Here is a 72,089-nt window from a genome sequence, read left to right as displayed (position 1 = left end):
GATTATTCTGAGCTATAAGACCATGAAATTGAAAAGCATTTGAAATGAACTCTGAAAAGGTTCCAAGTTGGCATGGTAACATCATTTCACCCACATAGCATTTGCGAGAAAGTTGAGAGAGTTACGGCAAAAACTGGATGGAGTTCGTGTACAAAACGGACAATCTCTTTCGAAGTATTAGGGTTTCATACGGAAACTCGTCTATTACAAAGGGATTTCATTTTTTTGAACTTATTTGAACTCCATAGTTTTTCTGTGTTCAAAATGCACCATTCAAAGGCACATCATCAATTTACGACCCTTTCTGACTTCATTTGTTATTTTTCATGCATTTACTAATTATTTTGAACTATAAGACCATGAAATTGAAAAGCACTTGAAATGAACTCTGAAAAGCTTCCAAGTTGGCATGGTATCATCATTTCACCCACATAGCATGTGCGAGAAAGTGGAGAGGGTTACGGCAAAAACTGGATGCACTTCGTGTACAAAACGGACAATCTCTTTCGAAGTATGAGGGTTCCATACGGAAACTCGTCTGTTACAAAGGGATTTCATTTTTTTGAACTTATTTGAACTCCATAGTTTTTCTGTGTTCAAAATGCACCATTCAAAGCCACATGATCAATTTACAACCCTTTCTGACTTCATTTGTTATTTTTCATGCATTTACTGATTATTATGAGCTATAAGACCATGAAATTGAAAAGCATTTGAAATGAACTCTGAAAAGGTTCCAAGTTGGCATGGTATCATCATTTCACCCACATAGCATGTGCAAGAAAGTTGAGAGGGTTACAGCAAAAACTGGATGCACTTCGTGTACAAAATGGACAATCTCTTTCGAAGTATCAGGGTTTCATACGGAAACTCGTTTGTTACAAAGGGATTTCATTTTTTTGAACTTATTTGAACTCCATAGTTTTTCTGTGTTCAAAATAAACCATTCAAAGCCACATCATCAATTTACAACCCTTTTCGACTCGGGCATTAGTCCCGGTTCGTAATGTACTCCAAAGTGCGTCGGTCATCGTACATCCATTGGCGGTTCATCTCTATTATGAAATTAAGTATATATCAAAAAACCATTGCAGAACAAAATGAATAGAGAAATGACCAAATTAATACACGTTCATCATCACATTAAAACCAAAGAACAACAGTGATCAAATGTTATTATTGAAAAATAAATACATAAAGTTCTGTCATAAAACAACATACAACTATGTAAAACATTTAAATGCAACAACAAACGCGATCAAAATCGCAAGTAACGTAACAATTGACCCAACAGCATAATGATACCAAGCCTCTTTATCATTGGCATATTTTCTAATATTCCTAACCTTCAAGCGCATTTCATCCATCTTCAAGCGCATTGCATCCATCTTCAACCGCATCGCATCGATCTTCATCTTGCGATCGTCAATGACCTCGGCAACATGCAACTCCATTTCCATATTCTTATCCTCAATTATTTTCAATTTTTCCTTCAAGTATTTGTTTTCTTTTTCAACCAAAGTTAACTTCTCGAGAAGCATTTCTAGGTGGGTTGGAATTTCTGGTTCACATACCTCCTAGATTAAAAATATATGTCACGTTGGTCATCATAATTGTCATAAACAATAAATGAACCAAATAGTTATGAAAAGATAATATATACCACATCTGAATCATAGACAGGACGAGGGCCGACGGGGGCGGATACCAAAACCATCGCACTATATAATAACAAGGAATAATAAAAGTAAGAAAATTAGACAAGTATCTATCTGAAGTCAGAATTTTTTTCTTTCAAAAAGAAGATAAGAACAAGAGGCTAACCACGGTGGTGCCGGCGACGAGATCGGCGCGGGCGATCGACGGCGGTGAAGACGGGGCGGGGACGGGGCATGACGGACCGCTATATCTAGACAAGTCTCATTGAAAATGGAGCTCGGAGGTCGAGTTTCGAGAGGAGAAAGCTTAACTAGTGTGGCTCGGGCATTTCATCGAACATCTCATGTGCATAGGAGGTGAACTAGAGCACCCAAATGCCCTCCCCTCGCTGGCTCGACAAAAACAGAGCATCGTGGAATGCTCTGCCGCGGCGGTGGGTATATATGTAGGCAAGTTATTTGTCCCGGTTCGTGGCATGAACCGGGACTAAAGGTTGTGGGCCAGCAGTGAGGACCATTGGTCCCGGTTCGTGGCTCGAACCGGGACATATGGTTCCACACGAACCGGGACCAATGCCCACGAGTCCCCGGCCGGCCCCCAGGGCTCATGAACCGGGTTTAATACCCCCCATTGGTCCCGGTTCTTGAAGAACCGGGACTAATGGGCTGGCGAGGGCCGAACGATAGCCCTGTTTTCTACTAGTGTATAGGTGGGGCACGAGACCACCATGGACAGGTCGGGGGTCTTCCTAGGGGTCGTCCACGGCTACAAAGGGAGAGATAGGAGAGAGGGGAGCACGCGCAAGCTAGCGCTGCATTGGCCGATTCAGGTGGCAGCGCGCTCACGCAGGAGGGGACGACACGAGCGGCATAAATGAGAGGGATGTTTCCCTTGCATCTTGCTGACGTAGGGGCGCTTCTCCTAGCGCATGGGAGGGGCTCAAGGAGGGAAGGCGCGCGAAGTCAATTTCTTGGTGTGCCGCGGTTGTCTTGTAGCATGTTCCAGAGTGCGCATATGTCCGGCATGATGATGCCACTGACGCGCTCTAGCGTGGCCACCAGCACCATTTTGCAACATGAGGATTAAAAAAGAGAGGGGGCATTGGATGCTCAAGGAACTGCCTAGGGTAGAGAGAGGAGTGAGAGAGAGGGGAGAAAGATGTTGTCCAGAGGCTTGCAAGTGGGGTTTTACCCATGCAATGACGGAGCTGGGCATGAGGAAACTTAGTCGGGGTGCTGGGGGCATCCATGAAGCTGTGCTAAAAATTTGGGTTGAAGTGGAAAAGCTTTGGATTTTCTAGCAGCAGATTTAGTATTCTCGCAAAAGGTGTTTGATGGGGTTTTGGGCAAGATTTCCTTGCCCAGTTGTTGTGAAAATTAACAAGATGTTATTGGGGGTAAAATACATTAGGATCACGAAGTTTGAGATCATTTGAGCAAAGTTGGCAATGCAAACATGAAAATCCCTAAAAATGGACATAATCAGATTCCTATGAACCTAAGTGATCAAATCAACTCCCACCAATCCGCAACCTGGTGTACCATTTTTATTTGGGGGCTAGATCTCTCCTGTAAAGTTTGGGATCAATTGAATAAACTTGTCAATGTAAAGTTGCTCAAATTTTGTTCTGGCACAAAGGGTTTTGCGGTATTTTGGTGAACCAAATCAACTTTGATTGAGATGAAACTTTGCAGGATCACCACATATATCATGTGTGACTTGCAAGAATTTTCCTGGAATTTATTGAGAATATTTACTATGGAAATACTTCAGAATCTTGAAATAGGCAAAAAGGGTTTTGAGGGGTTTTGTCCAATATTTTGAACATGACCATGTGTTGAAACTCTTATGTATGGAAAATATATCTTCACTGAGCTTCCCTAAATTTTCTCAAATATTTATAAGTGATAAAGTAATGTTTTCCCTATGAAATATCATTTATGGCTTCAAAAATAAGTATTTAAATAAATAAAATAATTATTTTATGGTTTTGGGAAACCTTTTTGATAATATGTTCCATATAAAATCTTTGGGTTAAGTCATCTGCCCTAAATCGAGGACTTGAAGTGAAAATCTCAAATCACGGGTTTTATAAAGCTTAAAATAAATGAATGCATTTTTTAAAATAATAATTTATTAAAATAGTTTTGTGGTCCTATTCACATGGAATGATCATTTGGCAAAGGTTTGGGGTCAATGAGATGAGTTATTAAGAGGAGAATATCTTTAGTGATTGAAAACTCATTCAAACACACAAGCAAGTAGCAACCAAATCAATCATCACAAGATGCAAAAAGTTTTAATTGGATCTAATATTTATAAAATCATCATGTGGCAAAGTGGTACAAACACAGGGAGTGACATCAAATTTTGTGATGAAGCATCAATAGAATTTGAGACGAGAAAGCATAGATAGCTAGAGAGGGGTAGTTAAGCATTCTTCTATATCCAATTGGCCAAAGAATATGAAATGCCAAATAACAACAATTGGATATCCTTGAATGAGCAAAAGTATGCATACCAACATGCTCACACAATAAGATGTCAAATAAAACATGGCAAACATGCACAACCACTCGAGTATCTACCAAGCACTTTGGCGATGATGAAGTCATCTATATATGAGTATATTTATTTAGGAGCCAAGCAAGAATACTCGATCATATGTCATACTCATCGTTTAAGCACAAATGGTGTTGCCACTTTTAAATAAAGATTTCAGTGTGTTCACATCTTAAGAGATGCTTTAACTCATTTGTTTGCGTAAATCTCCCCTCTATGTGACACCCCTTTAAGAGGGATAAACTAACCTTGGGTTTTGTCGTAGAAGACTTCATGTAGGTGTAGTAGTGGTGGATGCTCATAGTTGATGAAGATTATTTTTAGTTGGGAGAAATCCTTGTTGTTTCTTACTCTTCTCACCTACGTGGGTTAGTCCCACACAAACAACAAACACAAGGATATCTATGGACACAGAATGAAGTACATATGAGATGATGTCCATTGATACATTAATTACCATGTCCCTTGCTTACCTTTGTGGGAATGTGTTATTCCTTGAAATAATGCATATGATTGGAGTTGATTGCGAATAGTTCTTGCCAAAATGAATAATAGTGAATTTCATTGGCGGAGTCACCCCTGAAGAACTTCTCCAGTTCTTCTTCTTAGGTACCCACATCAACTTTGTGGGGATCCTTGGAGCTGAGGTAGCGCTTGTTGAAGTAGATCCAGTGGTTGCCTTGGGAATCCAGTTGACCATGGCCTGGGATTCTTCTTCAAAAGAGTCAATCTCCTCTTGAAGCTTGTCCTTGCCCTTGAGCTTGTAGTATTGTAGAGGAAGGTCATCTTGAGCATTTGTTTCCCCGAGGAGAGTAGGATCATACTTCTCTTTTTGGGGAACAAACTTCGGGTTGGGGTATTGACCTTCTTCCTATTGAACTCCAATGTCTTTAAAATAGCCAATGCCTTGTTTCTTTTGATATCCTCCTTGCTTCCGTATGATGTCAGCTGTGCTTCCCCTTGCAACGGCACCAGAAGAATGCTGCTAGCACTCTCCGGCAATCGAAACTAGAAGAATGTTGTTGTAGGCCCACCAGCGCGTGGGATTGTAGCAGTTTTCGAGGGTAGAGTATTCAACCCAAATTTGTTGATTCGCCAAACAGAAGGTGAGAGAATAAACTCGAGTATTAGCAGCTGAATGGGTCAGATTCAACCACACCTGAAAGATTAGTATCTGCAAGCAAAGTAGTAATAGCAAAGTAGCGAGTAATGGCAGTGGCAAGGAACAGCAGTAGCAAGTAGCAACAGTAGCAAGCGACAGTAGTAGCAACAGTAGCAGCAGAGCAGGACAAGTAACAGCAGCAGCAACAGTAGTAACAGCAACAGAGCAAGACAAGTAACAGCAGCAACAACAGCAGTAACAACAGCAGAGCAAGACAAGTAATAGCAGCAGTAGGACAAACATGTAGGCAATGGGTCGGTGATTTGTTTGGATGATATTCATCATGCAACAGTTATAACACGGAGAGATATGTGGCTAGCTCCCATTCGTCAATGTGATGTAGGCATGCATTCCGTGTGTCGTCATACATGCTTAGGGAAAAGGACTTGCATGACATCTATTGTCCATCCCTCTCGTGGCAGCGGGGTACAAAAGGAAACTACGGGATATTAAGGTTCTCCTTTTAATAAAGAACCGGACCAACGCATTAGCACTTGGTGAACACATGAACTCCTCAAATTATGGTCATCACCGGGAGTGGTTCCGGTTATTGTCACTCCGGGGTTGCCGGATCATAACACATAGTAGGTAACTACAACTTGGAAGATCGGATCTAAAACACACATATATTGGTGACAACATAATAATTTCAGATCTGAAATCATGGCACTCGGGCCCTAGTGACAAGCATTAAGCATGGCAAAGTAGTAGCATCATCAATCTCAGAACATAGTGGATACTAGGGATCAATCCCAATCAAAACTAACTCGATTACATGATAGATCTCATCCTACTCATCACCGCCCAGCGAGCCTACAAATAGATTACTCACGAACGACGAAGAGCTTCATGGAATTGGAGAGGGAAGAAGGTTAATGATGACGATGGCGATGATTTCCCCTCTCCGGAGCCCAAGACGGACTCCAGATCTGCCCTCCAGATGAAGAACAGGTTGTGGCGGCGCCTCCGTATCGCAAACGCGATGAAAACTTCTCTTTTTTATTTTTTCTGGGACGAAAGGGAACTTATAGAGCTGGATTCAGGGGCGGCAGAGCCGTGTGGGCCCCACAACCTTTCCCACCGCCACCAGGGGGTGGCGGAGCCACGGCTTCTGGCCCACTGGCCCACCGCCTCACGTGGAACTTGGCGCAGATATTTTTCATATTTTCCAAAAATGCTCCCCATAAATTTTTAGGACGTTTGGAGAACTTTGATTTCTGCACAAAAATAGCACCAAGGCAATTCTTCTGAAAACAGTGTCAGCCCAGGTTAGTTCCATTCAAATCATGCAAATTAGAGTCCAAAACAAGGGCAAAAGAGTTTGGAAAAGTAGATACGATGGAGACGTATCAACTCCCCCTCACTAGCATTTTTATTCAGCCTCCTTGCTATTATAGCTCCCATATTGAAGCTCGTGTCACCTGTTACTGCGCTCTTAAGGATACTAAGATCGGAAGTGCATAGGTGACAATGTGCACCCTTGCCGTTAATGCACCTACCTATGAAGAGGGCAAGGTAATGCAAGGCAGGGAAATGGATACTTCCTATGGTGGCTTGCGTGATATCTCTGGTTTCTCCAACAGTTATACCGGAGACAAAGTTTCTGACCGAAGACTTAGTAGGATCATTAATACTACCCCCGTCGGGTATCTTGCAAATCCTATTAAAATCCTGCAAATCCACAGTATAGGATTTATCGTACAGATCAAACAGTATGGATCAGTCACGGCAAACCGAAAATTTAAATCTACGCACGAAATAGGCGGTGAGCATAGCATACTGTTCACATTTATCTGTGAGGTATTCTTCTAACCCGGCATTGCGGACAAGTGTATCAAACTCATCCTTGAAACCTGCTTCGATCATGAACTCATCGGAAGGCCATTTACATGGTTGTACCGGTGCGTCCCTTAGTTGAAAAGGTTCAGGCTCCCGAAAAGAAAGACGAGGACCCTTCTTACTTGAGGAACCACCATGAAACTTCCTCCTGAACATCATTTCCTTTTGCTGAAATTTTTTAAGTTCAAGAGAAAAGTGAATGAAGACCCACCACACCTTGTAGCAACTACTCCTACTAGTGCCTAGAGACCGTATCACGCGCTAAAACTACTTGGGACCGGCTAAAATCAACCTTTCTAGCTCAGGAACAGGGTCACCAAGGCAGCAAGAATTCGCGAAGGATAAAGCACTAGAGCAAAAACTAATTGGACCAATGGAGGAGTCACTTACCAAGGAGTAATTTCCCCAAAACAGTTCGGAGAATGGTGCTTTGAGAAAGGAGATCAAAAATCACAGCCAAATGAGCAAGAACATGGGTTTGAGCTACGAAACAATTTTTTCTGGAGGTGGAAGAAGAGGCTGGGAGCTGGAATGAGTGGACGGGGTCCCTGTAGGCCCCACAAGCTTGCACTCCGCCACCAGGGGGTGGCGATAGCAGGGCTTGTGGCCCACTGGTCTGGCCCCCAGGCCAGCTCTCAGGCCCAGTAATTTTCAAAAATTCCAGAAAAAATCATACTAAATTTTCAGGACCATCGGAGAACTTTTATTTTGGAGTTATTTTTCTCCGGGACGCTAAAACCGAAAGCAGGAAAATCTAAACTAATTCTATCATTTTTCTTCTAAGCAACATAAAATGAAAGCTTAAAACCGAGGTATGTGACTCTTTGATTCATCCGTTTCATGGTCATCGAAAGAAATCCGTCAATGGTGTTGATCAAGTCCTCATGACAAAACCTTCTCGAATCTCAAGAGAGAACGGAGAATTTTTGAATAGTCACTAAGTCACCTCAATGGGGATATGTATCTCCCCAACAAGCAAATCATACTTCATCTTGACACGAGGAATAGGGCATTCAAAGCTCCCAGTAAGAATCGATGAAGTCTTTTCGATAGCATTGATGCAATGTACTTGATATCGTTTCTTCGGAAAGTGCACTGTGTGCTCATTACCATTGACATGGAAAGTGACATTGCCTTTGTTGCAATCTATAACAGCCCTTGCAATGTTTAAAAAGGGTCTTCCAAGGATGACAGCCATGGCATCGTCCTCGGGAATATCCAAGATAACAAAGTCTGTTAAGATAGTGGTGTTAGCAACCACAACAGGCACATCCTCGCAAATGCCGATAGGGAAAGCAGTTGATTTGTCGGCCATTTGCAGAGAAATTTCAGTGGGTGTCAACTTATCCAATTCAAGTCTACGGTAAAGAGAGAGCGGCATAACACTAACACCGGCTCCAAGGTCACATAAGGCAGTTCTTACGTAGTTTCCTTTAATGGAGCAAGGTATAGTGGGCACTCCGGGATCACCAAGTTTCTTAGGAGTTCCACCTTTGAAAGTGTAATTGGCAAGCATGGTGGAGATCTCAAGATCTAGTATCTTCCATTTATTAGTCACGATATCTTTCATGTACTTGGCATATGGAAACATATTGAGCATATCAGTTAACCGCATCTGCAGAAAGATGGGTCTTATCATCTCAACAAAGCGCTCAAAATCCTCATCATCCTTTTTCTTGGATGGCTTAGGAGGAAAGGGCATAGATCTCTGAACCCATGGCTCCCTTTCTTTACCATGCTTCCTAGCAGTAAAGTCATTCTTGTCGTATTTCATAGGTTGTGGGTTATCAGGATTAACCGTAGGTTCAATCTCCACATCCTCGTCATTGCTAGGTTGAGCATTATTATGAGCATCATTGTCCATATTGTCACCAGGTTCATGTTCATCACCAGATTGTGTTTCCGCATCAGACGCAGAAATATCATTAGGTTCTTCAGGTGTGACAGTATTTGGTGAACTCGCGTGTAGGTTTCTATCATCCTTCTTCTTCTCCTTAGGATGACTGGGTGTATCAGCATTGGTTCCTTGAGAATCTGGATCAATTCTCTTAGGATGACCTTCAGGATACAAAGGTTCCTGAGTCATTTTGCCTCCTCTAGTAATGACTCTGACATAGTTGTCATTTAATTCATTGAGAAAGTCATTCTGAGCTTTAAGTACTTGTTCTACCTGAGTAGTAATCATAGAGGCGTGTTTACTCAGGAGCTTCAGATCATTGACATTTATGTCTACACAAGCACTTAAATGGCTAAGCATACGAGTACTTTGTTCCAAATGTATGCTAACATAATCATTGAAACTCTGTTGTTTGGCAACAAAGTTGTCAAATTCATCAAAGCATAGGCTAGCAGGTTTGTCAAAAGGAATATCACTCTCATCAAAACTATGCAGAGAATTTACTTCTACTACTTGTATCGGGTTATCGAGACCATGGATCTCTTCGATGGGTGGTAGATTTTTGACATCTTCAGATCTAATGCCTTTCTCTTGCATAGATTTCTTGGCTTCTTGCATATCTTCGGGACTGAGGAATAGAATACCTCTTTTCTTCGGAGTTGGCTTAGGAGGTGGTTCGGGAATAGTCCAAGCATTATCGTTGATCAAGATGTTATTCAGTAGAGTCTCAGCTTGTTCTACAGTTTGTTCCCTAAAATCACAACCGGCACAACTATCTAGGTGGTCTCTAGAGGCATCGGTAAGTCCGTTATAGAGGATATCAAGTATCTCGTTCTTCTTAAGAGGGTTATCAGGCAAAGCATTCTGTAGCTGGACGAGACTCCCCCAAGCTTGTGGAAGACTCTCTTCTTGGAGTTGAGCAAAGTCGTATATTTCCTGCATGGCAGCTTGCTTCTTATGGGCAGGGAAATATTTCTCAAAGAAGTAATAGACCATATCCTGGGGAATACTCACACATCCAGGAGCAAGAGAGGTGAACCAGGCTTTAGCGTCATCCTTTAGAGAGAAAGGAAACAGCTTAAGGATATAGTAGTGGCGGATCTTCTCCTCATTAGTGAAAAGGTTGGCTATATCGTGAAATTTGGCAAGATAGGCTACGATCGTCTCAGACTCATAACCGTGAAAAGGATCAGATTCAACTAGAGAGATTATCTCAGGATCGACAGAGAATTCATAATCCTTATCGGTGATAAAGATAGGTGAAGTGGAAAACTTCGGGTCATATTTCATCTTAGCTTTCAGAGATTTGTCCTTCCACTTGAGAAGTAATTTCTCAGCGTCATAGGCATCCTTACACGCAAGAAAATCCTCAGCTATCTCTCCCTCCATAACGTAACCCTCAGGTATATCAGGCAATTCATATCTAGGAGAGCTAGATCTAGCAGGAGCAAAAGCAAGTTCTATCTCAATAGTATCGGCAGTTTCAGAAGCATCACGAGCATTGGCAGTAACTCTAGCAATATGAGAATCTAGGAATACCCCTAGTGGAACATCAGGCAAAGTAGCATCTCTAGCAGTATCGAGCATAGCATCATCAGGCAAAATAGCATCTCTAGCATCATCAGGCAAAATAGCATCTCTAGCATCATCAGGGAAAGCAGTATCAAGCATAGCATCTCTAGCAGTATCAAGCATAGCATCATCAGGCATAGTATGAAGCATAGTATCAAGAATAGCATCTCTAGCAGTACCATCATAAGAATCATCAAGCACAGGTGACATATCAAGATTTCTAGTAGGAGATGATGTCGCAAACTTACTCATAACTGAAGGTGAATCAAGTGCAGAGCTAAATGGCAGTTCCTTACCTCCCCTCGTAGTTGAGGGAAAGACTTTGGTCTTCGGATCTTTTAGATTCTTCATAGTGATCAGCAGATATAAATCCCAAGTGACTCAGAGAATATAGCAATACCTCCCCGGCAACGGCGCCAGAAAAATGCTTGATGTTAGTTCCTTACCTCCCCTCGTAGTTGAGGGCAAGACTTTGGTCTTCGGATCTTTCAGATTCTTCATAGTGATCAATAGATATAAATCCCAAGTGACTCAGAGAAAATAGCAATACCTCCCCGGCAACGGTGCCAGAAGAATGCTGCTAGCACTCTCCGGCAATCGAAACTAGAAGAATGTTGTTGACAGCCCACCAGCGCGTGGGATTGTAGCAGTTTTCAAGGGTAGAGTATTCAACCCAAATTTGTTGATTCGCCAAACAGGAGGTGAGAGAATACTCTCGAGTATTAGCAGCTGAATGGATCAGATTCAACCACACCTGAAAGATTAGTATCTGCAAGCAAAGTAGTAACAGCAAAGTAGCGAGTAACGGCAGTGGCAAGGAACAACAGTAGTGACAGAAGTAGCAAGTAGCAACAGTAGCAAGTGACAGTAGTAGCAACAGTAGCAGCAGAGCAGGACAAGTAACAGTAGCAGAGAAAGACACGTCACAGCAGCAGCAATAGTAGTAACAGCAGCAAAGCAAGACAAGTAACAGCAGCAGCAACAGTATTAATAGTAGCAGAGCAAGACAAGTAACAGCAACAGTAGGACAAACTCGTAGGTAATGGGTTAGTGATTTGTTTGGATGATATTCATCATGCAACAGTTATAACACGGAGAGATATGTGGCTAGCTCCCGTTCGTCAATGTGATGTAGGCATGCATTCCGTGTGTCGTCATACGTTCTTAGGGAAAAGAACTTCAATGACATCTATTGTCCATCCCTCCCGTGGCAGCGGGGTCCAAAAGGAAACTACGGGATATTAAGGTTCTCCTTTTAATAAAGAATCGGACCAATGCATTAGCACTTGGTGAACACATGAACTCCTCAAACTATGGTCATCACCGGGAGTGGTTCCGGTTATTGTCACTCCGGGGTTTCCGGATCATAACACATAGTAGGTAACTACAACTTGCAAGATCGGATCTAAAACACACATATATTGGTGACAACATAATAATTTCATATCTGAAATCAGGGCACTCGGGCCCTAGTGACAAGCATTAAGCATGGCAAAGTAGTAGCAACATCAATCTCAGAACATAGTGGATACTAGGGATCAATCCCCATCAAAACTAACTCAATTACATGATAGATCTCATCCTACTCATCAGCGCCCAGTGAGCCTACGAATAGATTACTCACGAACGACGAAGAACTTCATGGAATTGGAGAGGAAAGAAGGTTGATGATGACGATGGCGACGATTTCCCCTCTCCGGAGCCCAAGATGGACTCCACATCTGCCCTCCATATGAAGAACAGGTTGTGGCGGCGCCTCCGTATCGCAAACGCGACGAAAAGTTCTCTTTTTTATTTTTTCTGATACGAAAGTTACCTTATAGAGCTGGAATTGGAGGCGACAGAGACGTGTGGGCCCCATGAGCTTGCCCACCGCCACCAGGGGGGTGGCGGAGCCAGGGCTTGTGGCCCACTAGCCCACCCCCTCAGGTGGAACTTGGCGCAGATATTTTTCATATTTTCCAAAAATGCTCCCCGTTAATTTTCAGGACGTTTGGAGAACTTTGATTTCTGCACAAAAATAACACCAAGGCAATTCTGCTGAAAACAGCGTTAGTCCATGTTAGTTCCATTCAAATTATGCAAATTAGAGTCCAAAACAAGGGCAAAAGAGTTTGGAAAAGTTGATACGATGTAGACGTATCAGCATACAATCTCCTCAAATTGCTTACTTCCGACAAGACTCCTGAAGACACTTTTCTCTATAATCCCTTCCAGTAAATTGCTTCTTGCTCAAGAGAGAATCATTTGTGGAATCAAGATAGCTACTAGCAAAAACATCATTAGGTTTAGCATTAGTGTTGTTGTTACTAGATGAAGAAACTTTCTTGCGATTTTTACTAGTTTTCTTAGATTTAACTTGTGGAAAAAAAATTAGATAAGAGTAACCATTTGTCCTGATAAGAAGAATTATTCTTTCGAAGATCATCATTGATTGCTTTTAGAAACTCATGCTCCCAAAGTGTAGCTTCTCATGAGTTCTTGCGAGCTCTCTATGATCTTCTAGATTCATGGGCTAACCTAAGAGTGTTAATGTTTTAATTACATGCTCAATCTTCTTCTTATCATCATCACATGACTTATCTTGACTAGCATGATTATCATCAAGTTCATTTTCATTGTTATCACTAGTTTTATCAATGAACAAGTCATCATATCCAAGTAAGTCATCCGCATCACTATTAAAGTTAAAGTAATCTGGGTGTGATACCTTGGAGCCTTTAGCCATGAAGCAGTTTCCAATCCCTTCATTTGGGAATCAAATATGTCACAGGAGTTGGAGGATACTAGTGCAAGACCGGCAACAACTTCCTCTTGACTATAGTAGGAGTTGGAGTGGTAATTTCTCTCGGATTAGTTGTCAGACTCGGAGCCGGATACCCATTCACCAACATGAGCTTGATGTCTTCTTCTTGAGTGTCTCTTGGTGTACTTGTCCTTCTTCTCTGATTTCTTGCTTCTCCATGAGGGTCTTCGTTCATAACAGTCTTCTCCACTCCCTCTCTCTATTCAAGGTGAAACATCTCTTGAGCTTCGCCTTCTAGGTGACTCTTCTCTTCTTTTCTGTGTGTGTGTGGGGGGGGCAAGTACTCATTGAAGTAGTGTACAGGACTTCCACAATTGTAGCTGTTTCGGTCACGACTAGATGTATGCTTCTCTTCATATCTTGAGTTGGAGTTTCTCTCTTTGCCTCCACTCTTGTAAAACTTGTTGAATTTCTTGACCATGAGGCTTATTTCTTTATTGGTGACAAGGTTTTCATTCGAAGTAGTGGGAGTATCACTTGAAGCTTTGTAAGTACCGCTTGACTTGTTATGAAGCTCTTCTTTATCCTTGAGTGACATTTCATGAGCAACAATCCTTCCAATGACTTACGTTGGCTTGAGATCTTTGTTGTTCGGCCTCATTTGGATCAATGTGCAAATGGTGTAGTAATTCCCATCCAAGTCTCTAAGGATTGTCTTGATGATAAATTTGTCGGTCATCTCTTTGCTTCCTGAGCTAGCAATCTCATTTGTGATGAGAGCAATCCTAGAGTACATCTCATCGACTCCTTCACCATCCTTCATGTTGAACTTGTCAAGCTGACTTTGTAGCACATCCAACTTAGATTCCGTGACGGATTTGGTACCTTCATGCATATCGACCAGAGTGTCCCAAATTTCCTTGGCATTCTCTAGACGGCTAATCTTGTTGAACTTTTTGGGGCATAGGAAGTTAAATAGAATTTCGCATGCTTGTGCGTTGTATTGAACATCTCCAATTCTTTCGCGGAAGCTTCATGATCTGGTTCCCTTCCGTCACTAAAAAATTCACCTTGCAATCGAACATGAACAACAACCCAAATGGCGGGGTTATTGAATGCACATATTCTCCCTTGGTGGTTTTGAGAATTCATAACACAACGTCTCTTGGACCAACACTTTTATCTAGTATATTTCAGGTATAGTCCAGAGAGAGCATTGGCTAAGGATTGTGTGGAGAAGAACCTCCATACAAGGAAAATAATAGGATTGGCCAAGCTTCAAGCTATAAGACTCTACATTTGTTTTTGTGAGAAATCATATTTTAGTCCATAGTAAAGCAAATACTATTAAAAGGGGGTGAGGTATCTATGATGAATTGGTTGCTCAAGTACATAGAGATAGCCACCAAAAAAACTCAACCATTGTCCCACAAAATTCTTTGTCCAAAGCCTAAACATAAAAATCGATGCCACCAGTATTTTCCATTCGGCCCTACTGATTTTTCCAAAGACAGAACCTTTGCCAAACCCTAGATCCTGGTACCACCAACTTCCACTTTGGTGCCACCGAAAGTTAGTGACCAACTTTCGTGTTTGTCGTTTTCAAGAATCAGAATTTCCGAGTTTTGGAATCGGTCTCATCGAGATTTGGATACTGTCCTAGGTCACCGTATTGGTACCATCGAGATTCCTAGATTGTTCTCATCGAGAATTCGAAAGTTGCCACATTTTGTGCAACTCGGTGCCACCGAGATTCATTTCGGTTTCACCGAGTTGGGCAATAATGTTGTAATGGTTGGATTTTAGGAGATGCCTATATATACCCATCCACTACCTCCCATTCGCAGAGGAAGCACTTGAAACACATACACACACACTTGCCATATCCATTTTTCTGAGAGACAACCACCAACTCATGTGTTGAGATCAAGATATTCCAGTCCATCCATTTGAAACTTGATCTCTAGCCTCCCCAAGTTTCTTTCCACCCAAACAATCTCTTCTACCCATGCCAAATCCGTGAGAGGGTGATTGAGTGTTGGGGAGACTACCTTTTGAAGCAAAATAGAAAGGAGTTCATCGTTCTACCGCATCTATTACCTTTTGGAGGGTGGTGCCTCCTAGATTGGTTAGATGTTGCTTGGTATCCTCCTACTTCATGTTGTGGAGTTGAACCAAGAAGTTTGTACATTCAAGGATATCTCCTACTTCATGAAGATCTACCCCGATTGAGGCTAGTCCTTCATGGACATAAGCCATGGTGGAATAGACAAGGCCGATTCTTCATGGACCCTTGTAGGTGGATCCCTTCATGGACTCTCGCCGTTGTTAACCTACGTGGGTTGAAGTCTCCACTAACGTGGACGTACGATAGCACCACCTATCGGAACCACGCCAAAAATCATCTCGTCCATCTTTGCATTTGATCTTCCTAAACTCTACTCCTTACTTACATGTGAAATGTCTTTACTTTTCGCTGCCATAGATGTTGACTAGCATGTGTAGGGCGCATTACACTTGTTATAATTGGTAAAATCTGTTAACAATTAAAAATGGGAAAATGTTAGGTTTTAAATTATGAAAGTAGTTTATTCACCTCCCCTCTAGACATCCATTCTAGTGATCCCACAATTGGTATCCGAGCCTTGGTCTCCATAACCTTTTTTAATCACCACTGGAGGAAGATGGATGTGTCTAGTTTGGGGAATCTTAGTTGTAGAGTGCATGTTCTCATTGGGAAGTATTATAGACAATGGAAATATGAAATGATTGATGTATTTGATGAATTCCATTTGATCATGCATGTTGAATATCCCTATGTGCCTCCCATTGATCCCTTACATCCTTCTCATGATGATGACGTTAATATGCTTGGTAATCTTAAAACTATTAATCTCATCATTAGAGGACTGACAAGAAATGTGCTTAATCAAATAAAGAATTTTGAGTGTGCTTATACTTTTTGGAAACATTTGGAGAAAAGATATCCCGAATACTCCATGAAAAATCTTGATGTCTTTTTCCAAAAATCTATTATTTTTCACAAAATGAACCTAAATTATTCTAATTTTGATAATTGTTTATTTGAGCTTTGTGAGCTCATGCATGCTAAAGGATATGTCATTACCATTAATAACATCGTTGTTGAAGCCACTCGCATGCATAAATATGAACATTGTCATAGTTGAAATTCTGACCAATAACTTGATTCTTGTAACGAGGATATTACATCTGACGATGACAATGTGGATCATGGCTACTACAATGAAGATGGAGAGCTTGACATCGAGTATGGGAAGACCATGAGGAGCCTAAGTCTTATGGCAAACCTTAGAGACTACATGGACAGAGGAAACGAGTGGATACTTGAGAGTGGATGCATCGATCACATGACCGAAGATAAAGAAATGTTTCATGAGATCACACCAAACCATGGACCACGAAGGTATGTAACTTTTGGGGACAACTCCAAGGGTAAGGTACTTGGTCTTCGTAAGGTGGCCATATCTCATGATAGTTCCATTCAAAATATCATGCTTGTTTAATCCCATGGCTACAATAATCTTTCTATTTCTAGATTAGCGGATTTTGGTTTCAATGTGCTATTTACGGAAGTCGATTGCCAAGTGTTTCGTCGAGATAATAATAACATGGTATTTACTAGTTTTCGTAGAGGTTATCTATACATTGTCGATTACACTAAAAGATCCAAACCCCGTACATGTATTATTGCAAAATCTTCTAAAGGTTGGTTATGGCATAGAAGGCTAGGACATGTTGGTATGCGTAATGTTGACAGGCTTATCAAAGGTGATCATATTCTTGGTGTTAAAGATGGTATCTTTGACAAAGATAGACTTTGTAGTGCTTGCCAAGCAGGAAAACAATTCGGTGGAAGTCATATCTTGAAGAACATCATGACTACTAGAAGGCCACTCGAGCTGCTTCACATGGATCTCTTTGGTCCCAACGCTTACAAGAACCTCGGTGGAAATTCTTTTGGTCTAGTTATAGTTGATGATTTACTAGATTTATGTGTGTATTACTTCTTGATGACAAGTCACGGGTATGAAAGATATTCAAGAATGTCTCTTAGAAATCCCAAAATCAGTTTGAAGTGAAGACAAGAAAGTTTGGAGCAACAACGGATTGGAGGTCAAGAACACAAATGTGGAACTTTTCTTGACGAAAAGGGTATCTCACATGGTTTCTCATCGACGTACACACCTAAAAAAATGGAGTTGTTGAGAGGAAGAACCAGAATCTCATACTGATGGCTAGAGTGATGCTTGATGAATACAAGATGCCAATACAGTTTTGGGCAGAAGCCATGGAAACAACTTTTAATGCACAAATCGTCTCTACTTACAGAAGCTTCTTAGTAAAACGACATACGTGCTAATCACCGGTAACAAACCCCAAGTTGGATACTTTCGAGTATTTGGCTCAAAGTGCTTCATTCTTGATATGCCTCGTCGTTCTAATTTGCTCCTAAATCTCATGAAGGTTTCCTACTTGGTTACGGATCAAACTCTCACACTTACCGTGTCTACAACAATTTCAATCGAAAAGTTGAAGAGATGGTATATGTGAAGTTTGATGAATCTAATGGTTCCCAAGTCAAATAATTGCCAAATGATATAGGATATAAAGAACCTTCGGAAGCCATCCAAGATGTGCCTATCGGCAAGATTCGTCCCATGGAGTTGAAGGAAAGTACTTCATCAACTCAAGTGGAAGCTCCTACTTCCCATCAAGCTGAACCACAAAACGACATTGAGGCCTCCACAAGTGGTACATGACATGATGAAGATGAGGAATAAGTACATCGCGATGATCCACCTCAACCTTCTTCACCACCACCTCAAGGGGATGACACCTTCAACAGCAAAAAATAATAGGAAGATGATGAGGAATCTCCACCATCCAACAAGAGAAAGCTGTCATGAGGTCAAGCAAGAGTGGACAAAGATGATCTGATGAATCAAATCTTTGGTGGCATACAAACCAGGAGAATCACTCGCTCTAAAACTCATTTAGGTAACTTTTGTGAGCATTACTCATTTATCTCTAGCATTGAGCCTATGAAGTTAGAAGAATCACTTCAAGACCTAGATTGGGTGAATGTGATGCACAAATAGCTACACAACTTCGAGAGGAATGAAGTTTGGACACTCATGGAAAATCCCAAGGACGAGCACAACATCATTGGTACAAAATGGTTGTTTTAGAACAAGCAATATGAAGGTAGTCAAGTTGTACGCAACAAGGTGTTGGAAATATGCCCTAGAGGCAATAATAAAATAGTTATTATTATATTTCTTAGTTCATGATAATCGTTTATTATCCATGCTATAATTGTATTGATTGGAGACACAATACTTGTGTGGATACATAGACAAAACACTATCCCTAGTAAGCCTCTAGTTGACTAGCTCGTTGATCAAAGATGGTCAAGGTTTCTTGGCCATAGGCAAGTGTTGTCACTTGATAACGGGATCACATAATTAGGAGAATCATGTGATGGACTAGACCCAAACTAATAGACGTAGCATGTTGATCGTGTCATTTTGTTGCTACTGTTTTCTGCGTGTCAAGTATTTGTTCCTATGACCATGAGATCATATAACTCACGGACACCAGAGGAATGCTTTGTGTGTATCAAACGTTGCAACGTAACTGGGTGACTATAAAGATGCTCTACAGGTATCTCCGAAGGTGTTCGTTGAGTTAGTATGGATCAAGACTGGGATTTGTCATTCCGTGTGACGGAGAGGTATCTCGGGGCCCACTCGGTAATACAACATCACACACAAGCCTTGCAAGCAATGTGACTTAGTGTAAGTTGCGGGATCTTGTATTACGGAACGAGTAAAGAGACTTGCCGGTAAACGAGATTGAAATAGGTATGCGGATACTGACGATCGAATCACGGGCAAGTAACATACCGAAGGACAAGGGGAATGACATACGGGATTATATGAATCCTTGGCACTGAGGTTCAAACGATAAGATCTTCGTAGAATATGTAGTGTCCAATATGGGCATCCAGGTCCCGCTATTGGATATTGACCGAGGAGTCTCTCGGGTCATGTCTACATAGTTCTCGAACCCGCAGGGTCTGCACACTTAAGGTTCGACGTTGTGTTATGCGTATTTGAGTTATATGGTTGGTTACCGAATGTTGTTCGGAGTCCCGGATGAGAGCACGGACGTCACGAGGGTTTCCGGAATGGTCCGGAAACGAAGATTGATATATAGGATGACCTCATTTGATTACCGGAAGGTTTTCGGAGTTACCGGGAATGTACCGGGAATGACGAATGGGTTCCGGGAGTTCACCGGGGGGGGCAACCCACCCTGGGGAAGCCCATAGGCCTTGAGGGTGGCGCACCAGCCCTTAGTGGGCTGGTGGGACAGCCCAAGAGGGCCCTATGCGCCTAGAGAAGAAAATCAAGGAGAAAAGAAAAAAAAGAGGAGGTGGGAAGGGAAGGAAGGACTCCCTCCCACCAAACCAAGTCCAACTCGGTTTGGGGGGGGGGAACCTTCCCCCTTGGACTCGGCCGACCCCCTTGGGGCTCCTTGAGCCCCAAGGCAAGGTCCCCTCCCTCCGACCTATATATACGGAGGTTTTAGGGCTGATTTGAGACGACTTTTCCACGGCAGCCCGACCACATACCTCTACGGATTTTCCTCTAGATCTCGTTTCTGGGGAGCTCGGGCGGAGCCCTGCTGAGACAAGGTCATCACCAACCTCCGGAGCGCCGTCACGCTGCCGGAGAACTCTTCTACCTCTCCGTCTCTCTTGCTGGATCAAGAAGGCCGAGATCATCGTCGAGTTGTACGTGTGCTGAACGCGGAGGTGCCGTCCGTTCGGTTCTAGATCGTGGGACTGATCGCGGGATTGTTCGCGGGGCGGATCGAGGGACGTGAGGACGTTCCACTACATCAACCGCGTTCACTAACGCTTCTGCTGTACGATCTACAAGGGTACGTAGATCACTCATCCCCTCTCGTAGATGGACATCACCATGATAGGTCTTCGTGCGCGTAGGACAATTTTTGTTTCCCATGCGACGTTCCCCAACAGTGGCATCATGAGCTAGGTTCATGCGTACATGTCTTCTCGAGTAGAACACAAAAGTTTTTGTGGGCGGTGATGTGCGTTTTGGTGCCTTCCTTAGTCTTTTCTTGATTCCGCGGTATTGTTGGATTGAAGCGGCTTGGACCGACATTACTCGTACGCTTACGAGAGACTGGTTTCATCGCTACGAGTAACCCCGTTGCTCAAAGATGATCGGCAAGTGTTAGTTTCTCCAACTTTAGTTGAATCGGATTTGACCGAGGAGGTCCTTGGATGAGATTAAATAGCAATTCATATATCTCCGTTGTGGTGTTTGCGTAAGTAAGATGCGATCCTACTAGATACCCATGGTCACCACGTAAAACATGCAACAACAAAATTAGAGGACGTCTAACTTGTTTTTGCAGGGTATGCTTGTGATGTGATATGGCCAACGATGTGATGTGATATATTGGATGTATGAGATGATCATGTTGTAATAGTTAATATCGACTTGCATGTCGATGGTACGGCAACCGGCAGGAGCCATAGGGTTGTCTTTATAACAAACTTTTGTGCTTGCAGATGCGTTTACTATTTTGCTAGGACGTAGCTTTAGTAGTAATAGCATGAGTAGCATGACAACCCCGATGGTGACACGTTGATGGAGATCATGGTGTGACGCCGGTGACAAGAAGATCGTGCCGGTGCTTTGGTGATGCAGATCAAGAAGCACGTGATGATGGCCATATCATGTCACTTATGAATTGCATGTGATGTTAATCCTTTTATGCACCTTATTTTGCTTAGAACGACGGTAGCATTATGAGGTGATCTCTCACTAAAATTTCAAGACGAAATTGTGTTCTCCCCGACTGTGCACCGTTGCTACAGTTCGTCGTTTCGAGACACCACGTGATGATCGGGTGTGATAGACTCAACGTTCACATACAACGGGTGCAAAACAGTTGCGCACGCGGAACACTCGGGTTAAGCTTGACGAGCCTAGCATGTGCAGACATGGCCTCGGAACACATGAGACCGAAAGGTCGAGCATGAATCGTATAGTTGATATGATTAGCATAGAGATGCTTACCATCAAAACTATTCTCGACTCACGTGATGATCGGACTTGAGATAGTGGATTTGGATCATGTACCACTCAAATGACTAGAGAGATGTACTTTTTGAGTGGGAGTTCTTTAGTAATATGATTAATTGAACTAATTGTCATGAACATAGTCTAATGGTCTTTGCGAATTACGATGTAGCTTGCGCTATAGCTCTACTGTTTTTATATGTTCCTAGAGAAAATTTTGTTGAAAGTTAATAGTAGCAAACTTTGCAGACTAAGTCTGTAAAACCGAGGATTGTCCTCGTTGCTGCGCAGAAGGCTTATGTCCTTAATGCACCACTCGGTGTGCTGCACCTCGAGCGTCGTCTGTGGATGCTGTGAACATCCGACATACACGTTTCTGATAACTACACGATAGTTAAGTGCAAAATACTTAAATGGCTTAGAAGCAAGGCGCCGAAAACGTTTTAAAACTTCACGGAACATAAGTGATGTTCTAAAGAGATGAAATTGTGATTTCATGCTTGTGCCCTTGTTAAGAGGTACGAGACCTCCGACGAGATTCTTTGTCCACAAAGTAAAGGAGAAAGGCTCAATCGTTGAGCGTGTGCTCAGATTGTCTGAGTACGACAATCGCTTGAATCAAGTGGGAGTTAATCTTCCAGATGAGATAGTGATAGTTCTCCAAAGTCACTGCCACCAAGCTGTGAGAGCTTCGCGATGAACTATAACATATCAAGGATACATACAATGATCCTTGAGCGATTCGCGATGTTTGACACTACGAAAGTAGAAATCAAGAAGGAGCATCAATAGTTGATGGTTTGTAAAACCACTAAGTTTCAAGAAAGGCAAGGGCTAGAAGGGATACTTCGTGAAACGGCAAAACAGTTGCTGCACTAATGAAGAGACCCAAGATAAAACCCAAACCCGAGACTAAGTGCTTCTGTAATGAGGGGAACAGTCACTGAGGCGGAGCAACTCTAGATACTTGGTAGATAAGAAGGTTGGCAAAAGTCAAGAGAAGTATATTAGATATACATGATGTTGATGTGTACTTTACTAGTACTCCCAGTAGCATGAGGGTATTGGATACCAATTCGGTTGCTAAGTGATTAGTAACACGAAATGAAAGCTACGGCATAAACGGAGACTAGCTAAAGGCGAGGTGACGATATGTGTTGGAAGTGTTTCCAAGGTTGATATGATCAAACGTCGCACGCTCCCTCTACCATCGGGATTGGTGTTAAACCTAAATAATTGTTATTTAGTGCTTGCGTTAAGCATGAACATGATTGGATCGTGTTTATTGCAATACGATTATTCATTTAAAGAGAATAATGGTTACTCTATTTTCTTGAATAATCACCTTCAATGGTTTATTGAATCTCGATCGTAGTGTTACACATGTTCATAATATTGGTGCCAAAAAGATACGAGTTAATGATGATAGTACCACTTACTTGTGGCACTGCCGCTTGAGTCATGTTAGTATAAATTGCATGACGAGGCTCCATGCTGATGGATCTTTGTACTCACCTGATTTCGAATCACTAGTGACATGCAAACCATACCACATGAGCAAGGCCTTGTTTTCATTGAGATGAAATGAGATAGTAACTTGTTGGAAGTGATACATTTTGATGTATGCAGTCCAATGGGTACTGAGGCACGCAGTGGATATCATTATGTTCTTACTTCACTAACGATTTGAGTAGATACAAGAGTATTTACTTAATGAATCACAAGTCTGAAATGTTGAAAAGTTCAAATCCGTTTCAGAGTGAAGTTCGTCGTAACAAGAGGATAAACTGTCTATGATACGATCATAGAAATGAATATCTGAGTTACGAGTTTTGGTACGCAGTTAAGACAATGTGGAAATTGTTTCGCAGTTCATGCCACCTGGAACATCATGGTGTGATGATGTGTCTGAACGTCATAGCCATGCACTATTTGGTATGGTGCATACTATGATGTCTCTTATCGAATTACCACTATCGTTTATGGGTTATGCATTAGAGACAACCGCACTCACTTTAAATAGGGCACCGCGTATTTCCGTTGAGATGACACAATATAGACTGAGGTTTAGAGAAATCTAAACTGTCATTTCTTGAAAGTTTGGGGCTTCGACACTTATGTGAAAAAGTTTCAGTCTGATAAGCTCGAACCCAAAGCGGATAAATGCTTCTTCATAGGGTATCCAAAACAGTTGGGTACATCTCCTATCTGAGATCCGAAAGCAAAGTGTTTGTTTCTAGAAACGGATCCTTTCTCGAGGAAAGGTTTCTCTCGAAAGAATTGAGTGGGAGGGTAGTAGAACTTGATGAGGTTATTGAACCATCACTTCAACCAGTGTGTAGCAGGGCGCAGGAAGTTGTTCCTGTGGCGCCTACACCAATTGAAGTGGAAGCTGATGATGGTGATCATCAAGCATCGGATCAAGTTACTACAAGCCTCGTAGGTTGACTAGGTCGCGTACTACTACAGAGTGGTACGGTAAACCTGTCTTGGAGGTCATGTTATTGAGCAACAGTGAACCTACGAGTTATGGAGAAAGCGTTGGTGGGCCTAGATTCCAACAAATGGCTGGAAGCCATGAAACCCGAGAGAGGATCCATGTATGAAAACAAAATGTAGACTTTGGAAAGAACTACTTGATGGTCATAAGACTATTGAGTAAAAATGGATCTTTAAAAGAAGACAGACGATGATGGTGATAAGTCACTATTAAGAAAAGCTCGACTTGTCGCAAAGATGTTTTCGACAAGATCAAATAGTTGACTATGATGAGACTTTCTCACTCGTAGCGATGCTAAAGGTTTGTTAGAATTATGTTAGTTGTTGATGCATTATTTATGAAATATTGCATGTAGGATGTCAAAACATTGTTTCCTCGACGGTTTCCTTGAGAAAACATTGTATGTGATACAACCAGAACGTTTTGTCGATCCTAAGGATACTAACAAGTATGCAAACTCCAGCGATGCTTCAATGGACTGGTGCAAGCATCTCGGAGTTGGAATCAGCACTTTGATGAGATGATCAAAGATTTTGGGTGTGTACAAGGTTTATGAGAAACTTGTATTTCCAAAGAAGTGAGTGGGAGCACTATAGAATTTCTGATAAGTATATGTGGTTGACATATTTTGGATCAGAAGTAATGTAGAATTTCTGTAAGGCATACAAGGTTGTTTGAAAGGAGTTTTCAAAGGAATACCTGGATTGTGCTACTTCAACGTTGAGCATCAAATATCTACGGAGATGGATCAAAAGCGCTTAACGAAAGTTTCAATAAGATGCATGCCTTGACAAGTTTTTGAATGAGTTCAAAATAGATCAGCAAAGAAGGAGTTCTTGGTTGCGTTGTAAGGTGTGAATTTGAGTAAGACTCAAAACCCGACCACGGCAGAATAAAGAGAATAGACGAAGGTCGTCTTCTATGCCTTAGCCGTAGAATTTAAAGTATGCCATGCTGTGTACCGCACCTCATGTGTGCCTTGACTCAAAGTCTGTTGAGAGGTACAGAGAGTGATCCATGATTGAATCACTAGCAGCGGTCAAAATTTATCCTTAGTAACTAATGGACTAAGGAATTTTTCTCGATTATGGAGGTGGTTAAAGAGTTCGTCGTAAAGGGTTACGTTGATGCAAGCTTTGACACTAATCCGAATAACTATGAGTAGTGAAACGGATTCGTATAGTAGAGTAGATATTTGGAGCATTTCCGAATAGCACGTAGTAGCAGCATCTATAAGATGACATAAAGATTTGTAAAGAACACACGGATCTGAAAGTTTCAGAACCGTTGACTGAAACCTCTCTCACGAGCAAGACGTGATCAGACCCCATAACTATATGGGTGTTGGATTCGTTGAAATCACATGGTGATGTGAACTAGATTATTGACTCTAGTGCAAGTGGGAGACTATTGGAAATATGCCCTAGAGGCAATAATAAAATAGTTATTATTATATTTCTTAGTTCATGATAATCGTTTATTATCCATGCTATAATTGTATTCATTGGAAACACAATACTTGTGTGGATACATAGACAAAACACTGTCCCTAGTAAGCCTCTAGTTGACTAGCTCGTTGATCAAAGATGGTCAAGGTTTCCTGGCCATAGGCAAGTGTTGTCACTTGATAACGGGATCACATCATTAGGAGAATCATGTGATGGACTAGACCCAAACTAATAGACGTAGCATGTTGATCGTGTCATTTTGTTGCTACTGTTTTCCGCGTGTCAAGTATTTGTTCCTATGACCATGAGATCATATAACTCACGGACACCGGAGGAATGCTTTGTGTGTATCAAACGTCGCAACGTAACTGGGTGACTATAAAGATGCTCTACAGGTATCTCCGAAGGTGTTCGTTGAGTTAGTATGGATCAAGACTGGGATTTGTCACTCCGTGTGACGGAGAGGTATCTCGGGGCCCACTCGGTAATACAACATCACACACAAGCCTTGCAAGCAATGTGACTTAGTGTAAGTTGCGGGATCTTGTATTACGGAACGAGTAAAGAGACTTGCCGGTAAACGAGATTGAAATAGGTATGCGGATACTGACGATCGAATCTCGGGCAAGTAACATACCGAAGGACAAGGGGAATGACATACGGGATTATATGAATCCTTGGCACCGAGGTTCAAACGATAAGATCGTCGTAGAATATGTAGGATCCAATATGGGCATCCAGGTCCCGCTATTGGATATTGACAGAGGAGTCTCTCGGGTCATGTCTACATAGTTCTCGAACCCGCACGGTCTGCACACTTAAGGTTCGACGTTGTTTTATGCGTATTTGAGTTATATGGTTGGTTACCGAATGTTGTTCGGAGTCCCAGATGAGATCACGGACGTCACGAGAGTTTCCGGAATGGTCCGGAAACGAAGATTGATATATAGGATGACCTCATTTGATTACCGAAAGGTTTTCGGAGTTACGGGGAATGTACCGGGAATGACGAATGGGTTCCGGGAGTTCACCGGGGGGGCAACCCACCCTGGGGAAGCCCATAGGCCTTGAGGGTGGCACACCAGCCCTTAGTGGGCTGGTGGGACAGCCCAAGAGGGCCCTATGCGCCTAGAGAAGAAAATCAAGGAGAAAAAAAAGAGGAGGTGGGAAGGGAAGGAAGGACTCCCTCCCACCAAACCAAGTCCAACTCGGTTTGGGGGGGGGGAACCTTCCCCCTTGGACTCGGCCGACCCCCTCGGGGCTCCTTGATCCCCAAGGCAAGGCCCCTCCCTCCCACCTATATATACGGAGGTTTTAGGGCTGATTTGAGACGACTTTTCCACGGCAGCCCGACCACATACCTCCACGGTTTTTCCTCTAGATCGCGTTTCTGCGGAGCTCGGGCGGAGCCCTGCTGAGACAAGGTCATCACCAACCTCCGGAGCGCCGTCACGCTACCGGAGAACTCTTCTACCTCTCCATCTCTCTTGCTGGATCAAGAAGGCCGAGATCATCGTCGAGCTGTACGTGTGCTGAACGCGGAGGTCCCGTCCGTTCGGTACTAGATCGTGGGACTGATCGTGGGATTGTTCGCGGGGCGGATCGAGGGACGTGAGGACGTTCCACTACATCAACCGCGTTCACTAACGCTTCTGCTCTACGATCTACAAGGGTACGTAGATCACTCATCCCCTCTCGTAGATGGACATCACCATGATAGGTCTTCGTGCGCGTACGAAATTTTTTGTTTCCCATGCGACGTTCCCCAAGACAAGGCGCGTCTCATAGCTCAAGGTTACACGCAAGTCGAAGGTATGGACAAGATGAGATCTATGCCCCCGTTGCTAGACTTGAAGCCATTCACATTCTTCTTAGTTATGCCAATCACCATGATATTACTCTTTACCAAATGGATATCAAAAGTGATTTTCTAAACGGTGAAATTGAGGAGGAAGTTTATGTCAAACAGCCTCTAGGTTTTGTGAACCCTAAGAAACCCAATCATGCTTATAAACTTCGTAAAGCTTTATATGTTCTTAAACAAGCCCCACATGCTTGGTACAAATGCCTAATGATGTTTTAAGATTGGTAAAATTGATGCAACCTTATCCAGTAAAAGAGTCAATGATGAACTATTTGTGTGCCAAATATATGTGGATGATATTATCTTTGGTTCTACTAACCCACATTTTAGTTAGAAGTTTGGAAGGTTGATGTCCGAGAAGTATGAGATGTCTATGATGTGTGAGCTGAAGTTCTTCCTTGGTTTGCAAATCGAACAAACGAGAGAAGGTACATTTATCTCTTAAACCAAATACACCAAGGACTTAATCAAGAAGTTCAACATGCAAGAGTGCAAAGGTATGAAAACTCCCATGCCTACTAGTGGACATGTTGATATTACCAAGGAGGAAAAACGGGTTGATCAAAAGGTTTATCGATCAATGATCGATTCATTGCTATATCTGTGTGCCTCCCGTCTCGATATTATGTTGAGTGCTTGCATGTGTGCCTGATATCAAGCGACACCTAAGGATTTTCATCTAAAGTCTGTGAAAAAAATGTGAGATACTTGATACATACACCAAACTTTGGCATATGGTATCCCAAGGGATTTTTTTGAATATTTTTGGATACTCCCACTCGAACTATGCCAGAGATAAGGTTGATAGAAAATCCACCTCGGGTACATGTCAATTTGTTGGGAGATCTCTTGTGTCTTGGTCATTGATACGTCTCAAACGTATCTATAATTTTTTATTGTTTCATGCTGTTATCTTGTCATCTTTGGATGTTTTATGTATCTTTTATATCTTTTTTGGGACTAACTTATTAATTCAGTGCCAAGTGCCAGTTCCTGTTTTTGTGTGTTTTTGGCTCTTTTCAGATCTGATTTTGGAACGGAGTTCAAACGGAATAAAATCCCCGAAATGATTTTTTCCCAAACGAAAGAAGATCAGGGGGCCTGTGGGCCAAGCCAGGTGGGCTCGAGGGAGCCCACAAGCCCCCACTCCGACACCAGGGGGAGGCGGCGGTGGCAGGGCTTGTGGCCTCCCTGAGCGCCCCCTTACCTAGATCTTTGGCCTATGTATTCCCTAAAATACAACAAAAAATCAGAGGAGCCTCGAAAATACTTTTCCGTTGCCGCAAGCTTCCGTTTTCGCGAGATATCATCCGGAGACCCTTCCCGGCGCCCTGTCGGAGGGGACTTTGGAGTTGGAGGGCTTCTTCATCATCATCATCGCCCCTCCAATGACTCGTGAGTAGTTCACTTCAGACCTATGGATTCGTAGTTAGTAGCTAGATGGCTTCTCCTCTCTCTTGGATCTTCAATACAAAGTTCTCCACGATCTTCATGGAGATCTATCCGATGTAATCTTCTTTGGCGGTGTGTTTGTCGAGATCCGATGAATTGTGGATTTGTGATCAGATTATCTATGATGTATATTTGAGTCTTTGCTGATTTCTTATATGCATGATTTGATATCCTTGTAAGTCTCTCCGAGTCTTGGGTTTTGTTTGGCCAACTAGATCTATGATTCTTGCAATGGGAGAAGTGCTTGGTTTTGGGTTCTACCATGTGGTGACCTTTCGCAGTGACAGTAGGGGCAGAAAGGCACACATTAAGTAGTTGCCATTAAGGGTAACAAGATGGGCTCTGTCGTTGATATGAGATTTTCCATCTACATCATGTCATCTTGCTTAAGGCGTTACTCTGTTCTTTTGGACTTAATACACTAGATGCATGCTGGATAGCGGTCGACGTCTGGAGTAATAGTAGTAGATGCAGAAAGTATCGGTCTACTTGTTTTGGACATGATGCCTATAGATATAATCACTGCCATAGATATCGTCACGACTTTGCGCGGTTCTACCAATTGCTCGACAGTAATTTGTTCACCCACCATCTACTTTCTTTCATGAGAGAAGCCACTAGTAAATACTACGGCCCCGGGGTCTATTCACATCCATAGTTTACACCTCCGCTTTTACTTTGTTTTGTTACTTTGTTGCTTTCAGTTCTCACTTGGCAAACAATCTATAAGGGATTGACAACCCCTTCATAGTGTTGGGAGCAAGCTTTCTGTGTTTGTGCAGGATCTTGTGATACTCCTCCACTGGATTGATACCTTGGTTCTCAAACTAAGGGAACTACTTACCACCGCTGTGCTACATCACCCTTTTCGCTTCGAGGGAACACCAACGCAAGCCTCCAAGGCCACGGGGGGAATCCTTTTCATATTTGCCTAGGAAGTCCCTTAAGGCGTAGCCGCAACAGAAGGATTCCCGGTGTCGTCGACACGACTATTCCTGGCGCCGTTGCAAGGGAAGCACAGCTGACATCAGAAGTATTTCTGGCGCCGTTGCCGGGGAGGAGAGATCAAGATCTATCCAAGTGGGTCTCACAAACTCATCTCTTGCATTTACTTTGGTTGCAAGTTGCCTCTCGTTTTCCTCTCCCCCACTTCACATTTCCCGTTTTCATTTGCCTTTCTCCTTTGCCGTTTTCTTTTGCCTTTGCCGGTTTTCTTGTTTTCTTGTGTGCTTGTTTGTTTGTTGAAGTCATCATGGCTGAAAACACCAAACTTTGCGACTTCTCGAGCACTAATAAGAATGATTTAATTATTACTCCGATTGCTCCACCACTAGTGCGGAATTGTATGAAATCAACGCAGCTTTGCTAAATCTTGTTATGAAAGAGCAATTCTCTGGCCTTCCTAGTGAAGATGCCACATCCCATCTCAATACCTTCATTGAGCTTTGTTATATGCAAAAGAAAAGAGATGTGGATAATGACGTGATTAAGTTGAAACTTTTTCCTTTCTCGTTGCGGATCGCGCAAAAACTTGGTTTTCTTCTTTGCCTAAAAATAGTATCGATTCTTGGGATAAGTGCAAAGATGCTTACATATCCAAGTATTTTCCGCCGGCTAAGATCATCTCCTTACATAACGATATCATGAATTTCAAACAACTTGATCATGAACACGTTGCACAATCTTGGGAGAGGATGAAGCTTATGATTAGAAATTGTGCGGCTCATGGCTTGAGTTTGTGGATGATTATACAAATCTTTTACGTTGGCTTGAATTTCGCTTCTCGCAATATCTTGGACTCCGCCTCACGTGGACCGTTCATGGAAATCACGTTAGGAGATGCTACAAAACTCCTAGACAATATCATGACCAACTACTCTCAGTGTCACACTGAAAGGTCGCCTGCTAGAAAAAAGGTGCACGCTATAGAAGAAATAAACTCGCTTAGTGCTAAGATGGACGAGTTGATGAATTTGGTTGCTAGTAGAAACGTTACCGTAGATCCTAATTACATGCCACTATCTTCTTTGATTGAGAGTAGCAACGCTAGTTTGGACGTGAATTTTGTTGGTAGGAATAATTTTGACAACAACAATGTTTTTAGAGGAAACTATGTTCCTAGGACTTTTCCTAGTAACTCCTCTAACAATTATGGAAATTCCTACAACAATACTTATGGAAATCACAACAAATTACCCTCTGATTTAAAGAGTAATATCAAAGAGTTCATTAACTCTCAAAAGATTTTCAATGCGTCCATAGAGGAAAAACTACTCAAAATAGACGATTTGGCTAAGAGCATTGATAGGATGTCTTGTGATATTGATGCTTTGGAAGTTAGATGCGCTCCTCCCAAGGTCAACTTGGATGAAACTTTGAAAGCTATGCGTATCTCCATGAATGAGAGCAAAGAAAGAACCGCCCAAATGCGCGCTAGGCATGAATGGTTTAAAAGGGTGCGTTCTAGTGATGCAAATCACGAAGATCTTAAAGTGCTTGGTGTGTCTCCTCTTGGATCTTTGTTTTCGCGTGTCAAACCTATTTATGGAGGGGATGGATATGAATCCACTTTGGTTAAAAACGCCCCAATGATTCGGAGTCCACCTATCTTGATGATAAAGGTGTGGAGAGTGGAGTAGAAGAAGTCAAATTTTTGGGTAGTAATGAAACTCGCACTTTGGATTTCAAGGAATTCAATTATGATAATTGCTCCTTGTTTGAATGCATTTCTTTGATGCAATCCATTGCAAACTCTCCACATGCTTATAGCCAAAGCAAAGCCTTTACCGCGCATATCGTAGATGCTATGATGAAATATTTTGAAGAGAAGCTCGAACTAGAAGTCTCTATACCTAGAAAACTTCATGATGAGTGGGAACCTACTATCAAATTCAAGATCAAAAACTATGAGTGCAATGCTTTGTGTGATTTGGGTGCTAGTGTTTCCGCAATTCCAAAGTCTTTATGCGATATTCTTGGTTTTCATGAGATTGAAGAGTGTTCTCTTAATTTGCATCTTGCGGATTCTACTGTCAAAAAACCCATGGGAAGGATCATTTCTGTTCTTATTGTTGCAAATAAGAACTATGTACTCGTGGATTTCATTGTACTTGACATAAATTGCAATCCTTCATGTCCCATTATTCTTGGTAGACCTTTCCTAAGGACTATCGGTGCTATCATCGATATGAAGAAAGGGAATATTAGATTTCAACTTCCTTTAAAGAAGGGCATGGAGCACTTTCCTAGAAATAAAATAAGATTGCCTTATGAATCTATGATGAGGGCTACCTATGGTTTGAGCATCAAAGATGACTATACGTGATTCCATCACTCTTTGCCTAGCTAAGGGCGTTAAACAAAAGCACTTGTTGGGAGGCAACCCAATGAATCTATCCTTTTTCTTTCTGTTTTGTGTTTTCCACACTTTCATAATTCTGTTATGATTGTGTTTTTGTGTTTCTTTTTGCGTTTGTGCCAAGCAAAACCGTTATGATTGGTCTTGGGGATGATCGTTTGGTCATGCTGGAAAAGACAGAAACTTTCTGCTCACGAAAAGAATTTTCATTTTTTTCTGTAAAATATTTTGAGTTGATTCTTTTCTATGCTGATTTCTATGCAAATTCTTCAGACTGTCGTAATTGTTCAGAATTTTTGAAGTAGCAGAGGTATACGAAATATACAGATTGCTACAGACTGGTCTGGTGTTAACAGATTCTGTTTTTGTTGTGTTGGTTGCTTATTTTGGTGAAACTATGGATAGTGTCGGGGGGTATTAGCCATGAAAGATTGAAAATATAGTAACCCAACATCAGCATAAGTATAATTTAAGTTTTCTACAGTACCTAAGGAAGTGGTGGTTTGCTTTCTCATACTAATGTAATCACGAGTTTCTATTTAAGTTTCGTGTTGTGAAGTTTTCAAGTTTTGGGCGAAGTTCTTATGGACAAAGAGATAAAGAGTGGCAAGAGCTCAAGATTGGGGATGCCCAAGGCACCCCAAGAGATTCAAGGATGCCGTAAAAGCCTAAGCTTGGGGATGCCCCGGGAAGGCATCCCCTCTCTCGTCTTCAATCCATCGGTAACGTTACTTGGGGCTATATTTTTATTCACCACATGTTATGTGTTTTTGCTTGGAGCGTCTTGTATCATAGGAGTCTTATATTTCTGTTGTGTCACAATCATCCTTGCTGCACACCTAGAGAGAGATACATGCACTCACCGTGATTTTGTCGAGCTTCACTTATATCTTTTGGTAGACAATTCAGCTCACATGTGCTTCACTTATATCTTTTGAGCTAGATACTTTTGCTCTATGTGCTTCACTTATATATTTTAGAGCACAGGGGTGCGTGGCTTGGTAGTTGATCTAGGTTTTGAAAGTAGTCTCAAAAGGGGGTAGTTATCCAAAGGGATACGAAAACTTCCACCTTCATGTGCATTGAATAGTTAGAGAAGTTTGATTCATCTCAATTAGTTTTGAGTTGTGGTTTTGATAGTATTAAAGTTATGCTAGTAAGGTGTTGTGGATCTAGAAATACTTGTGTTGAAGTTAGTGATTCCCGTAGCATGAACGTATGGTGAACCTCTATGTGATGAAATCTGAGCATGATTAGTCTATTGATTGTCATCCTTTGCGTGGCGGTCGGGATCACGCGATGGTTTATACCTACCAACCCTTCCCCTAGGAGTATGCGTTGAATGCTTTGTTTCGATTACTAATAAAACTTTTGAAACAAGTATATGAGTTCTTCATGACTAATGTTGAGCCCATGGTTTAGATGCACTTTCACTTGCCACCATCACTATCTTCTTAGTGCCGTGCAACTTTCGCCGGTACACAAAACCCACCATTAGCCTCCCTCAAAACAGCCACCATACCTACCTATTATGGCTTTTTCAAAGTCATTCCAAGATATATTGCCATGCAACTACCACCATGATATGTGCCACCATGTCTACATTGCCATTGCATGATCGTAAGATACCTAGCATGATGTTTCCACTAATGTGTATGACATGCTAGATCATTGTCACGGTACACTACCAAAGGCATTCCATATAGAGTCATAGTTGCTCTAAGTTTTGAGTTGAAAGTGTGATGTTCATCAATAATGGATCATTGTCCCATGTGAGGAAATAAAAGAGGCCAAAGAAGCCCACCAAAATAAAAATAAAAAAAGAGGCCAAAGAGCCCACCAAAACAAATGAGAGAAAAAGAGAGAGGGGACAATGCTACCACTTTTTCCACACTTGTGCATATTAAGCACCATGATATTCATGATTGAGAGTCTCTCGTTTTGTCACCACCATATAGCTAGTGGGAAATTTTCATTATATAACTTGGCTTGTATATTCCAATGATAGGCTTCCTCAAAATTGCCTTAGGTCTTCGTGAGCAAGCAAGTTGGATGCACACCCACTAGTTTTCTTTAAGAGCTTTTACATACTTGTAGCTCTAGTGCATCATTTGTATGGCAATCCCTACTCATTCACATTGATATCTATTGATGAGCATCTCCATAGATCATCGATATGCCTAGTTAATGTGACTATCTTCTCCTTTTTTGTGTTGCAACCTCCACCACATTCCACACCATCTATAGTGCTAAAACCATGGCTCATGCTCATGTATTGCGTGAGAGTTGAAAAGGTTTGAGAAAGTAAAGGTGTGAAACAATTACTTGGCCAATACTGGGGTTGTGCATGATTTAAATTCGGTGTGCAATGATGATAGAGCATAGCCATACTATATGCTTTTGTAGGGATAACTTTCTTTTGGCCTTGTTATTTTGAAAGTTCACGATTACCTTGCTAGTTTGCTTGAATTATTATTGTTTCCACGTCAATAGCAAACTATTGTTTTGAATCTAATGGATCTGAACATTCACGTCACATAAGAGGAGTTACAAAGGACATCTATGCTAGGTTGCATGAAAGCATCAAAAATTCATTCTTTATCACTTCCCTACTCGAGGACGAGCAGGAGTTAAGCTTGGGGATGCTTGATATGTCTCAAACGTATCTATAATTTTTGATGGTTTCATGCTGTTATCTTGTCATCTTTGGATGTTTTATGTATCTTTTATAACTTTTTTGGGACTAACTTATTAATTCAGTGCCAAGTGCCAATTCCTGTTTTTTCTGTGTTTTTGGCTCTTTTCAGATCTGATTTTGGAACGGAGTCCAAACGGAATAAAATCCCCGAAATGATTTTTTCCCGAATGAAAGAAGATCAGGGGGCCTATGGGCCAAGCCAGGTGGGCTCCAGGGAGCCCACTAGCCCCCACTCCGCCACCAGGGGAGGCGGCGGTGGCAGGGCTTGTGGCCTCCCTGAGCGCCCCCTGACCTAGATCTTTGGCCTATATATTCCCTAAAATACAGAAAAAAAATCAGAGGAGCCTCGAAAATACTTTTCCGCCGCCGCAAGCTTCCATTTCCGCGAGATCTCATCTGGAGACCCTTCCCGGCGCCCTGCCGGAGGGGACTTTGGAGTTGGAGGGCTTCTTCATCATCATCATCGCCCCTCCTATGACTCGTGAGTAGTTCACTTCAGACCTACGGGTCCGTAGTTAGTACCTAGATGGCTTCTCCTCTCTCTTGGATCTTCAATACAAAGTTCTCCATGATCTTCATGGAGATCTATCCGATGTAATCTTCTTTGGCGGTGTGTTTGTCGAGATCCGATGAATTGTGGATTTGTGATCAGATTATCTATGATATATATTTGAGTCTTTGCTGATTTCTTATATGCATGATTTGATATCCTTGTAAGTCTCTCCGAGTCTTGGGTTTTGTTTGGCCAACTAGATCTATGATTCTAGCAATGGGAGAAGTGCTTGGTTTTGGGTTCTACCATGTGGTGACCTTTCCCAGTGACAGTAGGGGCAGCAAGGCACACATTAAGTAGTTGCCATCAAGGGTAACAAGATGGGCTCTCTCGTTGATATGAGATTGTCCATCTACATCATGTCATCTTGCTTAAGGCGTTACTCTGTTCTTTTGGACTTAATACACTAGATGCATGCTGGATAGCGGTCGACGTGTGGAGTAATAGTAGTAGATGCAGAAAGTATCGGTCTACTTGTTTTAGACGTGATGCCTATAGATATAATCATTGCCATAGATATCGTCACGACTTTGCGCGGTTCTATCAATTGCTCGACAGTAATTTGTTCACTCACCGTCTACTTTCTTTCATGAGAGAAGCCACTAGTAAACACTACGGCCCCCGGGTCTATTCACATCCATCGTTTACACCTCCGCTTTTACTTTGCTTTGTTACTTTGTTGCTTTCAGTTCTCACTTGACAAACAATCTATAAGGGATTGACAACCCCTTCATAGCGTTGGGAGCAAGCTTTTTTTGTTTCTGGAGGATCTTGTGATACTCCTCCACTGGATTGATACCTTGGTTCTCAAACTGAGGGAATATTTACCACCTCTGTGCTACATCACCCTTTCCGCTTCGAGGGAACAGCAACGCAAGGCTCCAAGGACACGGGGGAAATCCTTTGTATATTTCCCTAGGAAGTCCCTTGAGGCGTAGCCGTAGCAGAAGGTTTCCCGGTGCCGTCGACATGACTATTCCTGGCGCCGTTGCAAGGGAAGCACAGCTGACATTAGTCATCCAAGAAACAAAACTCAGTATCTCTATCCACCGCCGAAGCGGAATACATTGCCACTAGATCATGTTGTGTGCAATTACTATGGATGACACAAACTCTTAAGGATCATTGCATTCATGTGAAACATGTTCCATTGTTGTGTGACAATGAAAGTGCTATTAAAATTGGCCATAATCCCGTGCAACATTCTCAAACTAAACATATTCAAGTGCGACATCATTTCATTCATGATCATGTTGGTAAAGGAGATATTAATATCAAGAATGTTCGTACAAACACACAATTGGTTGATATCTTTACCAAGCCACTTGATGAGAAAGTGTTTTTTCACTTGAGGAGTGAGTTGAACATCATTGATGCTTCAAACTTGATCTAGACTCACTCGGATGCATGCAAGGTCATAAGATTACTTGATTATTCCATGATGCTATTGATATGCACTATATTATATCTAGGAAAACTATGCTCTCTTGTGTTGCATATAACCTTTTTGTAGCTACTTGGAAGAACTACACTTCACAAGTTTTCCATCAAATCACATCAAAAGCAATATTGTCATGGCCAAGTATCAGCAACCCCTACTTCGGATATGAAGGAAGAACAAAACCAAATCATATCCTTGACAAGTATATGAGGATAAATCCACTCTTGTCATTTGGATATATTATGTTCTTCCTTCCATGACTAACCAATGTAAGTGCAAAGTTAGCAAAACATCAAGGATAGCTCCAAATTCAAAATGATCTTCATCAATATTGAGCATCCATGACAAGTTCACCTACATGGCACGTCATCAACATCATTCGAAGGTATGTGCTCATATCCTTGATAAATCTTTACACCAAGTCATGAGGTAAAGCAATTCAAGTGATATGAAGACATGAAAATGCTTAATCAAAAAATGGCAACCCCATTTTGCGCTTAACAATGAGTATTACCTTTGAGCAAGGAATCTTGCTTGACTATTCGAGTGAATACTATCTAATATAGGTGACCTAGTCACCGCCCAACATCTAGATGAAGATACTTGTATGGTTCATATTTTTGTTGCATGCTTTCTTGGAACCATTCAAATCTCATCTATATTTATGTATATATTAAAAAATGTTTTCTCTTTTATTTTTCAAAACTTTTTGGTATTCTCTGTCTATTTGAGTTGAGAAGTTGAATTTTTAATTGCAACTAGGTCTCTCCGATCTGGGAAACTTGGTCTAACCAAAATCTCCGAGTGGCCTAAGATCCATTTCGGTTCTACCGAATCATATTGCCTTGGAGACTCCGAATTTTGTTACTTCCTATGAATTTGTGATTCTCTTAGTATTTCTGGATATTTTCCAAAGTGGGAGAAACTTCTAAGTGATGCCACAAAGGCTGGGGGCATCTAGGATTCCGACTGCAAGCGGGAGAACTTTGAAGGAACCCTTATTTATAATAGGGGGAGAAAGTTCAAGGAACCCTTATCTATACTCAAGGGGGAGAAAAATTCAAGGAACCCTTATCAAAGAAAGAAGAGTCCATGATCCCTTACTCTCAATGAACCCTTACTATATTTATAGAAATTAATGCCAAAGGGGGAGATATATCAAAGCTTCTAAATGCTTATACCAAAAGGGGAGATCTACCAAGATGTGTCAAAGGGGGAGATATATCAAAGCCTACATATTTAGAGGGAGAGATACCATTAGGGGAGAAACATAGAAAGTTTTATTTATATTTTATTGCCTATTTTGGATTGAACTTGTCTCACACTACCTACTCCCAATATCTACATGCTATGATTCAGGGGAGAGGAAATCTTACATATTCATTTTTAAGGGAGAAAGTTCTAAATATTCTTGGAGACATATCTCTCATCAAATCATACTTCTCATCTGTGGTCCATATCTTGGTACTTTTGAAGATCTTTTGCATCTTTATAATAGAATATTCTTGTGTTATCTAACATTTGTTTTCCCAAGTGTACTCCTACTGCTCGGATCCTCAAGATCCTTAAGGTAAGTATATGCATCATATCCTTATTCAAGATGATCTCTTGTCTCTTGAACATACTGTTTGCAACAGTGAGTCTTGAACATGGAATCCTTTCAAACACATATGTTTGATGCATATAGCCAAGATTCACATGACTTGTATTGTCCTTTGTACTATGTGTGTGCTCATGCAGTCCAAAGCAAACATATCTTCAACGGGATTGCTGACATTTAGGGGGAGCTTGTATTAGTCATGTATCTATCAAAGCTGTCATATTCTAATGTCTATCTTTGTTTGAAGCTTTGCTTGTATGTTGTCATAAATTACCAAAATGGGGGTACTGAAATCTCATATGCTCCCTTGGTGATTTTGATAATTCATGACAACATGCACTGTCTCTTGAACTAACACTTTTACCTGGTATATTTAAGGTATAACCCAGAAAGAGCATTGGCTAAGGATTGTGTGGAGAAGCCCCTGGATACAACGAAAGGAATAGGATTGACCACGCTTCAAGATAAAAGACTCTACATTTTATATTAGTGAGAAATCACATTTGAATCCATAGGAAAGACAATACTATTAAAAGGGGGTGAGGTATCTATGATGGATTGGTTGCTCAAGTGCTTAGAGATAGAAACCAAAAATACTCAGCCATTCTCCCACAAATCTCTTTGTCCAAAGCCTAAACATCAAAATCGGTGGCACCAATATTTTCCACTCGACCCTACCGATTTTTCCGGAGACAGAACATTTGCCAAACCCTAGAATCCCGGTACGACCAACTTCCACTTTGGTTCCACCGAAATTCAGTGACCAACTTTCTAGTCTATCGTTTTCAACAATCGACATTTCCGAGTCTTAGAATCATCTCACCGAGATTTGGAAACTTCCCTAGTGAAATTGCATGCTATGCCCCTAATCGACTTTTGGTGTTAATGACAACACATACATAGGAAACTAATCCTATTTGTTGAGTGTATCTCAGGATGGCATCTACTTTAGTAGATTGAGAATTATGTGCCAAGGTGGTCTGAGAAGATCGGGATTTATATGTCAAGAAGGCTTGGGATTGAGAAAATATGATGTAGACTATCCTTTTGAGTTTACTATTCTTGAGTATAGGGATCCCGCACTATTAAGAGGGGATCACAGGTTTTGCGATGAATTTGCTCATACCACATCCTCACTATTCTGCTCAATACCACATATTCTCTACTCTGCTCCTATCTCAAAATAGGTCTAATGCCTCGGACTTCCGGCTCCCTCCGGACGTCCGAGGGCCGGTCGAGGGTCGGACGACCGACAGGCTTCGGAAATCCGGAGCTCTGCACCAGAAGAACTTGAGCCATATAACTCGGATTTCCGGCTCCCTCCAGACATCCGAGGGCCGGTCGACCGACCAGCTTCGGAAATCCGGAGCCCTGCACCAGAAGAACGTGAGCCATATAACTCGGACTTCCGGCTCCCTCCGGACGTCCGAGGGCCGGACGTCCGTCCCCTTTCGGAAATCCGGAACCTTGCACCAGAAGAAGTTGAGTCGAATAACTCGGACTTCCGGCCTTCTCCAGACATCCGGTCCCTGTTCAACTCACAGTGTTTCCAGACATACCTACAGCCCGCGGACGACCGACCCATGTCGGACGTCCGACCCCTTGTGGACGCCCGAAGTTTCATAAACTGCCGGACGTCCAAACCCTGTGTGACTTAAAGTGTCCCCAACGGCTGTTTTACACTCCCCACTATATATACCCCCTCCCACTTCGTGACAGGGTGTCCGACACAGCTAGAACACATCCAAGAACACCTTTCTTCTCACTCACTCTTGTCTACACCAAATCTTAGATCCCAAGAGCATTTGTGAGTCCCCTTGAGTGTTGTTCCACTCAAAAGATAGGTCGTCTCTTTCTCCTCCTTCCCACCAAAGTGATTTGTGATTTGAGCAAGTTTTGAGCAATCCCCGTGATCTTGTTACTCTTGGAGGTTGGAGACTCCTAGGCGGTAGGAGTCTTCGGAGAGGAATCAAACCATTGTGATTTCCCCCGGAAAGTTTGTGAAGGTTTGGAAGCCACCTCAAGGCTTACCATTAGTGGTTGAGAAACGCCTTTGTGGAGTTATCTCAAAGGGAGAATAGGGTGAGCCTTCGTGGCGTTGGTGTGCCTTCGTTGTGACATCCGCCCCTCTAATGGTGACGTAGCTTCCCTCCAAGGAAGTGAACATCGGGATACATCCTCGTCTCTCTTGGAGTTTCGGTTATTCCTAACCCTAACTCTCTACTTGTGTTAATCCTTATTACGTACTTGTATTTGATTATTGTTTACCGCTTGCCTTACTTCACTCTAAATAGTTTACTCCTTGTCATAGCAATTATTAGGCCTACACTCATATTCCGCACATTTGCCTAAAATTACTAAGTAATTATTAAAATTTGGAACTGTACCTATTCACCCCCCTCTAGGTCCATCTCGATCCTTTTCAATTGGTATCAGAGCCTCGTGCTCTATTCTTGTGGCTTAACCGCCCTAGAGCGAGATGGACGGGATTCCCACTACTGTAGCTCCAGTGGAGAGGGACGGGACTTCCACGGAAGTAAAGTCCTTCACCTTTGAGGACCTGGAACGGGCCCTTGCCAAGAAAAAAGAGGAGCATGATGCTTCTCTTGAGGCCTTGGTCCAAATAAGACTGGCATCATTAACCACGGGGACAACCACATCCCCGAGGGCCTCAGGGCCAAATGTGCACGGTTCTTCTTTTGGCCAACAACCTCCGAGAAAGGAACCAAACCAGTGTTCCATGGCTTTATGCTAGATCTCAAATTGAGAAACCTAAGTACAATCCTGGAGGAAAACCTCCCTTGCTTGATGACAATTCCGATTTTGCTTTCTGGAGAGTTCGTATGCAGGATCATCTTAGGTACGCCAATGATGAGATGTTGGACATCCTCGAGCATGGGTACAATCCTGTAGATCCAAGGTGCCTCACTCCCAGAGAAACTTATGACAAGCATCTCATTGGCACTGTGATCATGTGCATAAGAAAAGGAATGAATGACAAGCAACGGAGACCTTACATTCACATCACAAGTGCCAAGGAACTGTGGGATAGCATTATAAGGACCAAGACCGGTACCTCCACTCTTCGGCTTGCTCAATATGAAATTGCCAAGGGGCAATTACAGAATTTCTGTATGGAAAAGGGTGAATCTCCCAAGCAACTGCTAGAACGGCTCATGACTCTCGCTGCAGACATTGAGTCATGTGACTGTGACAAGACGCAAGATGGTTTCAATCTGACCAAGAGATTTCTCGTGGACAAGTTACTTCATGCTCTTGCTCCGTACCACCATCAAATGGTATGGGACATGAGGCGGCACCATGGGTTAAAAGAAATGACTCCAGATGACATCATATCCACTTTCCAATTATTTGAAGAGTCAATGGCAAATGCAACAAAGCACCTTGCCATGCATGGCACTTCAACATCAAAGATCAATCTTGCTTTGAAAGCCAAGCATGAATGTGATGAAGAAGAAAGTGAAGAAGAAGAGGGTGATGATGACTGCGAAGATGGTGATGATGTTGACTCTGATGAAAGCCCATCTTATGAGGACATTGCTCTCTTTGTAAAGAAGTTCAGTGTAGGAAAATTCAAGGGAAGATTCCCAAAGAAGAAGGCAAGGAAATGCTATAACTGTGAGGAAACCAACCACTTCTCTAATGACTGCCCTTATGAGAAGAGAGAAGATAAACCAAGGTTTCCGAAGACCTTTGTAAAGAAGAAGTTGCCAAACCCTATGAACTCCAAGCTTAAGAGAACAGATGGAAGAGCAATGGTTGCACAAGAAGAATCAGATCCAGAAGACGTTGGTGGGGTTGCCAGAGTAGCTCAGGATACACAAAACACCTTGAGGCTTGTTAAAAAAAGTGGTGATGTTGTTCAGTACAACTATATGAAAGACTACAAGGGCAACGCCCACAAGTGTTTGATGGCAAAGACTGCCATGGGAGATGAGGAAGACCAAAGCTCCCATGATAAGGTTAAGGTAACTCCACGGTTAAAATCTTTCAGTCTAGCTTCTACCTCACCTGATGAGTATCTTGATGTGGAAGATCACTATGAGGATAATGACTTAGATCATCCCATGTTTGCCAAAATAAACAAATTTATGTGCTCTCTTAAAGGAAAGAAGCTCACTATGTTTCGCATACTTATGGAAATGGTGAGTAAGCACACCAATACCATCAAGGAACTCGAAACCCTCGTCACTGAGGAGAAGGAAAGAAATGAAATCCTTGAGCAGAAAGTCCTGTATGAGGAAGCACAAAATGATGCATTATGCTCAAAAGTTGGTGAGAACCTTGATAAACATGCTAATGATCTTGCCTCCTTGAAAAAGGCTGAATCTGTGTGCAAAGAGTTACTAAATGATAAAAACCGACTAGTGAACTCTCATGCTTCCCTTTCTAAGGACTGTGAGCGTATATCCTTGTCTCTCAAAGACAAGGAAGAGAAACTCACTGTTCTTACAAAGAGATTTGAGGCACTCAAGGTTACTTATCTTGACACTTTAGCTAAGGCTTACTCATCACCTATTATTAATGTTGATACCTGCACTACTAACTCTAGTAGTGAACTGACATCTATCCTTGAGGAAAACTATTCGCTAAAGGCACAGCTAGACAAAGGTCTCATGACATGTGCACAAGGACAAAAGACTCTCAATGAGATCTTAAGTCAACACAATGGAGGCCTTGCCAAGGAAGGGCTTGGGTTCAACCCAAGAACCGCCAAGAACAGTGCATCTCCTCTCAAGTGTACCACTTCGCTTAAAGAAATATTTGTACGAGAGGGACACAAGGAGAAAGGTAAGGTTGTGAGTGGGTCGGCCACTAGGGGTTCGCCTACTCTCAACAAGACAACTGAATTCATGCCTCCATCCTATGTACTTCGCAAATCTAAGGAAGGAGAGGTTTATGCTAAGTTCGTTGGTCCCCGTAATGCATTCCGATTTTATGCTATTTGGGTCCCTAAGACTCTTGTAACTAATGTGAGAGGCCCCATGACGAAATGGGTACGTCAAACCAAGTCTTATGTAACGACCAAGATGCGGTCCTTTCCGATCTGGGGGTCGAGGCCCCCGAATAGGAAAGAAGCGCATCTAAGTGTTTTGCAAGCAGGTAAACATAGCACATAATAATAATTACAGTAGACAATCCGGGATTCAACTGTCTTCTTATTAATAATACAGAGTACAACGCAGATACAAACAAGGTAGTTCCGGTACGGACTACAAAACACGGAAAATGCTATGCTACCCACTGCAGGCCCACGATCACGACCACGGCTCAGTCCTGTGGATAGTTAAAATAAAGGCGATCTGTCTCCTCGTCGTACTGCCACGCCAGCTGGGTGCCGTCGGGATCATCTGCCTCTGGGATACCTGTACCTGCTGGAAGTTTTGGAGGAATCCGTGAGCCACGGGGACTCAGCAATCTAAGACCTTGGTGCCAGACCTAGTCATGTTATTGGGTAAGGAAGGGGTGAAGTGTTTCAGGCTGCTGCATCCTATGACTGATTAAGTGGCTAACTTACGCAAAGGAGAAGTGACAGTGGCCTACGCTAACGATCGGGAATACTTGATCAGAAAGTGATCCTGAACACCTACCTACGGCAACCATAACCCCACCGTGTTCCCGGTCGAAGAGAGATCTTCGAAGGGACGATCACGGTTACGCACACAGTTGGCATATTTTATTAGTTTAAGTTTAAGTTTTCTAATACCGGATGTTAACAAAATATTCCAAGTTGCCACATAACCGCGGGCACGGCTTTCCGAAAGATTAAACCCTGCAGGGGTGCTCCAACTAGTCCATCACAAACGAACACAGGCCACAAAGGCATCCTCTATCACGAATCTCGTGATCTCGTCGGATTCCTTAGAGGAAAACCTCATCTCTGGGGAAAACTAAAGCTTCACCGGGATTCCTATACGCAAGATATACCGCTAAGGCAAGACAAGACTAGCAGGACCTCCCGGTGTGTCGACGACCCGATAAGAGCCGTGTATCTCAGTCTCAGGAGAACACCGTCTATGCAAAGTGGACAAGGACCAAACCTCGAGTTTCCCCGGGGTGGTCTTGCCGACTGCTAGGTGGTTGGACCAACACTCATGAGGAGCACTGGCCCGGGTTGTTGATTAGGATCCTCGGGATAGCTATTCCCTATGCATTTTATTATTAAGTGATTAGCAAATTAAAACCAATGTTGGGTCCTGCCGGACAAGCCTTAACACTACGCGATTTATCAAGGGGGTCCCCATAACAACCCCGAACGTGTTAGGAGCGATCATTATGGATTCAAACACCGGTAACCGGTAACTAAGGCGGCAATAACGGAACAAGACACCCGGCAAAAGGCTAGGCCTCCCGTCATTTACCAAGTATATAGATACATTAATTAGATAACAGAAGTTAATATAATGATATCAAGCTCATGTCACCACATGAGTTAAGGAACCTGCAGCTAACAACGCTAACATTAGTAGCTGAGCAAGCCTACCTAGCCATGCAAGTTTGCTAGGAAAGAGTAAGGTGTTTAAGCTCATGGCATATGAAGAGGCAATATATATTCAGTGGTAGGCAGCGATCAATATGACGTGGAATCGAAACTAACATAACAAGTCTAGATATGGGATCAAGGTCAGGTCATCTTGCCTGTGATATCCTCAGCTTGGAATGGTTCTGGATCGTCCTGCACGTACTCTCCTGACTCCACGTAATCGGTCTCCGCTCCCGGTGCTACCCAACACAAGAATAACAGCCAATGAACAGCCGCACCACAAAATGCAACAATCACATGATGCATGAGATGAAAGTTGAGCATGCACCACTATTTCTAACTCTAGCACAAACAAGATAAGCTACAACAAGTTCCTGGACAGGACTTTGCGCTAAACTATTTGGACATGCATGGGAATGATATTAACAGATGCATCTCGTAAAAACGGTGCAAAACCATATAAAGAACTTTGCAAACGGAGCTACGGATCAACGGGAATCAACGAAACACGATATGAAGCCCTACGTGAAAGATTCATCACCACACACACAATTGGCACAAATCTGGTGTTCCCAGGTTGCCAAGACATATATTAACCCAACATGAATGAAATGGAGAAAGGTAGAACACCCCAACAACAATTAAACACAAACTTTGAACAAAATGGCAAAACTACGCAATCTGCCAGTTTCTGCATCTTAGCTGTTTGTGAGCCACATGCAACATAGCTACAGGTCTCCAAATAAGACAAATAATATATGTGGCTGTTGCCAACCAAGGACACTACAAGCTCCAGCAAGAATCACAGAAAAAGGACTTAAACTCTAGAAGATACAAGGCCACAAACTTTCCCAAAACCATCAGTTCTCAGGGACTTAGTGAAATTTCCTGCACCTGAGATTCTGTTTCTGTTCTGAAGCTTTTTGGCAGCAACCAAAACACAAGCTAATGGACTCCAAATGACTTTAAAATTTACAGGAAGCTTCACAAACATACCAGGTTCAAAACACTAGCACTGAACTAAGTCCAGTTCTCAACATAATGACCAGCACAACCTTATCTACAGGGGAAGAAAATGTTTTCAGCATTCCATACTTAGTGAAATTTTCAGAGTTCAAAAATCTGGAATTTTCCAGCCACATGCCCACTTTGTCTAGGCATATTTTGCACACACATGTCACCAAGAGGTGATTGACACCACTATGGTGTTGAGTACAAACCCCTACTACTAACACACAACAGTTCATGCCCTTGGGCTCCATCTATACCATGGAAACAAAGCCCAAACTTTCAACAAAATGAAAATGCAACCCCATAAGGTATGCTTACAAGATGACAAATACATAGGAGGGCTTTATATGCACAATGACAAAGTGACATGGGGGTTTGAACCCCATGTTTGTGTCATGCACATCAACAACACCAACCCACACAATACCTCACTAGCACTAGCATCAAGCTCAACACAAGGGTAACTCTAAGCCAACAAAAGAGTATGCACACCCCCACATATGGGCATGTGATGGTGCACACTCTCACAAGCATCACTAGGATCTTCCTAGTAATCATGTCATCCTCTATATGCAACCACCACAACATCCACACCTTCACATGCTAGCATAGATAGTCACCTAGATCTTCACATCACACCAAAACATGTGATGAGGGGGAGGCACCCACATCCCACTAAATCATTGCAAACAACTAAAACTACAAGATCACTTATACCACCTAAAACTCCCAAAGATGGGCTCCACAAGAGTAGCTAGTGCATCTTATCTCCTTAAGGCACAACACACACAATAAAAACACATCACAAGCACAACTCCTACCAAGTGTCCTTCACACCACTAGATGTAACCCACAAAGGTTTACAAAGCTAGCAATACAACCTCTAACCTCTTGTAGGTGCACAACACACACACAAAGGACCCTGTTCCCAACTACACTAGCAAGGAAAAAGATGATAAAACCATCTTGCTGCCCAACACAAGGGAGGGGAAGTACAAAAAAAATAAAAAGGCAGCAAAGAAAGATAGCAAAACTAATGCCAGGGGTCTTGGGATTCGATCCCTGTACCTCCTGGTTTACCAGACACCAACTAGCCACTGCACCACCTGCGCTACTGTCGACAGGAACGCAACAGGAAACAAAAGAACTTGCTTTGCTGGCCACCGAATAGCAAAAGAAACCAAAATTATGCCGAGAGGGGGTTCGAACCCTGGACCTCTCATCAGGCACGCAGGAGGTCGACCACTGGGCTACGAATAGGAAGCTGACAGAGGGGGATTCCCATACAGGTAAAGCTACCAAAACCGACTCCTGACTACAGCGAGCGTCGGCGACAGAGAAGTCTGGCAGCTGCTCGCTTGTCGGCGCTGCCGCGCGGCTCTACCGGCGACGCGGGGTTCCCTCTGGTCACGGCGCTACCGACGAGAGGGGGGAGGAAGCCCCTGCTACAACCCCTTGCCAACAAACAGCAACACACAAAAGAACTCGACCCTGCACGTACACACAATCATAACCTCCTGACGAACGGCGGCAGAGAAGAACGACGAACTCCGCCGTGGATCTGGACCGGACCAAGGAGGAGAAAGCACTGGGCGGCGGTCCTCACCTTGGGGAGAAGAGGGGGCGCCGGACAGGAAGGAGGAACGCCGAAGGCGAAGAAGAAAAGCTGATGCAGTTCGCCCGGTTCGCCCCGTTGACGAAGACGAGCTCGACGGGGAGGGCCGCTCCTCGGGGTCCTAGCGCCGGGAATGGGACGCGGGGAGCCGCCCCGAGCCCCCGGACATGACGACGGCGGCGAACGGAGGCGGGGCGCGACGCCACCGGCAACGTCTACTGCTCTTTGTCCTGCTTCTCTCTGATATCTTACCTGACAGAGAAGAAGGAAGAGAGACGGGAACGAGATGGGTTTGGGAGAGGTGGCCGCGGCGGCTGAGGGGAGAAGAGGAACCCTAGGCTTCGGGCACGGACGCCAACGCAACTTATAGGGGGCCCTCAACGTGCTGCTCACGGCGCCATCAGCTCTCGCTCTCACACACGCGCTGACGGAAAGAGGACAGGGAGGAAAGGAGGAAGCGCCGTCAGGAAGGAAAGGAAAGGAGAGGGCTTCGCGTGGGCTCTCTCTGGAGGGAGCAGCTGGGCCAGGAGGGAGGGAAGAGGCCCATGCTGTCCAGGAAGAAGGAAAAAAAATTGGGGAGGGAATTCCTATTTAGTTTTAAACACACTCAAGAAAATAACCCACAAAATAATCTACTGTGGCAAAAATTCAAAAGGAAAATTCTGCTGGACTTAAGGAATTTTGGCCCAATAGGGAAAAATAGGAATGCAATATTTGGAGATGTTTGAAATAAATGCAAAACAGTAATTAAGCTCTGTTTTGAGTTTATTTGCACCACTAAAATCAAAGAATCAAATCAGAAAAATTGCACCCCCTCATAAGCACATTTTATCTAACCACCAGACATTTTAGAATCATCTTTGGGAACAAGGAATTTTGACATGAATAAAAATAGGAGGGAAAAGGAGTTTAGAAGGCAAGAGCTTAAAAAGACTAGCACTCACTCCTACATCACCCACACCATTATCACATGCATCACAAGGTAGTGCAAACCACCACTTAACCCTAGCAAGAACACATGCACTCTCAACACCACACACTACTCCTAGTAACTTCAAATGCAACATGATCATGGCATGCAATCATAAGGTACGGCAAGGCATGATATGCTATGCAAGCATGCAAGGGAAGTAAGCACTAAGGAACACACATGAAATTATGGCACAAAAATGATATCATCAAGATCTCTGACAAGGTGGCCCCACTTGGAAGGTTACAAGAAGGGAAAGTTCTACACTTGGGGCATTACAAACTCTCCCACACTACAAAGAAGATCTCGACCCCGAGATCTAAGACTGAAAGAAATCGGGAAATTCGGAACGGAGGTGATCCTCGCGTTCCCACGTAGCCTCTTTACCGGAATGATGTGACCACTTCACTTTCAGAAACTTGACAGACTTGTTACGGGTCTTGCGCTCAGTCGCCTCGAGAACCCCAACTGGATGCTCGCGATAAGAGAGGTCAGGCTGGAGATCGATATCCTGAAGATGCACAGTGCGCTCGGGGTTCTTGAAACACCTCCGAAGCTGAGAAACATGGAACACATCATGGACATTTGCAAAGGTTGATGGAAGCTCGAGCTGGTATGCGAGGTCGCCCCTCTTGCCAACCACTCTGAACGGACCAACAAAACGAGGCGCAAGCTTGCCTTTGATGCCAAAACGCTGCATACCCTTCATAGGCGACACCTTGAGATAGACGAAATCATCAAGCTCATACGACATGTCACGGTGCTTGCTATCGTAATAGCTCTTCTGGCGGGACTGAGCTGCTCTGAGGTTGTCGCGAATGATCCGACACATCTCCTCAGCTTCTTCTATCATATCATTGCCAAGGATCTGACGCTCGCCAGTCTGGGACCAGTTGAGCGGAGTACGGCACTTCCTGCCATAGAGAATTTCGAACGGAGCCTTGCCAGAGCTAGCTTGATAACTGTTGTTATACGAGAACTCCGCGAAAAGCAGGCAATCCTCCCACTTCATGCCAAACGAGATAATGCAGGCTCTCAGCATGTCCTCAAGAACTTGATTCACTCTCTCCACTTGACCACTAGTCTGAGGATGGAACGCTGTGCTGAAGCGGATCTTCGTGCCCATAGCAGACTGAAACGAGTCCTAGAACTTGGAAGTGAAGATACTCCCGCGATCTGATGAGATCAACATAGGTACACCGTGCAACGAGACAATCCTCGAGGTGTACAACTCTGCCAGCTGAGCTGCTGAAATGGACTCCTTGACTGGAAGGAAATGCGCCATTGTACTCAATTTGCCGATGACGACGAAGATAGCGTCATTGCCCTTCTTGGACTTCGGAAACCCTATGACGAAGTCCATCTCAATGTGATCGAACTTCCACTCAGGAATCGGCAAAGGCTGCAAGAGGCCCGCTGGTCTCTGATGTTCTGCTTTCACCCTTCGACATACATCACACTCATTAACGAATTGTGCAATTTCATGCTTCATACGGGTCCACCAGAACGACTGCTTCAAGTCATGGTACATCTTGGAGCTTCCCGGATGAATAGAAAGCAGAGAATTATGAGCTTCTTCCATGATCACCTTCCTGAGATCACCTTTCGGGACGACAAGGCGGTCCTCGAAAAACAAAGTGTCCCTGGCATCCACAGTGAAACACTTCTACTTGGGAAGGCTCTTTCCCACACCAATCTTGACCTTCTTCACCATAGTATCAAGTAGCTGAGCTGCTCTGACCTGATCTTCCAAGGTAGGAGAGATCTGAAGGTTCGCAAGAAAATCCTGAGGAACCAGCTGAAGATTGAGCTTCCTGAAAGACTCAGAAAGACCCGGCTGGAGAGATTGCAGAATCAGACTGTTGCAATATGCCTTCCTGCTCAATGCATCTGCCACAACATTTGCCTTGCCTGGCGTGTACTCAACACTCGGATTAAAATCCTGGAGCATTTCCACCCAACGTGTTTGCCGAAGATTCAAGTTAGGCTGAGTGAAGATATACTTGAGGCTCTTGTGATCGGTGAAAACTTCAACCTTACGTTCCAACAAGAGATGTCTCCAAGTCATCAAGGCATGTACAACAGCCGCTAGCTCGAGATCGTGCACAGGATAGTTCTTCTCCGCAGGCTTCAGCTGCCTGGAGGTGTAAGCAACCACCTTCCTATCTTGCATCAAGACTGCACCAAAACCCTGAAGAGAAGCATCGCAAAAGACCTGGTACGGCTTGGAATCATCCGGAGGAGCCAATACCGGAGTGGAGGTAAGCTTCTCTTTGAGTGTATCAAAAGCCAGTTGACACTCTGGAGACCACACATACTTGACACCCTTCTGAAGAAGACTAGAGAGCGGCTTGGCGATTTTGGAGAAGTTCTCAACGAATCTTCTGCAATATCCGGCAAGACCGAGAAAGCTTCGAAGCTGCTTCACATTCTGCGGAGGTTCCCATTCAACAATGGCTGAACCTTGGACGGATCAAACTTAATGCCCTCGGCAGAGATAATATGCCCAAGATACACCACTTCTTTCAGCCAGAACTCGCACTTGGAAAACTTGGCATAAAGCTTGTATTCTCTCAGTTTATCAAGCACCAACCTGAGATGTTTCTCATGTTCTTCCTCATCCTCAGAAAAGACCAGAATGTCATCGAGATAGAGCAAGACAAACTCATTCTTGAATGGCGAGAAAATATAGTTCATCAATCGGCAAAAAGTCGGAGGAGCATTAGCCAGACCAAAAGACATGACCGTATACTCATATGAGCCAAAACTGGTCCTGAATGCCGTCTTCGGAATGTCTTCCTCACGAATGCGAATCGGATGATAGCCCATCCTGAGATCAAGCTTGGAGAATACTTTAGCACCTTTCAACTGCTCGAACAACTCATTTATGTTCGGAAGCGGATATTTGTTCTTGATTGTCTTCTTATTCAATGGGCGGTAATCGACACACAGCCGTTCCGTGCCATCCTTCTTCTTGACAAACAGAACACCACATCCCCACGGAGACGAGCTTGGTCTGATCAAACCCAAACGCTCCTGCTCATCGAGTTGCCTCTTGAGTTCCTTCAACTCCTCTGGACCCAGCTTGTACGGCCGCTTGCACACTGGCTCTGTGCCTGGCTCAAGCTCAATGACGAACTCCACTTCACGGTGCGGAGGCATCCCTGGCAGCTCTTCAGGAAACACGTCCTGATATTCGCAGACTACTGGAACTTGCTCAATGGGATTGATCTCACCCTTTTCATTCAAGGAGAACAAGCGGATTGTGTCATCGCTCGCCGCGAATATGATCACATCCTCCGAAGAGTGGGTCAGTTTCACTTCTTTAGCTGCGCAATCAATTGATGCCTTGTTCATGGCCAACCAGTCCATACCAAGGATCAAATCAATGTCGGACTTGCCCAAGACAATAGGAGACGCCAGAAAAGCATAATTGTCCATCTTGATAGAAACGTTCGGAACCATCATGTGAGAATTCATGATCTTACCCGGAGACACAATTGAAAGAGGCTTAATCAAATCACGAGTAGGGAACCCATGCTTAAATGAGAATGGCCTTGAGATAAACGAATGCGATGCACCAGTATCAAACAGGACTTTAGCAGGAAAATCATTGACTAAGAGATTACCCATGATCACATCCGACGAATTCTCTGCCTCAGCTGCATTAACCATGTTGACTCGAGCTGATCTGGGGTTGAACTTGACAAGAGCATTGCTAGGAGGTTTGCGTGGAGGAGGAGGCGGCAGACGAAGCTGAGAAGTGCATTTGTTGGCATAGTGACCCTTCTGCCCACATTTGTGACGAGTGACATCTGCTGGCTGCCGGAACTGAATCTGAGGAGGCCCTTGCTTCTGATACTGATATCTCTGCTGGAATCAAGGGTTGGGTGGGCGGGAAGAACCACGTCCACCTGAGTGCTTTGGCTGCTGAGAGTGCCGAGGAGGAGGAGGAGAAACCCAAAACCTCTGTTGCTTCTGAACCACCTGAGTCGAGGAAGAGCTGGAATCTCTGAAACGTTTCTTGGAGTTCTCCACCCTGAGCAAGGCTGCCTCTGCTCTGAGAGCTAAGTTATAGAATTTTTCAAACTCCTCAGGATCGTGCAAAGCGAGTGCTAACTACAAATCCTCCTTCAAGCCACCTCTGAACTGGTATATCTTGCTCTTCTGATCCGGAACATCCTGCAATGCGTAACGGGCCAGCTCGTGGAACTCCACAATGTACTTGTACACAGAATTGCTGCCCTGCTTCGAGCGCCTGAACTTCTCACGCATCTCCTCAACAAAACTGGAAGGAATGTAGTGGGACCTGAAGTCACGACAGAACTTGTCCCAAGACATCACCCTGCCACCTCTAGAGTCCTTAAGCTGCTGCCACCAAATAGAAGCATGCCCCTTCAATTGGAATGTTGCAAACTTGACATAATCCTCTGGACGCACATTGCTACACTCGAAATGCTTGTTCATATCACGGATCCAATCTTCCGCGTCAAACGGCTAGTCGCAAGAAGTGAACGTCCTAGGCTGGTTTGACAGGAACTGACTCAGACTGGCGAAGTGATTGCCACCCTGCTGGAAATTGCCTTGCTAATGATTGGCTTTCTCCTGGATCAACTGCAACAGCATCTGAGTATTTGCATTGGTAGCTGCCATCATCGCCTGCCAGGCCTCTGCAGGAGGAGGCGGCGGCGGTGGCGGAGGAGGAGGAGGAGGCGGCATATCCTCACGCGCTGGGGTCTGACGAGTTGGTGGAGCCATCCTGAAGACGGACAGCATATTAGTCCACAGAATATTTGAAGATAAGCTGAATCAAAAGACAGAATATCTGAATAGAACTTAGCACTGCACTCGAACAACATAGCAAGAGTGCATTCTCAAAGTAACAGACGACAAAATTCCGATAAGGCCACAGCAAACAAGTGTGAGCTAGTACTGCTCGGAACAAACGTATGATCAAGATTTTCCCAACCTCAATCAAGCGTCTGTAGGAAGATAGCCCTATAAGGTACTACCAGATATCCCACCTATGAATTCCCGAAATAACTGGTCATGCAATCAGGCACCCGGATACAAGGAGTATTTCACACAACTCCTAAACTAACCCGTCACCTGTATCACACCCTTCAACACACGACCAGCATCCCGGACCTTCATCTACAACAGATCCTCGTGATCACAACGATACAAAGTGTGGTAGTACCCCTGAACAATCTACACCAGTACTGGGGACGTCGGGGTTATCTCACCACTACCCGTATTGAAGCAATAACGAACACCCTCCGTTCTTAGGTACTCAGAAATCTGAATGATGGCGATGTGCGCGATAATCCCTGGAGCTCAACTCCCCTGATACTTAGAGCAGATAGGAGGCACCAGGACACAATTCCGTCACATCGAAATCATATAGATTTCGCAAACACCCGCGTGATCCTAAAAAAAAAAAATTTGAGCGGGAAAAAGGAGTAGAGTTAAAGATTTCCTAAGACGGAAGCCTCACCAGAGCAAAGAAGAGGAGAAAAATGAAACCTACTCTCCGATATAACCAAGACTCAAAACACTTACTAGACTCGACTCGGCCAAATACGATCACACAAAGGCTCCTATGGTCATAAAGCTCTGATTACCAACTTGTAACGACCAAGATGCGGTCCTTTCCGATCTGGGGGTCGAGGCCCCCGAATAGGAAAGAAGCGCATCTAAGTGTTTTGCAAGCAGGTAAACATAGCACATAATAATAATTACAGTAGACAATCCGGGATTCAACTGTCTTCTTATTAATAATATAGAGTACAACGCAGATACAAACAAGGTAGTTCCGGTACGGACTACAAAACACGGAAAATGCTATGCTACCCGCTGCAGGCCCACGATCACGACCACGGCTCAGTCCTCTGGATAGTTCACGTAAAGGCGATCTGTCTCCTCGTCGTACTGCCACGCCAGCTGGGTGCCGTCGGGATCATCTGCCTCTGGGATACCTGTACCTGCTGGATGTTTCGGAGGAATCCGTGAGCCACGGGGACTCAGCAATCTAAGACCTTGGTGCCAGACCTAGTCATGTTATTGGGTAAGGAAGGGGTGAAGTGTTTCAGGCTGCTACATCCTATGACTGATTAAGTGGCTAACTTACGCAAAGGAGAAGTGACAGTGGCCTAGGCTAACGATCAGGAATACTTGATCAGAAAGTGATCCTGAACACCTACCTACGGCAACCATAACCCCACCGTGTTCCCGGTCGAAGAGAGATCTTCGAAGGGACAATCACGGTTACGCACACAGTTGGCATATTTTATTAGTTTAAGTTTAAGTTTTCTAATACCGGATGTTAACAAAATATTCCAAGTTGCCACATAACCGCGGGCACGGCTTTCCGAAAGATTAAACCCTGCAGGGGTGCTCCAACTAGTCCATCACAAACGAACACAGGCCGCAAAGGCATCCTCTATCACGAATCTCGTGATCTCGTCGGATTCCTTAGAGGAAAACCTCATCTCTGGGGAAAACCAAAGCTTCACCGGGATTCCTATACGCAAGATATACCGCTAAGGCAAGACAAGACTAGCAGGACCTCCCGGTGTGTCGACGACCCGATAAGAGCCGTATATCTCAGTCTCAGGACAACACCGTCTATGCAAAGTGGACAAGGACCAAACCTCGAGTTTCCCCGGGGTGGTCTTGCCGACTGCTAGGTGGTTGGACCAACACTCATGAGGAGCACTGGCCCGGGTTGTTGATTAGGATCCTCGGGATAGCTATTCCCTATGCATTTTATTATTAAGTGATTAGCAAATTAAAACCAATGTTGGGTCCTGCCGGACAAGCCTTAACACTACGCGATTTATCAAGGGGGTCCCTATAACAATCCCGAACGTGTTAGGAGCGATCATTATGGAATCAAACACCGGTAACCGGTAACTAAGGCGGCAATAACGGAACAAGACACCCGGCAAAAGGCTAGGCCTCCCGTCATTTACCAAGTATATAGATACATTAATTAGATAACAGAAGTTAATATAATGATATCAAGCTCATGTCACCACATGAGTTAAGGAACCTGCAGCTAACAACGCTAACATTAGTAGCTGAGCAAGCCTACCTAGCCATGCAAGTTTGCTAGGAAAGAGTAAGGTGTTTAAGCTCATGGCATATGAAGAGGCAATATATATTCAGTGGTAGGCAGCGATCAATATGACGTGGAATCGAAACTAACATAACAAGTCTAGATATGGGATCAAGGTCAGGTCATCTTGCCTATGATATCCTCAGCTTGGAATGGTTCTGGATCGTCCTGCACGTACTCTCCTGACTCCACGTAATCGGTCTCCGCTCCCGGTGCTACCCAACACAAGAATAACAGCCAATGAACAGCCGCACCACAAAATGCAACAATCACATGATGCATGAGATGAAAGTTGAGCATGCACCACTATTTCTAACTCTAGCACAAACAAGATAAGCTACAACAAGTTCCTGGACAGGACTTTGCGCTAAACTATTTGGACATGCATGGGAATGATATTAACAGATGCATCTCGTAAAAACGGTGCAAAACCATATAAAGAACTTTGCAAACGGAGCTACGGATCAACGGGAATCAACGAAACACGATATGAAGCCCTACGTGAAAGATTCATCACCACACACACAATTGGCACAAATCTGGTGTTCCCAGGTTGCCAAGACATATATTAACCCAACATGAATGAAATGGAGAAAGGTAGAACACCCCAACAACAATTAAACACAAACTTTGAACAAAATGGCAAAACTACGCAATCTGCCAGTTTCTGCATCTTAGCTGTTTGTGAGCCACATGCAACATAGCTACAGGTCTCCAAATAAGACAAATAATATATGTGGCTGTTGCCAACCAAGGACACTACAAGCTCCAGCAAGAATCACAGAAAAAGGACTTAAACTCTAGAAGATACAAGGCCACAAACTTTCCCAAAACCATCAGTTCTCAGGGACTTAGTGAAATTTCCTGCACCTGAGATTCTGTTTCTGTTCTGAAGCTTTTTGGCAGCAACCAAAACACAAGCTACTGGACTCCAAATGACTTTAAAATTTACAGGAAGCTTCACAAACATACCAGGTTCAAAACACTAGCACTGAACTAAGTCCAGTTCTCAACATAATGACCAGCACAACCTTATCTACAGGGGAAGAAAATGTTTTCAGCATTCCATACTTAGTGAAATTTTCAGAGTTCAAAAATCTGGAATTTTCCAGCCACATGCCCACTTTGTCTAGGCATATTTTGCACACACATGTCACCAAGAGGTGATTGAAACCACTATGGTGTTGAGTACAAACCCCTACTACTAACACACAACAGTTCATGCCCTTGGGCTCCATCTATACCATGGAAACAAAGCCAAAACTTTCAACAAAATGAAAATGCAACCCCATAAGGTATGCTTACAAGATGACAAATACATAGGAGGGCTTTATATGCACAATGACAAAGTGACATGGGGGTTTGAACCCCATGTTTGTGTCATGCACATCAACAACACCAACCCACACAATACCTCACTAGCACTAGCATCAAGCTCAACACAAGGGTAACTCTAAGCCAACAAAAGAGTATGCACACCCCCACATATGGGCATGTGATGGTGCACACTCTCACAAGCATCACTAGGATCTTCCTAGTAATCATGTCATCCTCTATATGCAACCACCACAACATCCACACCTTCACATGCTAGCATAGATAGTCACCTAGATCTTCACATCACACCAAAACATGTGATGAGGGGGAGGCACCCACATCCCACTAAATCATTGCAAACAACTAAAACTACAAGATCACTTATACCACCTAAAACTCCCAAAGATGGGCTCCACAAGAGTAGCTAGTGCATCTTATCTCCTTAAGGCACAACACACACAATAAAAACACATCACAAGCACAACTCCTACCAAGTGTCCTTCACACCACTAGATGTAACCCACAAAGGTTTACAAAGCTAGCAATACAACCTCTAACCTCTTGTAGGTGCACAACACACACACAAAGGACCCTGTTTCCAACTACACTAGCAAGGAAAAAGATGATAAAACCATCTTGCTGCCCAACACAAGGGAGGGGAAGTACAAAAAAAATAAAAAGGCAGCAAAGAAAGATAGCAAAACTAATGCCAGGGGTCCTGGGATTCGATCCCTGTACCTCCTGGTTTACCAGACACCAACTAGCCACTGCACCACCTGCGCTACTGTCGACAGGAACGCAACAGGAAACAAAAGAACTTGCTTTGCTGGCCACCGAATAGCAAAAGAAACCAAAATTATGCCGAGAGGGGGTTCGAACCCTGGACCTCTCATCAGGCACGCAGGAGGTCGACCACTGGGCTACGAATAGGAAGCTGACAGAGGGGGATTCCCATACAGGTAAAGCTACCAAAACCGACTCCTGACTACAGCGAACGCCGGCGACAGAGAAGTCTGGCAGCTGCTCGCTTGTCGGCGCTGCCGCGCGGCTCTACCGGCGACGCGGGGTTCCCTCTGGTCACGGCGCTACCGACGAGAGGGGGGAGGAAGCCCCTGCTACAACCCCTTGCCAACAAACAGCAACACACAAAAGAACTCGACCCTGCACGTACACACAATCATAACCTCCTGACGAACGGCGGCAGAGAAGAACGACGAACTCCGCCGTGGATCTGGACCGGACCGAGGAGGAGAAAGCACTGGGCGGCGGTCCTCACCTTGGGGAGAAGAGGGGGCGCCGGACAGGAAGGAGGAACGCCGGAGGCGAAGAAGAAAAGCTGATGCAGTTCGCCCGGTTCGCCCCGTTGACGAAGACGAGCTCCACGGGGAGGGCCGCTCCTCAGGGTCCTAGCGCCGGGAATGGGACGCGGGGAGCCGCCCCGAGCCCCCGGACATGACGACGGCGGCGAACGGAGGCGGGGCGCGACGCCACCGGCAACGTCTACTGCTCTCTGTCCTGCTTCTCTCTGATATCTTACCTGACAGAGAAGAAGGAAGAGAGACGGGAACGAGATGGGTTTGGGAGAGGTGGCCGCGGCGGCTGAGGGGAGAAGAGGAACCCTAGGCTTCGGGCACAGACGCCAACGCAACTTATAGGGGGCCCTCAACGTGCTGCTCACGGCGCCATCAGCTCTCGCTCTCACACACGCGTTGACGGAAAGAGGACAGCGAGGAAAGGAGGAAGCGCCGTCAGGAAGGAAAGGAAAGGAGAGGGCTTCGCGTGGGCTCTCTCTTGAGGGAGCAGCTGGGCCAGGAGGGAGGGAAGAGGCCCATGCTGTCCAGGAAGAAGGAAAAAAAATTGGGGAGGGAATTCCTATTTAGTTTTAAACACACTCAAGAAAATAACCCACAAAATAATCTACTGTGGCAAAAATTCAAAAGGAAAATTCTGCTGGACTTAAGGAATTTTGGCCCAATAGGGAAAAATAGGAATGCAATATTTGGAGATGTTTGAAATAAATGCAAAACAGTAATTAAGCTCTGTTTTGAGTTTATTTGCACCACTAAAATCAAAGAATCAAATCAGAAAAATTGCACCCCCTCATAAGCACATTTTATCTAACGACCAGACATTTTAGAATCATCTTTGGGAACAAGGAATTTTGACATGAATAAAAATAGGAGGGAAAAGGAGTTTAGAAGGCAAGAGCTTAAAAAGACTAGCACTCACTCCTACATCACCCACACCATTATCACATGCATCACAAGGTAGTGCAAACCACCACTTAACCCTAGCAAGAACACATGCACTCTCAACACCACACACTACTCCTAGTAACTTCAAATGCAACATGATCATGGCATGCAATCATAAGGTACGGCAAGGCATGATATGCTATGCAAGCATGCAAGGGAAGTAAGCACTAAGGAACACACATGAAATTATGGCACAAAAATGATATCATCAAGATCTCTGACAAGGTGGCCCCACTTGGAAGGTTACAAGAAGGGAAAGTTCTACACTTGGGGCATTACATCTTAATTCGTTACAGGTTGTTTTCTCCGGAGGAGCCAAATGGGTGATCGACAGTGGATGCACCAATCATATGACCGGAGATAGTAACTTGCTCTCTGACTTCATGCAAGCCATTCGACCATACATGAGCATTGTATTTGGTGGAGGTTCAAAAGGACAGGTAATTGGGTTAGGCAAGGTGTCAATCACTAATGACATGTCTATTGCAAATGTCATGCTTGTCCAATCTCTTCAATATCGTTTACTTTCAGTTCGCCAATTGGCTTCCGTTGGTTATGACACATTATTCGGACTAATGGTTGTGAAAGTCTTTAAGAGAGACACTCTCGAAGTGGCCTTTGTTGGAGAGTTGGATGGCAACCTTTACACGGTTGATTTCTCGAAAGAGAGCACCTTCCATACAACTTGTCTAATGGCCAAGGCCGACATGGGATGGCTGTGGCATCGCCGGCTCGCCCATGTCAGCATGAGAAATCTTCAAAATCTCTTAAACGGCAATCACATCCTTGGACTAACAAATGTATATTTTCAGAAAGATCGTGTGTGCAGTGCATGCATAGCTGGGAAACAACATCAATCAAAACATCCACCCAAGAACATTGTATCCACTTCAAGGCCGTTAGAGCTCCTCCATGTGGATCTGTTTGGGCCTCCTTCATGGGCAAGTCTTGGAGGGAAAAAGTATGGCCTAGTAATTGTTGATGATTACTCAAGATACACATGGGTGTTCTTTCTAAAGTCCAAGGACGAGACGAAGATCACATTCATTGATTTTGCCAAACAAGTCCAGCGGAAGTTTGACAAGGACATCAAGGCAATAAGAAGTGATAGTGGCTCCGAGTTCAAGAACTACACCCTAGAAGAATTTATTAGTGATGAGGGAATTGAACATCAGTACTCCGCACCTTACACCCCTCAGCAAAATGGTGTAGCAGAGAGGAAGAACCGGACACTTGTGGAAATGGCAAGGTCCATGTTAGACGAATACAAGTCACCACATAGTTTTTGGGCTGAGGCCGTCAACACTGCATGTCATGCATCAAACCGGCTCTTCCTTCGATCAATATTGGAGAAGACTCCATATGAGCTCCTAACTGGGAACAAGCCCAATGTTAAGTACTTTCGTGTGTTTGGATGCAAGTGTTTCATCCTCAACAAACGGGAACGGTTAGGAAAATTTCAATCCAAAACAACTGAAGGGATTTTTGTTGGCTATGGATCAAACTCTCACGCCTACCGAGTCTACAACAAATCCACTGGATGTGCTATAGAAACCTGTGACGTGACGTTTGATGAATTTAACCGCTCCCATGGGGAGCAAGTTGATCTAAGTGATGCAGGTGAAGAAGACTCCTCACAAGATATCTTGAACATGGGTATAGGTGCACTTCTTCCCATGGAGCAAAGACCCAGTGATGATGATGAAGATGATGAGAGTATTTCTCATCCTCAAGACAGTTCACTGCCCGTACCTCCACAAGATACTAGCACACATATCATGCCAGTTGTTGAGGATCAAGTGGGAGAACATGTCTCTCATTTTGATCACACTCAACAACAAGTTGATCTTCAAGAGCTAGACCAAAGTATGGATATGCTTGATGATGAACCTCAACAGGTGCAACGCGAAGAAGAATATCTTCCACCGCACGTAAATGATCCATATGTTGAGGACGTTGATGATGGAAACGAAGTCAAACCTCGTGAAACCCTAACCTCCATCATGCCACGTGTGGCCGGTCATGTTGATATTGATCAAATCCTCACTGGCCTATCGGAAGGTAGAGTGACTCGTAAACAATTAACAAACTTTTGTGCTCACTTTTCGTTTGTCCCTAGTACCGTGCCACACACGGTTCAGGATGCATTGTGTGACAATGACTGGCTCCTTGCTATGCAAGAAGAGTTAAACAGTTTTACACGCAACGAAGTATGGTCATTGGTAGAACGACCAACTGAGGAACACAATGTCATTGGAACTAAATGGATATTCAAGAACAAGGAAGATGAGAATGGGACTGTCCTACGCAACAAGGCAAGGTTAGTAGCACAGGGGTACTCCCAAGTTGAAGGTTTGGACTTTGGTGAGACTTTCGCCCCTGTTGCTCGTCTTGAATCCATTCGCATTCTATTGGCCTTTGCTGCTTTCAATGGTTTTACTTTGCATCAAATGGATGTGAAAAGTGCTTTTCTTAACGTTCCTCTACAAGAAGAGGTATATGTATCACAACCACCTGGGTTTGTTGACCCTCACCACAAAGACCATGTATACAGACTTCACAAGGCTCTGTATGGCCTCAAACAAGCACCCCATGCTTGGTACGATCATCTTAAGAAGTTCTTACTCGATGATGGTTTTGTGGTGGGGGTGATCGATCCCACTCTTTTTACTAAGAGGGAAAATGGTGATTTGATCTTATGCCAAATCTATGTAGATGACATCATTTTTGGTTCTCCTAACATCCATTTATGCAAGAAGTTTGCGGCCTCCATGAACAAGACCTTTGAGATGTCACTCAACACGGACTTGAAGTTCTTTCTTGGGTTTCAAATACAACAATTTCGAGAAGAAATTTTCTTCTCTCAAACTAAGTACCTCAAGGAAATTCTTGAAAAATTTGATATGACAAGTGCTAAACCAATGAAGACACCCATGGCTACAGATGTAGTTCTAAATGAAGACACCAACGGTATTCCTTTTGACCCATCTACTTACCGCTCCATGATTGGTTCATTACTTTATCTTTGCACATCTAGACCGGACATCATGTTAAGTGTAGGCATATGTGCTAGATTTCAAGCTTCCCCTAGGGAAAGCCATCATACGGCGGTTAAGCATATTCTTAGATACCTTGTTCACACCCCAAAGTTAGGCTTATGGTACCCTAAGGATGCAAAGTTCGATTTTATTGGGTACTCCGATGCGGATTGGGCCGGTTACAAAGTGGGACGGAAATCCACTTCCGGTGCATGTCAGTTTCTTGGATGCTCCTTGGTAAGTTGGTCCTCGAAAAAGCAGAACTGTGTTTCTCTCTCCACGGCCGAGGCCGAATATATTGTAGCCGCAAGCTGTGCAACCCAACTGCTATGGATGAGGCAAACCCTAAAGGATTATGGTATCACGTATCGACACGTGCCTCTTCTCTGTGATAATGAAAGTGCCATAAAGATCTCCGAGAACCCCATTGATCACCCTCGCACAAAACATATTGATATTAGGTATCATTTCTTGAGAGACCATGTGCAAAAGGGTGACGTTGATATTACCCATGTGGGTACCGACATGCAGCTCGCCGACATTTTCACCAAGCCACTCAGCGTAGCTAGGTTCTGTCAACTTAGGCGTGTACTTGGTATCTTGGAGCTTGATAACATAACTTGAAATCTTGCACACATACACACACTCACATTATGTTTGTGTCTTGATGTGGGCATGCATTTAGGGGGAGTGGGTCATAATTCTGTGTTTTGAGCTTACAAAGTATGCATAAATCAACTTATGTCCACAAGTAGTATATGTAATTCTTGTAGGCAACTATGTTCGTGTTCTTTGTGAGAAACCATGAAAAATCATCATCTCATCATCAAAACAATTCCAGAATCAGCCTCTGCCTCCTCCTCTCTCTCGGTCGTCCGACGTGTACCGGACGTCCGGCGGCTAACCTCATTCCGGACGTCCGGCCAGTGTCGGTCGTCCGATGGCAAAATCCTCTCCGGACGTCCGACACATCGGGGCCTATAAATAGAATGGCGCGGGGCTGGGCCTTGCCCTAGCCCTCACGCGCCCCCTTTTTCCCCAGCACCCACCGCCGCCAGCACCAGGAACGCTCGCCCGCGCCACCACCTCCGAGATCTGCCTGATCTCCTCCGCGGGATCCATCTCTTCTTGCTCTCCTCTCTCGATCTACAGGTATCTCCACCGTTCCCCTCGCGTTTGGATTCCTTTCTCCCAAGTTCGTGTGTTCGTTCACATGGTTAGCCCGTGACCGTTCCCCTTTGGATTTCCATCCGTGTAGGTTTGTGTGCATCATGCCCAGGACTAAGCACGCCACCCGGAAGGACGCTGCTGGCTCATCCACTCGTGCCCCTACTGGCACGGGGTCGGACTCGGAAGGGCAACGTCGTCCCTTCAAACGGATTTCCCGGCGTCCTCCGTCTCAACAGCTCCCCTCGTCGTCTGATGGTGATGGCTCTGACTTCGAGGATGAGATTGCCGCCGAGGACCGTGCTGACCAGCCCGCCGTTCGGAGGTCCATGCCAAAGCCCGGGACTCGCAGGCCGTCCTATATGCCACCACCTCCTCCTGCTCAGCCCGCAGGTGAAGCTCGTCCCATCTCACTTGAACCCCCTGCTACCTTAGGTCGTGAAGTCACGAACTTCACCACGCTTGCCAAGTCTTCATACCTCACTTTCCGCCGCGACATTGATCAATTCTCTATCGTACGTGACTCTATGGACTCACATTTCCGCACAAACATCCAGGCAGACATCTTTACTACAGTCATAGTTCCTAAGGGTCTCTCTGTTCATCACTTCATAGACCTTGAGCATATTTGCACGCACCCAGCGAAATACCCGGGTGCCATTGAGCTTATTGAGTCATCGGGGCTTGCTGCCCCGTTTGCTTTCATCGTGATTTTAACGCTGCTGCCATTCACCAGTTTTATGCCACATGCTTCTTTGGTCCAAACCACACTGTTAGCTGGATCACCTCTGACGTTCGTTTCAGAGCCTCTTATGATACGTTTGTTGCCGCACTTGGTTTCCCCAACTCCGGTTTCAAAATACATAGGAATGATCCTAACCATGCACATAAGCCAATTGAGGCGTGTGGGTATCTCCTCAAACCACTCCGTGAACTTGATGTGGATGAACGCATGAAGGATCTTAACCAGGTATCCATCTCGCGCTCACCTTACTTTATCATCTTTTAGTGTCTTATCCGCACCATCTAGCCCAAGATGGGTGATAAGGGATCTTGCAGTGGCTACTGTATTGACATCATGTCACACTTGTACGAGCACCCCAAGAGAAAAATTAATGTGCCTCACTTTCTATGGCATGAGATTCAGCTTGCTAGTTTTCAATACAAGCGAGCCTTCCCTCATGCCCCCTTCATCCAGGCTCTTATTAATCATGTTGCTGATTTCTCTGTTGCTGTCACTCACACACATCACAAGTGGGTCATTCCCGCTCACATGGCGGATAACTATGCTCCCAAGAAAACCCCATCCTCCACATCCACTCGCCGCACTGCTGCCCGGTCAGCAACCCCCTCATCTAGCTCCGCTCCTCTCGGTCGCTTTGCCAAATTCATTGGCAAGGCACATTCTGCTATGATGAAGGCCGTCTCTTTCCAGTGTGGTTAAACCCATGATGTGGTTTCTCGCCTCGTCTCCTCCAAGAATGCCCTCAAGGCTCGTCTGAGAGACTCGGGCGCTCTTGATGTGAGTGATGATGAGGCCCTTCCTGCTGCTCCTCCTTCTGACTTTGGCTTCCCATCTGGTCCTGAGTGGCTGATTTCCTTGATGAGGCTGATGAGCTCTGAGCATGGTTAATGCTGTTGGTGCCTCCCTTTTTGGTACTTGGTGCCAAAGGGGAGCAACGTATCATAGTTTTTAGTCTTTGGAGATTTAGTCTAAATTTGCATGGTTGAGTAATGTAATGGATAAACTCATGTATGGCTACTTATGAATGTTGTGATTGCTATGGATTGCTATGATATCATCATAGGCTATTATGTTTTGATCCACTACTTCTCTCATGATCTATTATCTTTATATGATGATCTATTATCTTTACATGATGATCCATTATATGTTCGACACACACATTAAAAGGGAGCTCCGATATTTTATCATGCACATACTATGGGGAGCTCCGTACTAAACCACTCCAAGGCTATAATGTATGTTAAATCTTTTTGAGACCTATGTATATGTTGTCATCAACTACCAAAAAGGGGGAGATTGAAAGTGCATGATATGCCCCTAATCGACTTTTGGTGTTAATGACAACACATACATAGGACACTAATCCTATTTGTTGAGTGTATCTCAGGATGGCATCTACTTTAGTAGATTGAGAATTATGTGCCAAGGTGGTCTGAGAAGATCGGGATTTATATGTCAAGAAGGCTCGGGATTGAGAAAAGATGATGTAGACTATCCTTTTGAGTTTACTATTCTTGAGTATAGGGATCCCGCACTATTAAGAGGGGATCACAGGTTTTGCGATGAATTTGCTCATACCACATCCTCACTATTCTGCTCAATACCACATATTCTCTACTTTGCTCCTATCTCAAAAGAGGTCTAATGCCTCGGACTTCCGGCTCCCTCCGGACGTCCGAGGGCCGGTCGAGGGTCGGACGACCGACACGCTTCGGAAATCCGGAGCTCTGCACCAGAAGAACTTGAGCCCTATAACTCAGATTTCCGGCTCCCTCCGGACATTCGAGGGCCGGTCGACCGACCAGCTTCGGAAATCCGGAGCCCTGCACCAGAAGAACGTGAGCCATATAACTCGGACTTCCGGCCCCCTTCGGACGTCTGAGGGCCGGACGTCCGTCCCCTTTTGGAAATCCGAAACGTTGCACCAGAAGAAGTTGAGTCGAATAACTCGACTTCCGGCCTTCTCCGGACGACCGGTCCCTGTTCAACTCACAGTGTTTCCAGACATATCTACAGCCCTCGGACGACCGACCCCTGTCGGACGTCCGACCCCTTGTGGACGCCCGGACTTCCGTAAACTGCGGGACGTCCGAACCCTGTGTGACTTAAAGTGTCCCCAACGGCTGTTTTACACTCCCCACTATATATACCCCCTCCCACTTCGTGAGAGGGTGTCCAACACAACTAGAACACATCCAAGAACACCTTTCTTCTCACTCACTCTTGTCTACACCAAATCTTAGATCCCAAGACATTTGTGAGTCCCTTTGAGTGTTGTTCCAATCAAAAGATAGATCGTCTCTTTCTCCACCTTCCCACCAAAGTGATTTGAGCAAGTTTTGAGCAATCCCCGTGATCTTGTTACTCTTGGAGGTTGGAGACTCCTAGGCGGTAGGAGTCTTCGGAGAGGAATCAAACCATTATGATTTCCCCCGGAAAGTTTGTGAAGGTTTGGAAGCCACCTCAAGGCTTACCACTAGTGGTTGAGAAACGCCTTCGTGGAGTTATCTCAAAGGGAGAATAGGGTGAGCCTTCGTGGCGTTGGTGTGCCTTCGTGGTAACATTCGCCCCTCTAACAGTGACGTAGCTTCCCTCCAAGGAAGTGAACATCGGGATACATCCTCGTCTCTCTTGGAGTTTCGGTTATTCCTAACCCTAACTCTCTACTTGCATTAATTCCTATTACGTACTTGTATTTGATTATTGTTTACCGCTTGCCTTACTTCACTCTAAATAGCTTACTCCTTGTCATAGCAATTATTAGGCCTACACTCATATTCCACACATTTGCCTAAAATTGCTAAGTAATTATTAAAATTTGGAACTGTACCTATTCACCCCCCCCCCTCTAGGTCCATCTCGATCCTTTTCACCTAGGACACCACGTCGGTGCCACCGAGATTCCTATATCGGTCTCACCGGGAATTTTCCACATTTTGTGAAACTTGGTATCATCGAGTTTCATTTCGGTTTCACCGGGTTGGGCAATAATGTTACAAAAGTTTGATTATAGGAGATGCCTATATATGCCCATCTATCACCTCTCATTCGTAGAGGAAGCACTCAGAACACACACACACACTTGCCATATCCATTTTTCTCAGAGAGAGCCACCTACTCATGTGTTGAGATCAAGGTATTATAACCCATCTATTTGAAACTTGATCTATAGCCTCCCCAAATTGCTTTCCACCCAATCAATCTCTTCTACCCATGCCAAATCTATGAGAGAGTGATTGAGTGTTGAGGAGACTACCTTTTGAAGCACAAGAGCAAGGAGTTCATCGTTCTACCACATCTATTACCTTTTGGAGGGTTGTGCCTCTTAGATTAGTTAGGTGTCACTTCGGAGCCTCCTAGTTCGTGTTATGGAGTTGAACCAAGAAGTTTCGTACAAGCAAGGAGATTGCCTACTTCGTGAAGATCTACCCCGAGTGAGGCTAGTCCTTCGTGAACGTATGCCTTGGTGGAATAGAAAAGGCCGCTTATTCGTGGACCCCTTGTGCGTGGAGCCCTCCATAGACTGTCGTAGCTGTTACCCTATGTGAGTTGAATCTCCACTAACGTGGACGTATGGTAGCACCACCTATCATAACCATGGAAAAAATCACCGTGTCCATCTTTGTGTTTGATTTTCCTAAACTCTACCCTTACTTACATGTGCAATGTATTTACTTTCCACTCCCATATATGTTGACTAGCATGTGTAGGGCACACTAGACTTGTTACAATTTCTAAAATCTACCAATAATTAAAATTGGGAAAAAGGACAGGTTTTAAGTTATGCAAGTAGTCCATTCACCCCCTCTAGACGTACCTTCTAGTGATCCCACAGTTATGACCAAGAAAATGCATTTTCATATTAGGCTTCCAACTAGTAAAGTTTGTACCATCAAAATATGAACCTCTACGATGGTAATTTCCCTCACTAGACGCGATACTCTCCTAGGTTGTGAAACCAATGCAATGGAGACCAAAATTTTGATACAACTTGTAGGATCCGAAGTATATCTAGAGGGGGAGGGGTGATTAGACTACTTGTGCAAATAAAAACTTAGCCTTTTCCAAACTTTAGTTGTGTGCAAGTTTTAGCTATTTTTATATGTCAAGCACACCTTACACATGCAAGTCTAAGAGTATAGCGGCGGAAAGTAAAGACATGCAAATGTAAATAGAGGGTAGGGATAGGAAGATCAAACGCAAAGATTGACACAACGATTTTTGGCGTGGTTCCGATAGGTGGTGCTCTCGCTCGTACACGTTAATGGAGACTTCAACCCATGGATGATAATAGTCGCGAAAGTCCACAGAGGGCTCAACCCACGAAGGGTCCATGGAGAAGCAACCTTGTCAATTACATCATGGTTTACATCCACGAAGGACTAGCCTCACTCGGGGTACATCGTCACGAAGTAGGCAATCTCCTTGCCCTTACAAACTTCTTGGTTCGACCTCACAACACAAAGTAGGAGGCTCCCAAGCGACACCTAACCAATCTAGGAGACACCACTCTCCAAAAGGTAATAGATGGGGAGTACGATGAACTCCTTGTTCTTGTGCTTCAAAAGATAGTCTCCTCAACACTCAATCACTCTATCACAGACTTGGCATGGGTAGAAGAGATTGATTGCGTGGAAAAAAAATTTGGGGAGGATAGAAATCAAGATTCAAATGGTAGGATTGGAATATCTTGATCTCAACACATGAGTAGGTGGCTCTCTCTAAGAAAAATGGATATGGCAAGTGTATGTGCGTTCTGAGTGCTTCCTCTTTGAATGAGAGGTGGTTGAGGGGTATATATAGGCATCTCCAAAAAACCAACCATTACAACATAATTGCCCAACTCGAAGAAACTGAAGTGAAACTCGGTGGCACCTACTAGTGCAAAATGTGGCAACTTTTGTCTTTTTGGTGAGACCGATATATAAATCTCGGTGGTACAGATATGGGTGACCTAGGTAATTTCCAAATGTCGTTCATGGCGATTTCCAAAACACGGAAATTCTGATTTTTGAAAATGGCTAACCATAAAGTTGGTCACTGATTTCGGTGGTACAAAATGGAATGTTAATGGCACCTAGATGCTAGGGTTTTACATAGGTTGTGTCTGGTGGAAAAGTTGATAGGGCCGAATGGAAAGTTGGTGGCACCCAATTTTGGACTTTGTGGATTTTATAGAATATTTGTGGGAGAATTTCATGAGTATTTTTGGTGGCTATCCCTAAGCACTTGAGCAACCAGACATCATAGTGACCTCATCCCCTTTTAATAGTATTGGCTTTCCTATGGACTCATGTGGGGACCTCAACTTGTAAGTCGTGATCACCGAATGAACGTGTACAGTGATCCCAGAGGTCAATGCTCAGTGAGCACACAGAAGTTGAATAATGAGAGTCTTACATCCATACACATCTTCTACAAAGAAGGACCATTAATGCCAAGTCTTACATAGATAAGGCATCGAAGGCCGACACACCAAACACAACTAATAACACATGTCTTGAATGAAAGCGTGAACCCATACCAACTAATGAAGGCATTCTGACTGGGAAGCATCGTAATTCATGTTCGTCACAGACAGACTCTTCTCCAAATTCTTGCTCTTCCATGCTTGGCCAATTGAATAACCAGTGGCAAGCTTGTGATGCCCTTGATTTGATTGTACACTAATCATATATTAAAATGTGTACGACCAACCTCAAGGACTCACAAGAAGATACCACAACACAACTTTACACACAAATAAAAACATACAAGCTTCATATTACAAGCTAGGGGCCTTGAGGGATAGAGTATAGAAGCTCGATAAACACACGAGTGAGCGAAAGCAACAAATATCTGAGTACAAAAGATAAATCGATCGAACGAGGCGAGGCCTCCTTCCTGGGAACCTCCTAAACTACTCCTGGTCGCCAGCGGCCTCCACGAAGTAGTAGGAACCGTTGGGGTAGTGCGCGTCATCGGCAAGATACGCCATCTCCTGGGATCCATCATCTAGTCAAAGCAATCGTATCAAGGGGAAAAAGGGGAGCAAAGCAACGGTGAGTACTCATCTAAAGTACTAGCAAGACTGACATCAGAACTATACTAAGTATGCATCAGTATGAAAGGGAAGGGGGTTATATGTGGACTGACTACAGCAATGCGAGAATTGAGAGAGGGGACTAGTCCTATCGAAGACTAGCATCTTCAGCGTCTTGCAGAAAAATATGAGAGTAGAACAAGTAACACAATTGAATAGTCATATTGTTGTAGCAATATTAAATTAAGGTCATGCCCAGAGATTCTTTCTCGACTCCCTGCGAGAAAGTAATCCCGGAGCAAACATTCTAGATAAGTAACGGTTGTAGTTGTATAAGATCTGGACACAACTCCAAACCATCCTGTAACCGTGGACACGGCTATTCGAATAGTTAATTTTCATCCCTGCAGGGGTGCATCACAGTACCCAACACGCTTGATAGACTCTGGCCGGACACAGTTTCCCGGGTCATGCCCGACCTTGGAACATCAACACGTCGGAGCCCTACCTAGGCTCAAAAGACAGGCCAGCCCGCCGATCTAAATCCTAAGTGCGCAGGGGTCATGGTCCCATCACCCTTTGCGCTCCTGCACGATGCAAGAGCGGCCGATGTCAGTCCTGACACCTCTTATACAAGAACAATGCTTATCTGGGTCACTCGGGCGCGCGTTGCTCCATTGAAACGTCTAAAGAGCTTCGGCTGATACCACAACGTTGAGTACCCATAACTTCTCCCACATAAAGGTTAGTGCCATAAGGCCTCCCGACCAACTTAGATCAAACACCCATATCCATTAGCATTTTAATTAATCTCAAGGATGTGTGGAAAGGACCAAAATGCCTGGTCATGCCTCGTCACATTCACGCGGGAATCCAACTGCAATACACCTATCATATTCCCAGTAGCACAGTCAAGTAACTATGTGGTTGTAACATCAGAGGGATCCGAGGTATCACCCTCTATGGATTCCAAACGATGTAACCATCCAGGTGGCCAGCAAGGAATCATCCTCGATGGACCACGCTTGATGGGTTGCACGAAAGAGTCGTCAACAGAGGTGGTGAAGGAGGAATCATCATCCATAAACCACCGCTGGTTAACTACACTATAGAGTTAACATCAGGAGTACGTATCGAGGTGTCACCCTCGGTACTCGATAGTAGCTCTGCAGCGTGGTACAACTAAGGGGGTGTGAGTGATGTGACATGTCTTAGCTCGTCAATCAGATGATCGAGACTTGATGAAAAAGGAGGGGCAACTGGACTAATGGTCAAAGGGGATCACTGCTCCACCTGTACTAAGTAATGTAAAGTGTGGTGCAATAAAGTAGCAGTTCATCAAAAACAGGCTTTGCATCAGAATAGGACCTATCTACAACAGTAGCAAAATCTATGCAAGCAGGAGGGAGAAATAATAGGTGGTATAGAAATGATCTAGGGGGTTTTGTTTATCTTGTTGCTCTGCGGCAAAGGGCTGGTCTTCAGTAGGGTAGTCGTACCCAACAGCAGCGTCAACATCAGCGTCTACCGGAGAGAAGAGGGGGAAGAAACATTAAATATAAAGCAGACAAAAGCATCACGAACCATGACATGGCAATAAGCAGCGGTAGGCATGAGCGAACGCATTATTATTTTTCATAGATGGATCGGGAACATACCTAACGATATTTCCTGGGTCTCTGGCTACTACTCGACAAGCGAAAACGATGGAAAATTTCATGTTTGCTATGTTAGGGACGCATGAGAAACGAACGGACAACGTATGCAGATTCGTCTCGTTTCTCTTATAAACTTTCATGTACAAAGTA

Source organism: Hordeum vulgare, chromosome 1H (genome assembly GCF_904849725.1).
Source record: "Hordeum vulgare subsp. vulgare chromosome 1H, MorexV3_pseudomolecules_assembly, whole genome shotgun sequence".
NCBI lineage: Eukaryota > Viridiplantae > Streptophyta > Magnoliopsida > Poales > Poaceae > Hordeum > Hordeum vulgare.
This window is presented reverse-complemented; position numbering follows the sequence as displayed.